This window comes from Silene latifolia, chromosome X (genome assembly GCF_048544455.1).
Source record: "Silene latifolia isolate original U9 population chromosome X, ASM4854445v1, whole genome shotgun sequence".
NCBI classification, from domain to species: Eukaryota; Viridiplantae; Streptophyta; class Magnoliopsida; order Caryophyllales; family Caryophyllaceae; genus Silene; species Silene latifolia.
In genome coordinates, this window is record NC_133537.1 from 333,644,474 (window position 1) to 333,705,421 (window position 60,948).

The window sequence follows — 60,948 nt, forward strand, 5'->3', positions numbered from 1 at the left end:
AGTTTGGCATCCAATTCTTCCTCAAGGACGTCGTCCTCGTCGGAATCAGACATTCCCCAAATGGCAGTCATTACTTTGCTTTTGTATTCTCTTTTAGCAAACTCACGCTTTTCTTTAGATTTAATGTCGTTCCATTTTGGACATTCGTTGATTTGGTGGCCTTTGTCACCACATTTGAAGCAACCAACAGTGGAAGTAGACTTTATTTTGGGAAAGCGTCGTTTGCTAGTATAGTTATTAGACCTTTGTGAGTTTCGACCATTAATCATGCCAACAATGTTTTTAGTGAACATTGCAAACTCGTCATCTTCATCCTCCTCATCACTTGAGAGAGCATAGAGAGCAAGTCCTTTCCCTTTAGAGCTTTCACCGGATCGCTTCATGAGAGTTAACTCATGAGCCATGAGTGAGCCCATAAGTTCATCATCAAGGGATAGCAAGGAGAGGTCTTTAGCTTCCTCAATAGCCGTAACCTTCGGTTGCCATTTTTCAGATAGGCTACGAAGGATTTTACGGACTAAATCCTTGGATTCGAAGTTTCTACCTAGACTCTTGAGGTCATTAACAATACTAGAGAAACGAGAAGATAAACTATTAATTGACTCATCTCTTCCCATGTTGAACATCTCATATTGTTGCATGAGAAGATCAACACGGTACTTTTTGACTTGTGATGTTCCTTCATGAGCAAGATTTAGGGTGTCTCAAATTTCTTTTGCCGAGTCACATCCGGATATCTGGTTAATCACTTGTTCACCGATGCCATATTGAAAGATGGACATGGCTTTAGAGTTTTTCTCGACTTTCCTATAATCGGCTTCAACATATTTGTCCTCACTTTTGAGAGACTTAGTGACATCGGCATTAGTCACCTCAATTTTGAGGGGACCATTTTGAATGATCAACCAACATTCGTAGTCCGTACTTTTGACGTAGTGCTCCATGCGGTGTTTCCACCAGACATAGTTTTCTCCCTTAAAGATGGGATACTTAGTGTGTTTTGAATCGTCATAACTATGGGGATCAACTCCTTGGTGTTAACTAATATCAAGAGCACAAGGCTCTGATACCAGTTAAGAACGATAAACACCTAAGAGGGGGAGGGGGTGAATTAGGTGTACCTTTTAAAAAATTTCTCGTTTACTTGGTTAATGACTAACATAAGTAAGATCTATTAAGTACAGGTTTGAGAAACTTAATGGATTATAAGTTCACAAACGGTACAGCAGGTCTATGCAACAGTATAAGAGACTGTTGCACAGCACTGGCAGCAAGATTAACGTATGAAAGTGAAATGATAAGAAAACGTGAAAGTAAATGAACAAACAAGATGATGTTTAAAAATTGGTTCAGCTCCTACTCCGGAGCCTACGTCCAACCGTTATTTTATTGCTTGTTTAGAAATTTACTCAAACTTAACTAAACCATTACAATGAAAATAACTCGCCAACCTACTCCGGTTGCAATTGCTTAAAGCTACTCCGCTTCAAGACTTTCTCTTGCTTAAAGCTACTCCGCTTCAAGACTTAAGGTTATATCTCAACGGTTTACAGAGTCAGAATCTCAGTGGTTCACTTAAGAACATGGAGATTATAATTAAGACCTAAACACGAGAATCATTGAACATATTCTTTATGCAACAGTGAAGCGAACTGATACTTGGAGATTTACAGCTTTGAAAAACAATTGAAGACTTTTGAAAAACAGAAAACGGTTTTGCAAATGATTGGAGAACAAAGTCTTAAATGCTGAAAAGATTTGCAAAGTATTTACAATGAATGCTCTTTCAAAGTCTTATAATAAATGATAAATGAAGTGACTATTTATAGAGAAAGGATGTGTATAAGAGAAGGATCTTAACACTTCTTTAATCTAATATCCATAGGTTTGTAGTATACATTTTCATTTAAAATTATAAGAGAACAATCAGATTTGTGAGCCTCAAGGTGGCTGCATTTTTCCAAAGCAAAGGAGTGTTTCCCATAAAATATGTGAACTCACAATTTTGCCAAAAATAGAAAAAGCAAAAGACCTATTATTAGTATAAAGGTCCACATGATTAAATGGAATTGGCATCTTTAATTTAACTTGAAAGAATATCCTTTTTGTTCTCAATTGTTCTTCAAATTTGGAAGATGGTATCTTTTAGAAAACAATAAAGCTTTTTGGAAAGATTTTAAACACTTGTGAATTTTCCGAATTCTCCATACGTTAGTACCAGAAACCCTGGTGCAACAGTCACAGGAACTGTTGCACGGTTTTGCAATCACTTATGCATAAAGAGGATATGTTTAACTATCTCGCTTACAACATTCATTCTAGACAATGGGCATGCTTGACTTGTCTTTCATCTTGATCATCACTGGGCTTCTTTAAACAATCATTGGATGCTTCAATTTGCTAAACAATTTAACTAAGAAGCAAACAATTAAATGACAATGAAACTTGGCATCATCAACCAAGTGTGTTCTAACAACACTAATATTGGCATCCCCGGTTGTTAAGAAGGGCCTTCCTAGGATGATTGGTGTTTGTTGATCCTCCGGAATGTCAAGGACAACAAAGTCCGCCGGGATAAAGAAGTTACCAACCTTGACCGGTACATCCTCAATCACACCCATCGGTCTTTGCACCGATCTATCCGCGAGTTGTAGTGTCATTGAGGTGGAAATTATGTCATTCAACCCAATATTCTTGGCAATGGGAAGAGGTAGAATGCTAACACTAGCACCAAGATCACAAAGTGCCTTTTTGATACTCACATTACCCACCGTACATGGGATGGAAAAGCTACCCGGATCTTGTAGCTTTTCCGTCATGGGGTTGAGTAATACCGCTCTACATTCTCCTCTAAGGGAGACTAGACCATGTCCTCCAATACTTCTCTTTTTGGTCAACACATCCTTCAATAATTTTGTGTAGAGTGGCATTTGTGTCACTACCTCGGTGAAAGGCAATGAAACTTCAAGGTTCTTCGACATATCCAAGAATTTGGAGAATTTCCGCTCCTCATTCATTGCTCTACCTCTATTAGGAAACGGGATTGGAGGGTTAATGGTCTTTTTGGGAGGTGTGACTTGCTTGGTGTGACTTGCTTGGTGTTAGCTTCCTCACTTACTTCTTTACCTTTCCCTTGGTTTCTTTCAACCACTTCTTCTTGGTTTCCCTCAACCACTATTTCTTCCAACACAAAGTCTCCATCATCCCCAACATAGTCATTCACCTTCCCTTTTTTGGTATGATCAACCCGACTGATGGTGAGGGAGGTGGACTTTCCTCACCATCTCTCATTACATCCCCCTTCCTCTTAGCTTCACAATCTTTGTATGGATCCTTCAAATCTTTAACGCTCTTCAAAGTCACCACGTGAGCTTGTTGGTGAGGCGGCGGTCCGTCCCTAGGGTGGGAGCCTTGAGGGGGCAAGGAGAGGGGGCTATTTGGGAAGATGAGGGGTTTTGGTTAGCCATGTAAGAGTCAAAAGTCCTTTGGTGAGCTTGGACATTTGACAAGTCGGTTTTCAAGGCTTTGAATTGGTTGTCTACCTTAGCATCCATATCTCTTAACAATTTTTCAATAGATGCATTGGGGTTGGGTGGATCTATGCATAGTTGGTTTTGAGGAGGTTGGTTGAGGTTTGGTTGTTGATACCTTTGTTGGTACCCTTGTTGGTTGTATGGTACTCCAACTCTATCTTAGAAGGTCCTTCACTTTTGTAGTCCACATCTCTAGCATAACTACTCTTCATCTCGGAAATGTTTTGAATCATTTCCGTGATTTGAGCATTGTTCATCCCATCAAAATTTCCACCCGATGCCGCCACAATCATGTCCCGGAACCTTTGCTCAAGAGTTTGAAAAAAGGTTTGGATGGTCATCCATTTCGGGATGCCATGGTGTGGACAAGATGCTAGAAAGTCCCTAAACCGCTTCCAAGCTTCACTTAGAGTCTGGCCTTTGTTTAAAGGTTTGAATCTCATGACGAATCATTGCGGTCTTAGAAGGTGGGTAGAATTTGTTGATGAAGGCCTTGGATAGAGCTTCCCAAGTAGTGAACGTGCCCGGCTCATGAGAGTTCAACCATTTCTTAGCATTGTCTTTCAATGTGATGGGGAAGAGAATCAAGTGTATTTGCTCCTCCGTCACACCGTTATGCTTGATGGATCCCGCTTTCTCTTTGAAGGTGGTAAGATGTTGGTGTGCATCCTCATTCTTCATGCCATGGAAAGTGTCTTGTTGCATGTAGTTGATCACATGGTGCCGAAGTTCGAATGTGTTGGGAGCAAGGGCTCCATAGTTAATAGCCAAGCATCCCCGGTTGGGTCCAGTCTATTATAATATCTTATCAGTTGGTCCGCCATGTCTTCTTTTATGAGATTGGTTCGTGGAGATTCGGGGTCGTTTGTGTGATTAGAGTGTTGTGAGTAAGTTGGTGAATTTTGTGGTGAATCAATGGGAGAGTTATGTGGTGGAGAATTATGTGGTGGAGGATTTTGTGGAATGTGAAGAGGTGATATGGTGGAAGAGGAGGGTGGTTGATCTAAGTTATCAATTGTGGAAATTTGGGTAATTGGTGGGTTAAGAAGGGGTGGAGATCATCGAATTGCCGAGAGAGCCAATCTTCTTAATCTTCTTCTTGCCCGGAATGTTTTCTCGATCTCTTGATCAAGTGGGTAAAGAGGTCCAATGTAGCACATATTCATGCACTCAACAAAAGATCAAATAGTCCTAGTGCAAGAGTTGCACTAGGACAAGGGGAGAAAACAACAAGCAAACAACAAAATAAAGGAACTAAGCCTAGATGTAAACAACTAATCCTATCCAATATTGCCGTCCCCGCCAACGGCGCCAAAAACTTGATGTTTAATTTATTATGCCTCACAAGTGTACGAGAATGTTGCAAGTACGTGAGGGTCGAACCCAAGAGACGGAATTATGGCACTAAGATTGATTGCTAGACTACTAGTTTAGTTCAACTAAAAAGGAAAGATGATTGATTTAATTAACTAAAGAAAAATGCTAAACACAAAGATTAAACAATTGCTATGGATGATGATTAACAACAAATGGGAAGGCTAGGATGTTGGGTTCACTCACATGGGTACATGGGTGAGGGGAGACATGCAAAGGATGGTAAATTCAAGAGTAAAAACAAAGACAAGACTTTATCTCTCAATATGAGACTAATCCTTAAGTTAAGATCGATTAAGTCCTCACCTAATCAACTCAACTATAATCTTATCATGCTAATCCTACTCACAAGTCAAGTTCTCACTTAACAAGCAAAGATAAATAGTGGAAGTACTCAAATCCTCATTCAAGCATTAACACAAACACTTAGCATGCATAACAAGATTGAAAGCTTAAACTCAAGAATTATATCCATTCTATGCTACAATCTACCCTCATGAACCCATATAAGATCCCCCTCCATCCTAGAAGAGAACTACTCACACATGGAGATATAAACAAGCACATGTTTGCAATTACTACTAATTATACTAGTCGAAATGTAAAGAAATGAACAATGAAAAATAGTAGAGAATAATTATACCAAATATAAAGGCAAAGTTGCAATCTTTGAATATATGGAAGAACAATCTTCAAAAAATTCCAAGTTACAACCCAATACTCAAATGTAAACAACCCAACTAAACTAATTCTAAGCTATAATAACAAGTAATTGAAGAATTATTGAGGAAAGATTGAAGTTTTGATTAAGGGTTTGCATATGATTAAGAGACTAATAATAGATCTAGGGTATTGTGTACAACTGATTAGAGATGGGGTATTTATAGTGTTTCATTGGATTTAGAGGAAAAGATGAGATAAAGCCCATTATGCCTCTCTGTCGTCCTGTGTCGGCCAACCGGCTGCCGCCTATGCTTGCCGGCAACGACATCTTCAATTTGTGCCAAATCTCAGACCTGGTGTCCTCTCTACCGGTGGACCGGCTGCCGGCCTGCCGGCAGAGAGTCTTCTTACGTGGCTTCTTTCTTCATTGGGGTACTGTCTACCGGTTGACCGCTACCGGCTACCTATGCCGGCAGCGAGCTCTTCTTAATTTGCTCCAAATTTTCTTCAAAAAGGTCTAAGTGTTGGGCATGTGTTCCCTGCCGGTGGACCGGCCTGCCGGCAGAGAACTCCTCTCAGCTTCTTTTCTTCCTCTTCTCCTTAACGCAGTGTCCCCTGCCGGTGGGCCGGTTGCCGGCCTGCCGGTAGAGAACTCTGCTTCAGCTCTTCACTTCCCTTTTCTCCATGCTTAAGCATTGAATCGCCTTCCTTGCCTCGATTCCTCTATAATCGCCTTGATTCCTGCAAAAGGGGCACACATAATCACAGATACGGGTATCGTGCACAAAATGCAAGGCAAAGCACACAAAACCGACTCGATACGAGTCGGAACGCATGAAAGAAGAAGGGAAATTCGGTGCAAAAGATTTTTTGTCATCACAATTTGAGATGAAGGACTTAGGATAAACTGATGTAATCCTAGGAGTTAAGGTTATTCAAAACTCTAATTGAATTTATTTAAGTCAATCTCATTATGTGGAAAAAGTGTTGAAAAAGTTTAACTGCTTTGATGAAGTGTTTGCTAGAACACCCTACGACGCTAGTATACCTTTATGTAAAAACTTGGGTAAGAGTGTTTCCCAAGAAGAGTATGCTAAAATCCTAGGTAGTGTGATATTTCTTATGAATTGTACTCGACCAGATATTGCATATGCGGTTAGTAGATTGAGTCGTTAGACACATAACCTTAGTAGTGAATATTGGACTGCTCTTCGTCGTTTACTAAAATACCTAAAAGGAACATATGGGTTATGTTTGCATTATAGTAAATTTCCTGCTGTGTTAGAAGGATATTGTGATGCAAATTGGGTTTCAGGTAAGGATGAGATCAGTTCTACTAGTGGTTATGTCTTCACCATGGGTGAAGGTGCTATATTATGGAAGTTTACTAAACAAACTTGTATTGCACGCTCTACTATGGAGTCGGAGTTCATAGCTCTTGAGTTGGCAGGATAAGAAGCTAATTGGTTGAAAAACCTACTAGCAGATGTACCAGTATGGGGAGGATGACAGACTCCGGTCTCCTTACGCTGTGACTCACAAGAAGCTATCGGTGTTGTAAAGAATAGTGTCTATAATGCGAAGAAACGACACATTTGAATCAGGCACGCTGCAGTTAAACAACTCCTTGACAATGGAATTATCGCTTTGGACTATGTGAAGTCCGAAAGCAATTTGGTTGATCCTTACTAAACGGTTGACTAGGAGACTAGTCGTTGAGACGTCGAGGGGAATTGGGCTTAAGTCCTTAAGTCAAGAGTGACTAGGTCTCAAGCTTCTATTCCAATGGCGTGGTATGATTCATAGCCTTAACGCTGGTGCTTTTGAGACGCACTTGATGAATTATACACAAGGTTGGACTTATGTCCTTAATGGCTCGTGTAATAAGTGTTATTGTGAAGCACTTGAGTCACCTATGTAGGAGTGATGATCATAAAGACTATGAGAAGTCTTGTGAACATATCTATAAGAACCGAGGTAAACACATGGCTCTATAGAGCGCGTTTCACTTTGAAATCGCGAAACGATCATATTTTGAAGGTATGATATGTGTTGTGGGGGGTATCAATCGCAGATCAGTTAGGAATTCAAATCGCAAGATATTCTCTCACTGTAAGTAAGTTGTTTTCTCATCTCACTAAAGTGTCAATTCAAATCGAAAGATATTGATACTTAAGTATCCAATCCTTCCTTTACCCAGGAATTTTTCTCTCTCAGTCTGGCGCCCCTAGTGAGGGATTGTTGGAAATAGGGGCTTATTTAGCCAAGTTGAGTTTTTTCAATTGTCCCACATTGGTGAGGAAGTGTGCGTTTTATGGGTTTATATAACCCCTCACACATTACACTATCATTGGTGGGTCAAGGGAGCCTTTTGTGGAGGGCTTGCGAGGTGCTTAATTCAGCTCGCACACGCGCGCGTGCCGTGCCCTTGCCCGAGCCCGTTTTTTTGGGATTTGACAATCACCTGCGGCGGGATGTGCCTATATTTTTGGGCAAGAGTCGTGTGTTTTGTTATGGACTGAAGTGTCTCTTTTTGGGCCAGAGTCGTGTGTTTTGTTATGGGCTGAAGTGTCCAGGTGCTTAGTCAAATGTGGCTGTTAATGGGTGAGAGTTTCTCTCCCCATTTCCAGCCTTGACTGCCTAGTTTTGGCTCCTTAACTGATACCGTTTTTCCTATATAAGCAGCACCCCTCTTCACTTCAATACACACAACAACACTCTCGTCTTCCTCTCTTCTCACTTTCTCTAATATAATTTCTGGGTAAAGATAATTCAATCGTTCCAATGCTCTCAATCTCGAGTGGGCGTGCCTGAGTGCAGTAGTGTAAATCCTTGGGGAACTACCGGTCAATTGCTGATCGCCACCACGGTCGTACCGGAAAATAGTTTTTAAGGCAGTGGCTCTCTTACCACGTCACTACGAATCGGGTTATAATTTTCTATTCTCTCTTTTTCATTGTTAATGCACTTTCGTGTTAACAATTTGAAAATTATTAGTTGCTGTAACAATGTCTGCCTTGTCGATTTCGGATCGGATATCTGTATCCGAAACTCATAAATTTCATTATCCGATATCTGATCCGAAACATTCGGATATCCGTTTTTTAGTATCCGAAAATTTTGGATCAGATATCCAAATATCCGTTATCCGATCCGATTTCAAGATTATTACTTTCTCTATATTTTTCTTTATCTTAAAAATCGATTTTCAATGTAAACTTCTGATTTGACTCTGTATCTTCTTTACTTTTACACCCCACCAAATTTCTTTTTGGACATTGGACTAGAACAAAATCTAGTGGTAATAAATCATATGTAGTCATAAATCTAATAAATTATCGAATAGCGGATATCTGAAAATTTTTAAACAACTATCCGATATTTGATCCGTATCCGAAAGTTTCGGAGCGGATATCCGATCCGAACTATTTTCCGAATCTGATATCGGATCAATTCGGATAATCGGATTTTTTGCTCAGTCGTAGTTACTGAAAATGGAGAGAATTGGAGCATGGGACAAAGACAACTACGGAGTAATTTGTCTTGGACGTGTACTATTCAAGAAGTGTAGAGTGTTACTTCTCAATGAAGCGATGCTTCCGTCGACTTTACCATCCAACAGAGTCTTAGTGCTCTTTTGGTTCATGCAGGAGTTGAATTCCTGTGTTAATTTGCAACTCATAGGATTCTAATTCCTATACTCAATTCCCGTAAAATGAGAAAAATATGTTTGGTTACCTTGGAGGAGTTTGTTTTTCCAAGGATTTAAACTCCCGCGTTACGTTTGGTTAAACAACTTTAATTCACAGGATTTTGATAAGTAAATATAAATATATCCTTATATAATCTAAATAACATCTTTTTTTAAGGGTAAATGGGTAAATTGGGTGGGGGAATGATGGAGGAGTTTCCAATTACCTAGGAGGGGCTAGGTAATTAAACTCCTACATCATGTAGGAGTTGCAAATTCCAAAGGAGTTGAAAACTCCCCCATTTTGCAATTTTTGGGTAACCAAACAACATGCAAAAAATGCAATTTATGGAATTTTGAAATTCATGGGATTTTGGTGGGTAAACAAACAAGCACTTCAAGGACAATTTTTCAGATTCCACGATTATAAGCATTGCACATCGAATGGCGTCGGTTCATAATAGCGACATGGTTCTAGTCCTAAACAATGGTAAATACCCCATTTTGATTTAAGCTATTAGTTAGGTTGATGTTTACTTTTCTAGAGGACTAAATGGTAATTTCATTTCCAGGGCAAAGCGAGGAATATGATTGTCCGACGAGGTTGTTAGAGGATAAGTCGTCAGCATTTGCAAGATTAGTAGCAGCATGGTCTAATTTGAGAGACTAGTGTAAAATATAGATTGTGGATTTGGCTTCTTAGATGTGATCTTTCGAGGCATGCGATTAATGTTAAGATTGTATGCCTCGAAAGATCACACTAATCAAGGTCGAATGTTGAACTGATACATTTTTACATTGATTTTATAAAATTACATTTTTCCAAGAATCAGTTTACATTTTACTCTGTTCGATTTATCTTTACATCGACACACCACCAAATTAAAGATTCTCATGTAAGTTTCGGTTAGTCTCTTGTAAAGCAGATTTATGTTATGTGAAATGGATTATACCACAATGAGATCGAATTTACATAGTTCAACTGTAGGATTATAAATAGAGACTATATACAAAAACATACTGTATGTAATATATCACAAGGAGACGGAAATTACACAACAATCGGATTCACAAATCTCAATATAGGTTTTGTGTTTCAATGTAGTCACTTGATCAATAATTTTAGCACACAACTTTGGGTAGACAGTTCCACAATATACATAGCCACAAAAGCTGTGAACTCGATTTCTAAACTTTTTGAAATTTTCGAGTAAGAATACTGAAGGGCAATTGGGCAAACAATGGCAGCTCAATTATACTATAAACTCACAATTCTAATTCCTAAGAATCAAGTACTATACAAAAGAATAATGGGTCTTACGACCTGTGTCGAAAAGTAGGGCTTAAGTTAGAGAATAGCTAGGTGGAGCAGAGTCTTTACCTAGCATTTTTCGCCAAGTCAGCGTTTTCCTCTTGGTTCAACACTTCGAACAGGTGGGGGCGGTAATGGCCCACCTCCGAGTGCAGCAGCAGCGGACTCAACATGCGTTAGAAGATACTCGTATATCTTCTTTCTCAATCTATCTATTGTCTCATCTGAGACGCAGCTTGTTTCATCTTCCTCCTCGTCATCCTCATTGTTGGGATTGCCACCAATTTCGTCCAACCAGTCGTTGACACTCTTTAGCTGAGTCAACATCCCAGCTATTTGACCATTGTCTGACAAAGCTGACTTGTCCACATCAGCATCTAGAAACCGCTCCATGAATCTTAAGAACCAGCTCTGTGACTCGGCCTGTAGCGCTTCGGCCAAGTCCATTAACTCATCAAGTCCGTTCCCTCTAGCCCATTCTGGAGGAGGCGAGAGTGGGGTCTGGCTCTTTCGGGTCGCAGCTAAAACATCTTGTGAGTCTACACCACGGCGTTGGGTCCATGATGACGAAACCTTGGAGCTCACTGCTACGCGAGGTTTGGCTAGAGTTTTTTGGGAGGAATTTTTGCTAGATTTTTCAAGAACCAAGATGGATTGACTTCCAGGATTGACTTTCTGATTTGGCATGGTGGGTGAGCTCGTATGTGGGCCGAGTGCTGGCGGTCGATCAGTATATGCTGAGAAAGATGACAAATCTGTGGATATAGCTGCATTAACCCAGGAAGCTGCTTGTTTACGTTTCTCAGACAGGATTTTAAGTGTTTCTTCTGATGCGGTTCCTGCACTCTCTGGGGATGAGCCGACTGCAAATGTTTTAAATAGGGATCCAGCTACAAGAAGTGTGTTCTTCAAGCTTGAGTGTAATGCTAAGAACTGTTCTACTGCTGGTTTTGGATCGTCCTCCTTGGCCGATGAACTTAACTCAGAGTAGTTGCTGCAAGACAACAGCGATCAGAAATGACTCAATTAAAATTTCATATCTTGCAACTAGGGTGTTCACCGGTCCAGAACCGGACCGGACCGCAATGACCCGCGGACCGGACAACCCCACAACCCCACATCCCAAACCCGGAGACCGGACCGGTTAGGTGGGAACCCGGACCAGACCGGACCGGTTAGGTGGGATCCCGGACCGGAACCTTTTGGGTTCGGTTTTTTCCGGGTTTGGACCGGACCGGTTCTAGTTTAAAGGTAATTTAAGGTGATTTGTTTTGCTTGGACCGAACCGGAGACCGGTCACAATATTTCTACGGACCCGGAGACCGTACCAGATTGTATTCGGTCCAGACCGGCCGGTCCGGATCGATCCGGTTTACCGGTCCGGTCTACTTTATGTGCAGCCCTACTTGCAACGAGTTTCACAATGCATAAATATGTGTATATGACAGGCTAAGGCATCTTGTGCAGATTGAGATTACCTTAAACAACGAAGTATACTCTCGGCAGCAGCAGCTTCTTGCAATGCCTCAATTGCAGCCATTTGTGCTGAATCTCTAAGCTTTAGAACTTCCTGAAGTTCATTTAGTATTAAGGATATTAAAATTACTGTTGTTCAGACTTCTGAGCCATGATGTACAGAAAACTACAGTATAAAACATTCGAGAATTTCTCTGGCCCGTTAAGATCATTGGAGAAAATATGCTTTAACAAGAGATGTAGATGATAGTAAGAATAAAAAAAGGGATCAGGGAATACCTTTCCGAGCTTAGTTACAGAAGACGGAAGAGAAGTCCATAAGACACTTGCATCTATCAATCTCCTACTACTGGCAGGGACCTTCACCAAATTTGCTGGCAAGCCATTGCTAGGAGATTCCATTGATCTCCTGCCAGCTGAATTTCTCGGTTTACCTGTTTTATCAAGATCATCCAAAGTTCCATTTGGAGTTGAATGTTTTGCCAGTGTCGAATCTTTAACATCTTTTGACGATCTTGAGGATGTCTGAACTTTATTCTCCCCTTTTGTTGATAACCTGTCATCCGCTGGATTTCGCTTAGGTACCTAATATTGAGAAATAATATTTAACTTCTAACAAAGATGGATTATGGACAATACTCCACATCTATATCCCAGACCTACAGTTAACGCAATTGGGAGCAAACTGGGAAATTTACTGAACTTCTCAACAAAGCAAGAAAAGGAATTTTACTGTTTTGCAAATTTTGTTGCTGTGAAATTGCTTAAACGAGAGGTGTCACGGCAAAGAGTACCTGAACTTACAGCTGAGAATTTAGGCCGTATTTGGTCAAGTAATCACAATTACTATCTCATATAGAGAAGGCAAAGGTGAAAAACAGAAAAGGGAGGCATACATGTAGGGGTGTAACTCATACCACACAGAAAGCAGCTAATTACACTCGACCAGTGGTCCTTTCTCGCCTTCTTTCCCCCACCTTATTTTTATCAAAAGGAATACACATCGTAATTAGGTTCCCATTTCCCATATAAAACATAGCTTTAATGTTACTGCAACATGATTACATAAAACTAAACCAGCAATACAAACATCATTATTTGAGCATGCAATGAGACATTTATACAAAACACCTTTAATAACATCCCTTCTCCTCAACCAAAAGAGCAAAAAAAGTATTAGTAAAGTTTTATCAGCCTAAAACACTCTCAAACAATTCAAAAGCAGATAATTTGTTCTCGTCATTCCCATCATGAGGTACGGAGAGCAAGCAATAAAGAAGAGCAGCAGAAAACTATCAATTTAAGTAATACTTACAGAAGAACGGACTGCAGTGATCGTATCCTGCTTGCTGGTTTTCGCTTTCAAGCTATCTCGGCTCTTAGTGTCCATATTCCCTTCCCAACTTCTTCTCAATGCCTTCGGTCCCATATCTATCATATGAGCCAATTTCCTGGGTGTACTAAGACTACTAACCATAGGCTGCTTCTTTGGGGTTGCACTCGCACCACGTCCAGAATCAGCCAAACCCAATTTAGCAGACACCTTATCCATCAAACCCAATTTGGGAACCCCCCTCTCACTCTTAATTTTTGCTTGATTCTTCACCCCGGTTGAAAACCTCTCAAATGAAGTAGGAAGTGAGTATAAACTTGAAGGAGATGAGGGTATTGATTGGAAAGATTTCGAAGTCTTCAACCTTCCCAAAGATTCTCTTCTCTCCGATGAAGTTGAGTTCGATCTAGTCATTGATAATCCTTTCCTATCAACCTTATCATCTTTGCTACTAACATTCAATTTAGAGAGAGACGATTTATCCCTCCTAACATTCAATTTGGAAGGGGGAGATTTCTCCTTACTACCAAACAAAGACTTCACAGCTGATTTCGGGGTTTTGCCATTTTTCAACTCAGGTGAAGAACCATTCAAAAACCCGAGAGAATTAGTTGCCACAATATCTTCAGGGGTACCCACACAAGGGTGCCTCCCTGGAACAAGCTTAACACCTCTAAGTATAGGGACCGGGGAAGCGGCCTCAAGCCTTTCAACATGAATATATTGGCCTAATTGAATCTTATCACTAAGAATTAAATCATCATGATCATCAGGAAGAGCAACATAAGTAGCATGAGATGAATCCGAAACCTTCAAATAAAAGCCTTGGTTTTGAAACAAATCACCACCAGCAAGTGCAGGAACAATACTTACAACCTGCAGTAAAGAAGACCTATGCTCACCTGCTACTTTAACTTCTGTATTCATATGCTGCACAAGTTTTAACAGAATCCCAGGTACCAAAGTAGCCATTTTCGAGACCGTCAATGTGCATTACTCTGAAGATAATCCCCAAAGCTATCTACAGTACAGGCTCTGAAAACATACAAGAATCACAATTAATAAAAAAAAAAAATCACCAAACATTCAGAATTACTGTATAACTTTAATCAATTGTTTACAAACTTTCATTTTTTGTAATTGACTGTATTAATCACAGTACCAAAGTACCAAATTATCAAATTACCAGCAAAAACAGTGAAATAATTAAAATGAATTGGCACAGATTTCTGAAAGTTTAAATTGAGAGTAACTACACTAACCACAGTAGCGGAACCAGGATTTATAGTTTAGGGGATGAACTAGTAATATACTGTAAATTAAGAAAAAAAATTCAAATTTTAACTAAAAATTTCAAATTTTTCCCTAGTTATCAGTAATCAATAGAATATTCATGAAGAACAGAAAATTATCAGAAACCCAGATTAAAATGGATCTAGAGTGTGAAAATTGACAGCACACCAAGAACTCAAGTTACAATTATTAATAAAAATAACATGAAAAGTAACAATCACACAAACCCAGATAACAAAAATTCAATATCAACAATTCAACATTGATCAAAACCCATAATAGAAAAAGGTTCAATCTTTCATAAATGGGTAATATCCCATTTAAAAAACACAAATTATAGAACAAGACGGTCCTTTTATTGGTTAAACACTCGTTCATTACTATCAATAAATGGGTGTTTAACCAATACTGTAAGACGGATTTACGCAATAATAACTAGAGTGCTTGCTTACCAATGAAGAGGAAAAAGGTGGGGAAACAAGAATGAATAATGTGAAGAGGTGTGAACTACAAGTGAAATAAATGATGAAAAATTGAAAACCCAACAAAAAAGATGATGAAGAAGAGCATTAACTACACCATAAAAATCCAATTTTTTGGTACAAAAAGTGCAAGTTTTTTTTAATTATGGGAGAGTTTGTTGAAGGGAAATGAAACAAATGTTGAAAATCAAACCAAATAGAAGAAGATATAATGATGAAACATTAATTACACAAATAAAAATCCAAATTTTGAGGTACAAAAAAGGGTGCTTTTATGATAGTTTTTTCAATGATAATTGGGAGGGGACCTTTGAATTGAAGCTTCTAATAACATGGGATTTTTGCAGAGAGAATGATGGATGAAAGGTAAAGAAAACAAAGAGTACTTGAAATTAATTTTGGAGAAAGGTTTCTTTAGTAGTATTCCTTCTTCTTGGACATGTGTGAGTGTGTTATTGAGTTGATTTTTTACTCAAAGTAGAAATATTCAAATTTAATTATTTGATTTTGATTTCCAAATAAAGAAAATATAGTGAATCTCGCAAACTCTTGTGTATGATGGATATACGGTATATGGGATAAAAAGCAAAATGTTTAAAAAAAGAGAATTTTTTCGCAATTTTCTATATGAGGTAATACTTGATCGGTGTTAACCTTAAACGGATATTGTCGTCTTAAAGAAGACTAAAAATGAGTGAATCTAAAGATATAAATGGAATAATTTGGGTCATCTTTATTTTCCCCCTTTTAATTTTCTTACGTTTTTTTTAGTGTTTTTTTTTTTTTTGGTGAAATGATTTAATGATTATAATTTTAGGCTTTAAATGATGAGATGGTGACGAAATAATAAATTAAATGGCTATATTATTAGAGGAAACAAATATTTCTTTTTTTTTCTCAAAAAAAAAATATTTCTTATTTTTTAACAGAAATGGAGATGATCTCAACCTTAAGAGATTGGTATTACCGATTGCAACGCTTTTCAAGTTCACAAATTCTCATTTGTGACGGACATACCCGTCACAAGCTTGCGATGGGTTAAGTATTACCCATGTGGGGTAGATAAGACAAAAGCAAAGTGTATAGAGAGTAGCAAACTATTTTGTCTTATCTAACCACATAGGTAGTACTTGACCCGTCGCAAGTTTGTGACGGACATTCATCACAAGGAAGACTTGCTGTTTCAAGTTTTTACCTTTATATGTTTTGATTGAGTTATTTAGAACTTCAGTCCACATGGCTATGGAAAAATTGCCCAAGAATCCTAATAAAATTGAATTTTGTTCACTAATTTTCATAGGAGACGGTTTTATAATATAAATTCATCGGGAGTGTTGTGCGGAAGCGTGAATATCCGTGTTGGGCCTCTGCTGCATCTGTGTCCACAGGTCATAATAGTACGATATTGTCCGCTTTGGGCCAAGCCCTCACGAATTTACTCTTGGGCTCCTTCCCAAAAGGCCTCGTACTATTATATTTTGTAGACACTTATAAAAATGATCTTCCAACTTTATTCTACCAATGTGGGACATGGGTTTGCACCCTAACAATCCTCCCCTCAAACCAAGGACCATCATCTTGACTCGGACCTTGACCGAAATGGAGGACTCTCCCACTCTACAGCCCCAACTTCTAGACACCCGAAACATCACAAGTCTTGATAACCTCCCCTTAGCCGACACACCATGCTACCATGAGCCGTCCATGTGCCCTTCTTGGGGATTTGCTACACATGCATATCGAACATCCTCTGCATCCAATATACCCTGAACCGGGTCCGTCACTTCAGAAGTCCTAGAACACAAACGGTCTCTAGCATCCAACCTGGAAAGGACCCACCTATCAACAGTTCTAGTATACAAATGGTCTTTTGTCCCACAAGACCTGTGACGCCTTTCATCCATTTAACCCTGGACCGGGTCTGCTCAAGGACTCACCCTGAGCTAGGAGTTCCATGCCTTACATGGTACAACTTCAAGTCTTGGGCCTGCTGATGCATCCTCGTGTCTAGCCCAAGTCGAACCTTGGGCTCTGATGCCACTTGTTGTGCGGAAGCGTCAATATCCGTGTTGGGCCTCTGCTGCATCTGTGTCCACAGGTCATAATAGTACGATATTGTCCGTTTTTGGCCAAGCCCTCACGAATTTACTCTTAGGCTCCTTCCCAAAATGCCTCGTACTATTATATTTTGTAGACACTTATAAAGATGATCTTCCAACTTTATTCTACCAATGTGGGACATGGGTTTGCACCCTAACAGGGAGATTTTTAGGGGTGTCTGGTTAGAGGTCTATAAGAAAGGGAAAGGGAAACAAAGTTATTGATTTCTTTTATTGGTATTTGTTTGACACAAACAAAGAGAATGAAATTCTCTTCCTTACCCATCAATCCATCTAATTCTTTACCCCCACCCCCCTAAGGTATGAGATTTCATTACCATTGTTACCCTTCAACCACCTTATTTACCTACCACCACACTTGCGACAACCACCATCACCAAAACCACCACCACAGCCACCCTATGTAAACCACCACCACAACACCACAGCCACAACCACCATGACGCCGCCACCACCATCACCACCACCACAGCTACCCCCACTGCCGCCACCACCACCACCATCACCACCACCACAACCATCCCACCTAAACCACCACCCGGACACCAAAACAAACCACAACCCAGCAACCATCCCACCTAAACCACCACCCGGACACCAAAACAAACCACAACCTAACACACTTCATTTTCTTGATGTAACCAAACAACTAGTTTAATTTTAGATAATCTCTTACCTTTCCCCCTCTTACCCTTTCTAATTTCCTTTCCCTTTCTCTTTCTCTAACCAAACGCCCCCTTAGTATATGAGTAGCTAGATTTGATTTCATATCTTTTTTTCATTTTTGTTTAACTTTACTATGTTATACTCCATATTACTCTTTTGTATTATGTTGTCTTTTTTTTTTTTTTTTTTTTTTTAGGTATGAAAACTAGGTTGATCCTCTAGGGTAGGACCAACCTATCTCATCCTTTCGAATGAGGGAGGTAAGTTGAAGCCACCGGCTATCAAACCACCTTGAAAGAGTTGGACATGAATGTCCAACTGAAGCCATGTAGTCAGCAACCTTGTTGGCTTCACGAAAGCAATGTTTAATTATCACTTCATCGAAAAAATGAAAGTCTAATTTCACATCCTTGATAATACTAGAAATTTCCCATGGAATTTGCCAAGTACCTCGAATCGAGTTAATAACACATAAGTTATCACCCTCCACAATTAACTTTGAGATTCCTAAGTATTTGGCTGCTAAAATAGCTTCTTTTAAAGCAAGTGCTTCCGCAACAAGGATACTATTGGATCCGCACTTTTTTGCTCCTAACAAAACAATTTTACCATTGTGATCTCTTATAGAATATCCTAAAGCAGCTTTATTACCTTCTATTCTCAATCCGTCAAAATTTAGCTTTAGGAAACCGTTTGTAGGTTTTTCCCACCAAATCTCTTCCTTACTAGAATTGTTTCTAGCTAACTCTTCTACCTCGGGATTGTTGAGATCCTTAAATCTAGTCACATTCCATGTCTTAGTGCTATTATTACATAAAGTAATAAGTTTGCTGATACTTAAATTAACATTATTAAAGATAATATCATTTCTATGGAACCATGCATTCCACCAAATAAAAATAATCTTTATAAATTCATCTTTTGGAATTAAATCCTTGAGATAATTAAGTTTCGTTAGAAAACTTTGACTTGTAATAGTATCATAATTTGACAAAAACTTGTTGAAACTAATAATGTTCAGGTCTTGGATAACAGACTCAATCAAGGGACATTCGTAAAAGAAATGATCTTTGTTTTCATTAGGATTGTTGCACAGAACATAATGAGGTGGGACATCAATATGACTCTTTATAAGTCTATTTTTCGTTGGAAGGCCGTCAACACATGCTTTCCAAAGAAAAAATTTCAGTTTAGGAGGAATATTCAATTTCCAAATCCACTGAAATTCACATTTGTCAAGAGCTTGATCAAACAAACCTTGCGCTAACCAAGTTGCTGTTTTGGTAGAGAAATTTCCATCTACGGACAATCCCCAAATGAAGGTATCTGGAATATCATTATGTGGCACTAGAATGTTAGTAATCTGATTAACAATATCGTTATTCACTAAAGTAATAATTTACAAACATCCCATTGCTTGTCTGAGGTTATGAAATCTTTAACCAAAAGATTAAGATCACAGTTACTATCATCATCAACCATACTGCTTGTTAGTGGGTGTGAAAAAACCCAATTATCAGACCAAAACTTAATGTTGCTACCATTACCTACCTGCCATCTCAGTCCTTTTCTAAATAGAGTCCGAAAACTCATTAGTTTACGCCATTGCCAAGAAGAGGCTGAATTAGGCTTATGATCAAATAGTGAACAATTTCTCAAGTATTTTTTAGATACCACTTTGACCCATATACTTTCCTTATCCATAAGAATTTTCCATAAAAGTTTCATTTGAAGACCTTTATTAGCTGCTTCAGAAGATTTAATTCCTAAACCACCAACCGACTTTGGTAAACAAACTTTATGCCAACCAACCAAATTAGGAGAACGTTGGGAAGGATTCTTATTCCAAAGAAAATCTCTATTAATTTTATCTAATCTATTATGGATCGATGAAGGAAGGAGGAAACTTTGCATCTGAAAAGTTCCCTTCGTGGCTAAATTAGCATTTACAAGAACGAGTCTACCTGCTTGAGATAAAGAATGCGTCTAAGTCTTTACCATTAAACTTTTTAGGATTACAATTTTCTAACTAATCTTACATAATAACATTATACTACGAAGATATATTAAAATTTTGACTTATTTAATTTATTTTAATCAAGTTATTGATATATCTAAGTAATATTATACAATATATTTTTCATTTTTATATAATCCACAAATTACTCCGTATTTTTGCACAAATAATATCCTACAACCAGTTGTATAGTAGCATTGTACCGTCTCAAAGTTGTTGAGCACTTACACAAAGTTGTTGAGCTATTTTACAAGTTATTGAGCTATATTACGAAGTTATTGAGCTTAATATTTATTCTGTTAAACTCAATAACCTTGTATCATAGCTTGATAATTTTGTTAGTAAAGCTTGATAACTTTATACCAAAGCTCAACTACATTGAATAAGTTGTATATACAATCAGTTGTATAATACATTAACTGGTATATTTATGCTCATCACCAATCCACCATGATTATGATTATCTATTTATCTTTATGGACAATTGGACTTGGATAAAGACGGTTACGTAGGTAGTTAGAACAACTCCGTTCTCCGTATAATTTAGCAGCTACCGTGGACCACTAATTAGTTACAACGTACACTCTACAATACGTATACATTCTCCAACTAGTAGCTACTACTCTACTAGCTACCCTACTGGATTATTCGTTGTTTTTGTCCTCCTAATAATTATCGTATTCTATTACGTCATTTTATCAAGAATTAGCTACCTTTTCAGCTAGTTTGCCAAACATTTGTTTTATAATCAGTTACCTTATCAGCTCTTACTTTTCAGTTAACTTTTTCAGGTTTCAGCTAGCTTTTCAGGTTTCACACTACTACAAAAAATAGCAAAGAGATCACTAATAAGAAACCTGTTATATTCTCAAACCGGTCTCTAAACATAAGAAACCGTTGATTTTATTAAACCGGTTTCTTAAAATAAACTAAGAAACCATGTTGAATTATAACCGGTTTCTTAGCTTTTTGGATTTATTCCCCTCAATCACAGCTTTATATCATTTTATTCCATTTTTATTGTTTTTGTTTCTTAGCACCCTTATGTCTGAGTTATCAGTTAGAATCCCACTTCTCGCCTCGTCGCCGCACATAGCCACCATCAATCGCTCTCCCCCTACTATCACTTGCTCCTCCTTCCAGCCAGTTCCTAGATAATAGGTATTCATTTTTCATCAATTTTGTTTTAATTTTTTTAGGGTTTATGAATTATTCGATCTATTCGTAATTAGGTTGTTGTAGGATTTTCATTGTTGTCCTTCCAGCCAATTTCTATAGCTTTATTGTTGTTGTGTTTGAAGTATCAGACTTTAATTGGTTAGACTTGCTAATTAGGGTCGATCAATATAAGTGTTTTGGATTCATCTGTAATCATTTACTTTAATCGTCCTTAATTATATGATTGAATGCGAATTAGTGATTATACAATCGTTGATTTGCATAATTGCTGTTCTTTTCCTATTAACTCTCATAGATAATTTTGACAAATATTTGCAACGCATGTCTTATGCCCGACCTTTATCGAAGAAACCATTCAGAAAATGTGCAAGAGTGGTTGGAGAATGGAGAGGTTAAACATCAAAGAACATACCTCATACATAGTGCATTCCTACAATTAAACTTATTAGGCAAACGGCGGTCTTATGAGTTTTGTTTAATGAACTGTTTGTTGTTTCATTGTTGGTTATATACTTATATCAGACCTCAAAGATCACAGTTTGCATGAAAATAGTTTTACCATCTTTGCAGCTTTCAAATTAAATTGTTGACTCCATTATTTGGCTCCAGAATACCATCGTTATTACTATTATTACAGCTTTATATGATTACAAATTTTCATTAAGAACGGGTATATCCGTTTTAAGCTTAAGACGGGTCAAGTATTTAGAATAAGACAAAAGCATATTGCCTAGGGAATCACAATTTATTTATCTTCTATGCACAAGTGAGATGATACTTGACCCGTTTTAATGTTAAGACGGATTAATGGAGACTTACTCTTATATGATCAAACGATAATGACTCCTTTATTTGTCATAATTTTCTTATGTTGACTTCTTAGTGGTATTAATTTATACATTTCAAATGAGCAAGGCGCTGTATCTATGTTGGGTTTGTTGTTTCAAATACTAAACAATACTGGTTTTTAAAGTCATATCGGGAGTTTTGGTAATAATCGGTCACAAGAGTTGGTTTTGCTTGGGCATGAGACTTGTAATTTTAATTAATACTAGTGAATAATATTTAGCGACTGCTTTAGTATGGAACTAAATCAATGGGTTATTCTCCATTTGTTGACTTTGCAATTGTGTAAATTCCGGACATCCAGGTATTTAGAGCTTGACAGCAAATAAAAAAGCTCGTCACTCAATTGACTAGTGAAGTATGTGATATCATTTGATTAAGCGATATGTATTGATCTCTTACTTTACTGTTAACCCACACACCCTCCCCCCCCCTCTTTTTCATTTACAAGTGAAAGTATGTGATATCATATGATTAAGCGATCAGTATTGATCTCTTTTTACTGTTAGTCCTTTTGTGCGAAGTCCTTTGCAAAGTCTTGATTGCTCAACAAAATATGACAATTTTGATCGGGTTCAAGCATGGTTGTCTAAAATTCGGGTATTTTGAGTCAGGCTTTCTAGAATGTTGATGTTATCTTTGAATAAATAGCGATGAACTACATCCGTCTCAACTAAATCTTAGAAGTATTTTAGATAAGTCAATGTGCTTATTGTTGTATTATCTTACTCTTTAGTTGGCTTTACGGTTGGTTACGTTTACATAACACGTGACGTGGTTTTCGCATTGTGCCTGTGGATTGGCGGGATAAGTCAATGTGCCAAAAATACTCTAATAATATCTCTTGAAATCGATTTGGGATCGGACTTGTACATTGGCGGGATGTTACGAGTCACATCTACTTGTTTCGGGTATTATGTAATCTCCCTATCTTTTTTTTATGGCACTCTCGTGTAAGAAAACCTTTTAGAGTAACTCCATTACCACTATGCACCGTGTGTGTAGAGCACAGGACAATAAAGTATTCCGTCAAAGAATGATTGAGGAAGCTAGGGTCATGTCTTTATTACATTTATCTAAGAAATAAAACAATTGTTGGTTAACAACTAGTCTTATCTAAGAAATAAAACAATTGTTGGTTAACAACTAGTCTTTTAATTATGGTTGGTTATTTTAATATTGTTTAGCCTTTCGAAGAGCTAGAGAGATGCCTGTACTAATGTCAATTGCTCAAACCTTGTGTATAACCTTGACTTTCAGGGAGTTTTTACTGGTTGTTTTTGTCCCCTTTTGTGTAGGTGTGAGGCGAGTTTTATGACTTCGAGTTTGGCTACAAATAAGATGATGATTTCAACGTCAAAGTTAACTTCAAGAGTTGTTATTTTGCGAGATTATATAATAGGAGATTAGTTTATAAGAATTCGAATATAATTGTAAGATAGGTTGCTTGTGAAGTTGATGCTAATTATGTAATTTAATTGTTACTGTATATTTTAGCGATTATAATTTTATACAGGTCTCGAATTTTTTTAATTTCTATTTTTTTTTTGTTTCTAAATAAAATATAAGAGACCGGTTTTAGTCCAAAACTGGTTTTAAAGATAATATCAAAGAGACCGGTTTTAGTCCAAAACCGGTTTCAAAGATAATATCAAAGAAACCGGTTTTGGCCAATAACCGGTGTCTTAGTCACTGATCAAAGAAATCAGTTTTTGGTGATAACCGGTTTCTTTGATTTAACCAAAGAAACCGGTTACATATCCGGTCTCTTAGGCTAAGACACCTGTGAGCTAGAGACCGGTTATAAACTGGTTTCTTATAGCCTTTTCAACCGGTTTCCTTGACATTTTTTGTAGTAGTGTCAGTTAACTTTTTGGGTTTCAGTTAGTTTTTCAGCTAGTTTTGCCAAACATAGCCTAAGGATGGAGGATCAAATAGCTCATCAAAGATATTCTTAAAATAGAAAGTTAAACAATTGACGGGGATGGAGGCAAGTAGCAGAGCCATGATTTGAAGTCAGCCGTGGAGAAGAGTAATATTATAAAGTAACCTTGAAAAAATTCAAAAAAATTAACTAAAAATTTCAAAATTTTGAAACGTTAGTTAGTGGGACGAGCGCTCCCTCGCTCCACCACTGAACGGAAGGAGTACTACACAAATTCTTATTTGTGACGGAGGGTTTCCGTCACAAATAAGAGACGGGTACCATATTGTCTCACAAAAAACCCATAGGAGATGAGAGAAGGAGCACATGGAGTGGGTGCCCACCTTGTCCTCTCTACCCATTTCCACTCACAAAATACCCGTCGCAAAATCCGACCCGTCACAAGCAAGACTTATATATGCTAGTAATGTAGTAGCACAAAGCTACAAATACATTTTTTTCGCTAGATTAGTATCCACTTTTCAGTAGTCTTATCGGTCTTCTGATTACCGATAATATGATATTACTATCTCTTTGTGTTATTACGAAGTACTCCGTATCCATCAGACTATTTTACACATTTCGAAACACTATTTTTGATATTTCATCACTCAATAATATGTCACACATAAATATTCTTATTGAAACAACTTTTTTGTTTATTAAAGTCAAGATATTTAATCAAAAACAGAACATATTAACACTATTTTCAATCATCATTATGGAGACGTTGATCCAAACCAAACAGTGTAGATAATACTGTAGAATCCAAACTACACGACATAATTACAAGAACAGTTGGACTATGGACATCATCACACAATAAAGGAGCAGGCTAATTAATTAGTGGCATAATCATAATAATTATAGTTGGTGACATTAGGTTAATTTAACGCTTTATTTTCAGCACATACCCCTCTATCTCGATCATTTTTTTTATGACGAGGGGGTTGAGTCCCCCTCCGGTTCATGCATTCCCGCAATACCACATGGACCATGTAAGCCACCCCTTTCGGGGGCTGCAGTGGCCAAGTGATCATCGCCCCAGCTGGTAATCGAACCTGAGACCTCTCAACTCTTGCATTTCTGCAAGCTTCAAGGTTTAACCCAGTTCTCACTGAACTAACACCACTTAGTTCTCTATCTCGATCATTTGTTATCAATTCAATTAAAGAGATCTCCTATATGCCCACTTGCCTACTACTAATATTCACTGGCTAATCTGCGTGAACTTATTAGAAATAAAAATAGATGCCAATTGAATGATATAATAAAAATAAAATACTCCTTTGTCCAGGTCATTTGTTGTCCTTTTTCATATTGGGGTGTTTCGGTGAGTTATTGTCCTTTCTATTTTAAGAATAAACTTGATGAACAATTTGATCAATCACACTCGATTTCTTCCATTTGCCATTTAGTAATTGACTCATTTATTTTTCCTTGGTTTTGTGTCAAAACCAAAGAACAATAATTGGCCAGGACGGAAAAAAGGAGTAGATAACAACCGACCGGGACGGAATGAGTTTGTGATATGATTAGAGTTGAGTGATTAGTCACATAAAAAAACAAAGGATCTAAGGTGGGAATTAATCATTCAACTAATGATTTTTACAGGTAGCCTACTGTGTTTGTGTTATATGGTCGTCAATCAAGCTCGCCAAATAGGCTTAAAATGGTCTTTTATACTCCCTCTTATTCACAATAAACCTTCCATTTCATTTTAACACAAAAATTAAGAAAACACAATACCCCACCATATAAATAAACTTGAACCACACAAATACACTGCCCCACCATATAATTAAATTTGGACCACACAAACACTTACCAAAAAAGAAAATAGGGAAGTTATTGTAAATAGACGGAAATGGAAATAAGGAGGTTTATCTTAAATAGGAGGAGTACTTTTTTAACCCAAAAATAGCACACATTCTTAGTGGTATGACATTTCATTTTATATTTTAATTTCCTTGAACAAAACGCCCCCCCTTAATAGAATCGTTTAAGATCTGACTCGTTATAATTCTTAAGTGTAAAAGGAATCACAAGGGCGATTTTAATATTGACGAGGATTGGACCTAAAACATAAGTACAACATCTCGTGCTTTTACCAACTCGGCCAATTAACATCTGCATACAATTTTTAATTTTGATGTACGGATTATGTTTTGGTAAAAATTTACCTACTACGAATTAATTGTGTGAGTGATAGTGATTATCCTTAATGCCAAATATGTTTAAAATATGAACGAAAGGAACGACGAAATAAAGATCAGCGAAGAGATAGACACGGAGGATTTTTGGTGACGCGGAAAACCCGGTGTGGGAACAACCGCGGGGGGAGTCGGAATCCCTCCAATTATCGCACTATAATCGAGGTTTTATGAACAAGTAAGGAAATACAAGTATAATATTGCTTGGATAATTATCTCTAATTGCCAATGATTTTTCCTCTGTGGAGTTGTTACTTGATGATACTTCTCAATGCCCCCTGTAGATTGTTTTGCCCTCGTTTTTATAGCTGTTGGAGTCGCAATTTAGGGTTTGGCGGCTGCTTCTGCTTCTGTTGCGGATTTCCTGGTCAACTCCCTAAGGAATAGGAGGTAGTTGTTTGACAAGGTCCCTTTCTCCCTTAGCACGTGAATGTTTACCTTATATGATTTGTATTTGTTTTACTTTCTATCCCATGGTCCATAATGCGCCACCTCAGCAATCCCTCTCTCCCCTCTTTTTCCAACCGCTGGGCTCCACGTGGCCATTCTTTTGCCACTCTTTTTTGCTGACAGTACAATGCCATGTCAGGATATTAAATGGTATTTTTTATCCCTAACAATTGCCCCCAAATTTCCGTCTCAAATATTTTTAGGCGGGAATTTCAGTTGCGATGCGGGGAACTGACGAAAGCTTTTAGCAGTTATCTCGGTTTTTACAACTTCCTTCATTTAACTCTTCCCAACCGCCCATTAACTCCCCCACTTGCCCTCAAACTCTTCTTCTCACGCCACTCTCTCGGTATCCCCCTTCTTTTTATATTCCCCAACTCCCTTCATCATTACCTCTCACCATCAATCACTTTCCATCTTCTCCGCCGGTTTCTTTGTTTTTACAGGTACTTCGTCTTTATCTTCACTTTCCTCTTATTTCTTTGCATACTATGTCACAAAAATCTGTCTCTTCGACCTCGGCTTCAGATCCAGCGACGCCGCCTGATGACTTTCTCTCCGGCGGTGTCCTTTCTGACAAGCATTCATGTGACTCCGAGTTTACCTGTGAGGATCTTGATTATATCAAGAAAACTTTTGGTTTTTCTGATGATGTGGTGTTCCATATTCGACTCCTACGTAAAGCGATTCGGTAAGGGAAGGGTGGATTTGCTTGTATGAATACGCCTTTCGTCTGGGTCTGCGATTTCCTTTCCCTCCTTTGATTCAAGAATATCTGAACTTGAATCAATTGGCTATTTGCCAAGTGGCTCCTTATACTTGGCGGACCTTGCTTGCGATTGATGCTATGAATAACCGTTTTGGTTATGATATTGGTCTCTCGGACCTTGCACACTTGTTCTCGGTCAGGTCCCTTGCTCGGGGTCAAGTGACCATTCGGGTTCGAGACGGGGAGAAGAATTGCATCATCTTCCTGTGAAGCGGATGATAGCAAGTGGTTTTCCGCTTTATTTTTGTGAAAATTGATACTCTTCCGCTCCGATGACTATATCGTCGGTGCTGGCGATCAACACACGGTACTTGCATGTCCTTATCCCTGTGCATTCTTCTTTGACACTTATATTTCCTTACTTGGCTTTTTGTGCAGGTTTATGCCCTTTGCCTTTGTCTTACGATAAATCCGTATCTCTTTCCAAGTATTCGGTCCCCCTCCGGAAAATAGGACTTTTCCTAATCGGTTCAAGATTCTCTGCGGTGAAGAAAAAGCATTTCTTGAAGAAAAAGACTCCATGTCGACCGGTGCGTTGCTTTTTCCCTTTTTTGACTTGGTTCATTTGGATTCTTCGCATATTTGGTTCGACTTAACGTTCATCGCTTCCGTGTTCGCAAATCTAGAATTTCGTTGCAAGATGTTTTGGCTCAGAAAGTGAAGGAGCAGGTTACGGCTGTTCCCAAGCCTGCTGAGAAGAGAAAATCTACTCCTGCCCCCGGTTCTGGACCTCGTCCCAAAAGGAGATCTGCTGCTGTGGATCGGGCTAAGGAGCAGGTTCCTATTGAAGCTACCCCTCTGGCTGTGAGGCCTCCATTGCCTGGGCACGGATTGTCTGCTTCTGAAGATGTCTTGACTTCTAAAGCTGTTCCTGGTGCGGATTCAACTAGGCCTGCGTCTGATGCAGTTCCCACACCTGAAACCATCCCTGCTTCCGGTGGTATCTCTGCTTCTAAAGCTGCTCCTTCTTCTGGAGCTACTTCTGCTTCTGGAGCCATTCCTGCTTCTAGGGCCACTTCCGCTTCTAAAATCGCTGCTCCGCTTCGGAGCGCTTCGCTCTAAATCGCTCCCGCTTCGGGGCTACTCGCTCTAAATCGCTCAGGGGTTATTGTTTTTTCACTTCCAGATAATTTCGGCAGGAATAAGTCTACAAGTAGCTTGGACTTAATGAGCCAGATGCTTCTTCCAGCTCCTAGGTCTGCGTTAGATAGCGCTCCTTTGTCAGACTTGGTGGATCGTGCCACTGAGCATTCTTTCGAGGTAAACAATCATTGGTCATTTTTTTTTTTTTTTTTTTTTTTTTTTTTTTTTTTTTTGACGCTTTGTTTTGGTCTATCAGTCCTTTCAGATGGCCCTGTACTTGCGGGAGAAGGTGTCTCTCCTGGTGGCAGAAAATGCGAAACTTCGGAAGCTGGCGAAGGAGGCCAATGAGGATAGGCTGAAGACTCAGGCTGATCTAAACAAGTCTCGGGATTTTTTGTTGGAGGAGGCCACTCGAAGCGAGTTTGCGAACAGTCTTTCTCTTCGAGGGGCGGATTTACAGTGCCGAGAAGAAAGTTGCCGATCTTTGAGAAGAAAAGCGCGATCCGAGAAGAAAAGCTGGCGATCTTTGAGAAGGAGGCCGCTGATGCTAGAGAGAAGGTTGCTGAAGTTGAAAAGCGTGCCTCGGAGGCTGAGAGGTGTATCTCGGAGGTGGAGAAACGTGCTGCTGACGCAGAGGCTCGCGTTGCTCAGATTCAGAAGGAGAAGGCTTATGAGGTACAGGAGCTAAAAAGGACTCTAGTGGATGCTCTGACCTATGCTGCTCTGGAAACGAAGATTGACTGCATAAAGATGTTCCAGAAGGGTGAGCATTTGTCCTGGGATTTAGGAGCTGAGGAGGGGAGGCTTGCTGCTACTTTTCCGGATGGTCTGAATCTGGATATGTTGGCTGGCTTGGTGGAGCCTGGTGCTGTTTCTGCAGATGATCCGGGCGCTGAGGAAGAGGTGAACTCCCCTGCACCTGATGCTTAGGCAACTGCTTCTGAAGCTGTGGAGCACATTGTCGTAGATTAGTATTTTTCTGCATCTGAAAGACTTATGCTATGCTTTAGTTAGTTTTTGGCCCTACGGGGCATGACATTTTTATTTTGAACAGTTTATGTACTTTTGGTCTGGCTCTGGTGCCAGACATATTTTGCTTTGTGACTTAAGTATTTTCTCTTTGGTTATCATTGTGTCGTACCGTTTCGGTGCTTTGGTTTGTGCATGCACGTCGTTTGTTTGGCCATCGCCGATAGATTCTTTGGCTAAGGGGTCTAGTATGCCCACTCGTCCAGAGGAGCCAGGCTTGCGTGGGTGCTAATGCATCGCGGGAGGCTGGTTGTCCCGGTTGTACGTGCTTAGCCACGGACACACGCCTTCTGTAGTAAATACAAGCTCTGTCAGATTAGTTTGCCTCATATTCAATTGGCTTATTTGGAAAAATTTTTTTTTTTTTCAAAGTGATTTTACAACTTAAAGTTTGTTAGAGTTTAAAATACGAACAAGGCTTTTAGAACCAGAAATGTCGGGTTAAAAATAACGTTTTTAAAGCTAGAAAACATTCAGACTCAGGAGATATCTAGACCCAGAGAAATATATAAAAAATAGAAAAATATTTTAGAAGCAGGGAAATATCTTTTTACAAGCAGAGAAATATTTTAGAGCAGAAAAATATCTTTCAGAGCCAGAAAATATTCAGGGCAATATCTAGAACCTGGGGTCGGGTCAGATCCAGTAGGTTGAATACCCGGTTGCTGACCTTGCTGGTGACTTTAAATAAAATATTTTTTCAAGTGGGTGATATTCCAGGATCTGGGAACCATTTGCCCTTCCATAGTCATGAGTCGGTAGGCTCCATTTCCAACTGTGCTTTCTACTTGGTATGGCCCCTCCCAATTGTAAGCAAATTTCCCCGCTTTGGTTCTTGGTATTCGGAAGACTTTCCTTAGGACCGGATCTCCCACCTGCGGGGTTCTTACTTTTACGTTCTTGTTGTAGCTTTTAGCCACGATCTGTCGGTAGGAAGCCATCCCGATCCGGGCGCCGGTTACGAGTTCATCTATCGTGTCAGGTCGCTTGCCATTTCCACTGGTTCCGATCTTCGTGATGCATCCATATCTCGTGGGTTGGGACCCGACTTGGATGGAATGGCGCTTCGCTCCGAACACTAGGTGAAGGGGGTTTGCCCTGTTGCAACCTTTGGTGTGGTTCGTCGGCCGGAGAGAACCAAAGGTAGCTCTTCCGCCCATTTGCCCCCAATCTCCTCTAGTTTCTTTTTCAAGTTTTCAATGATAATCTTGTTCTTTGGATTCACTTGTCGTTGGATTGGGGGTTCTGGGAGTAGATTGTAACGAGATATTCCACCTAGCACAAAAAGCCTCGTCTTATTTCCAATGAATTGGGATCCATTATCACATATAATTTCAGATGGAATGCCAAACCTGCATATGATATTGCGTTTAATGAAAGATATCACCGGGTTTCGTAACCTGGGAGGATGATTCTCGCTTCTATCCATTTGGAGAAGTAATCCGTCATGGCGAGCATGTAGACTTTGTTTCCTGGTGCTCTGGGTAATGGTCCCACGATGTCCATTCCCCATTTCATGAAAGGCCATGGTGAGATAACCTTGGTGCGAGGCTCTGCTGGTGGTGGCTAACGTGAGCGTGCCTCGGCAAGCGTCGCATCTTTTTGCGAATTCCATGGCATCTTTGCGCATTGTGGGCGGAAGTATCCCCGCCTCGGTGCCTTGTTGATGAGCTCTCGCCCCCTGCATGGTTTCCACATTCTCCTTTGTGGATAGCATGCAAAAACGACTGAGACTCTTCCCGATCCAGGCATCCGAGGTAGGGTCCAGCGTGGGATTTCTGAAAAGAACATTATCGATTAGTAGGAATCGGGACGCTTTCATTTTAAAGCCCTTACCTCCTTTTTGTCTGTTGGTAGGACGTCATTACGCAACCGGTCTAGGTAGGGCTTCCTCCGTCTGGGGTACTTTCTTCATCTGCTGGTCTTTGCACACTTTTCTCGCTTCCTTTGAGATTTTAGCGTTCTTTGGCTCCAAGACGTGGACAATTGGTATTGTTGAAATAGTTCTGTCTTGAAGGTTGCCCCAGGGGTGGCTAGTGCGTCGCTTCCGCATTCGTCGCTCCCTGGGGATTTGCTTGATGTTGAATGTGATAAATTTGACTTTCAGCTCCCTGGCTATATCTAAATATGCCATCATCCAGGATCCTGGCTTCATAGCGATCATTCACATGGTTAACTATAAGCTTAGAATCACCGCAAACCTGAAGGTGTCGATTTTGGATCTAGAGCCACTTGGACCAGGATTAATGCTTCATATTACGCCGTTGTTTGTGGCTTTGAATTCACATCGTACGGCCTGGACTACGAGGTCTCTCCTGGGTGATTTGAGGACAGCCCTACTCCTGCTCCTTTGGCGTTTGAGGCTCGTCCACATGTAATTCCCATACCTGTTCTCCTTTGTCTTCCTCCGTTCGGGATGTCTTGTTCGGCTGGGTCCGGAGTGGGCGTAAGTCGATACGAAGTCCGCGAGAGCTCGAGATTTTATGGCCGTACGGGGTTCAAACTTCGGATCGTATCCGCTCGGATGTACGGACCACTTAGCCATCCGTCCCGACAATTCTGGTTTTCTCATGATAGTTTTAAGAGGATAATTAGTTATCACGAAATAGTATGAGACTCAAAGTAGGGACGCGACTTATAGGATGCGATAGCAAGTGCAAGGACAAGTTTTTCTAGTGATGTGTACCTGGTCTCGCCGAAAGCGGGAGACTTGCGATGTAGTATACCGGGTCTTTGTGATCCTTCTCGCTCTCGCACTAGCACGGCTTGGCGATCGCGCGGTGATCGACAGATCTGAGAACAGTGGTTCTCCGGCTCTGGTTTCGGGGGAGAGGTGGGTGTCTTTGAGGTAACGTTTCAGCTCCTGGAATGCTTTTTCGTGGTCGTCCGTCCATTCAAATTTTTGGCTTTTCCGGAGAATATCATAGAATAACTCGCACTGTCGAGGATCCGGATATGAATCATTTAATCCGCCACTCTTCCGGTCAAAGTATTTGGACGTCTTTTGGTTTCGTGGTGATTCTAGCTGCAGGATTGCTTTTATTTGCTCGGTCTTGGCCTCTATTCCTCTCTGGGTCACCATGTACCCTAGGAATTTTCCTTTGGATACTCCGAAGGTGCACTTTGTAGGATTGACTTCATTTGGTATTTCGAGGGTATTGAAAGTCTCTTCCAGTCTTTGGTGGTCTTTGTGAAGCCTGCTTCGATTTGACGACCATATCGTCTATATATACTTCCATAGTTTTGCCTATTTGTTCTTTAAACATCATGTTCACCAGCCCTACGATAGGTAGATCCTGCATTTTTCAGTCCAAAAGGCATGACGTTATAACAATAGATACCTCTCTCGGACACGAATTTGTCTTTTCCTGGTCGTTGGGGTGCATCTTTATCTGGTTATATCCGCTCCAGGCATCCAAGAATGTCAGCATCTCGTGGCCTGCAGTAGCATCTACCATGGCGTCTATGTGTGGTAGAGGGAATGGATCCTTTGGGCAAGCTTTGTTTAAGTCCGTGAAATCGACGCAGACCCTCCACTTGCCGTTCTTCTTTGGGACCACTACCACATTAGACAACCACTCTGGGTATTTTACTTCACGGATCTTTCCAGCAGCAAGCAGGTTATCTACTTCTTGATTTATGACCCGGTTTCTTTCAGAAGCAAACTTTCTTCTTTTCTGCTGCACGGGTTTATGGCTTGGATCCACACTTAGCTTGTGAGTTATCACACTTGGGTCTATCCCTATCATGTCATCATGTGACCAAGCAAAGCAATCTATGTTAGTTCTCAACAACCGAACGAGTTCTTCACGAATCTTACCTCTACACTCAGATCCAATGAGAACGGTTCGTTCTGGATGCAGCGAGTCCAGGATGACTTCGTCTAGTTCTGCCTGTTGTGGCTCAATGTATTCGTCCTGGATGCGCTGGCTCTGTAATTGCTATGCGGGCGAGCCTGTTGTCGGCTTCAGAGCTACCTTATAGCAATCCTTAGCGTCTTCCTGATCCCCACGTATTTCTTGCACCCCCAAGGCGTTGGAAACTTCAGGCACTGGTGGTACGTTGAGGGAATAGCTTTCATCTCGTGGATCCAGGGCCTGCCAAGGATTACATTGTAAGTAGAGGGACCATCAATAACCAGATACCTTACCTGTTTGTTCACACCCCCGGCGTAGGTTGGGATGATGATTTCTCCTAGCGAGTGCTTTGTTTCGCCGCTGAAACCAACCAAGGGAACTGCCTTCTTTGCTAGATCTTTTTCGGTGAATCCCATTCCTTTGAGCGCTTCCATCATGATCAAGTTGACGGAGCTTCCGGTGTCCACCAGGATCTTTTTTACCTTGCAATTTCCTATGGGAAGCGTGATGACTAGAGCGTCGTGGTGCTGTTCAGGAGCAGATCCTGCGTCTGTTTCGTCGAAGGTGACCGACGGCAGATTCTGATGGTTAACCCTGCAGGAACTCTCTGGTCTGTCTCCCTTAGCCCTGGTTGCATGCCTCTTAGCTGCTGAGTAAGTCAACCCACACAACTCCGATCCACCTGTAATGACATTCACAGTTCTAGGGCAATGAGGAGGAGGGGAGGGCAGAACCTGATCCGCTGAATTTACTCTGGTTGTGTTTCTGGGTAGGAGATGATCCAGGTTTCCTTGGTCATAGTGGAATTTGACTTCTTTTCTGAGGGAGTGGCATTCATCGGTGTTGTGAGTGTTGCTGCCGTGGAACTCACACTTTTTGCCTGTGTCTCTCTTTGGGTTTCCTTCTGGAAGTTTTGGCCATCTGACTCTGCGTCCCAGCTCCTTCAAGGCTTTGAATAGTCCTGCAAGATTGGTAGTGAAGCCATACTCACTTACTTTCGGAGGCAGATCTGCTTCGGATTTTCCTTCTGCGTTTCCGGAAACTTTATTCACGCTCCTGCTGTAGGGTTTGGATCTTTCACTCTTCTTCTCTACCGGAGCCTTTCTGGATACTGGGTCTGAATCATAAGTGCCTCTTGCTGGTGCAGGGTCCTCTTCTAGCCTCATGACGGCAATTGCCTTCGATTGCACCTCCTCAAAGGTAGTGCATGGATGCATGGTTAGTTCCTTGTATAGCTGTGAATCCTGGTGCAACCCTCGGCGGAAGGCTTGTATAGCGGTTGCTATGTCACACCTTGGAATTGACACCTTCTCTTTGTTGAACCGGTTTAAGTAATCACGGGTGGATTCCTCAAATCCTTGCACTAGGTAGAGATCATTTGGTCCGCTTCTCGGCTTTTCGCTGTTGCGAATCGCGATTGAAGGCATTGACTAGGTCGGCGAAGCTAGATATGCTTTTGTTCGGTAAGCCGACGAACCACTGCAGGGCTGCTCCTGATAGTGTTGATCCGAAACCTTTACACATGCAGACTTCCTTTAGAGATCCAGTTGCAGTTATCACCATCATTTTTCGCTTGTAGTGGTTGATATGGTCAAGTGGATCGTGGTCCCGTCATAGAGTGTCATAGTGGCGGCACACATCCTTTAGGAACACCAATTAGAGCTATATCGTCCACGAAAGGTGAGTCTGCGTAGCTATCTTTGGCTGCTTTCTCCAACGGACGGCTACGCAGGGTATCCTATACATTAGCTCCTCGGCTCCGGTATTCTTGCTCCAGGGAATTACCCGCTCTGCAAGAGGGTTAGAAACAAAGGGAAGGAACCGGCGGGTGTACCTCCTTGCCGGGTGCTCGGAAAATTGGCACGATCTTTGGGTGAGTTCCGGTGTTGCGACGATTATGGATCCAGCCGCCATCTGGTGTCCTTTGACTCCTCCGATCCAGGCTCCACCTGGTGAACGGCTGCGGATGGAATTGCTTGTGTTGGAGACAGTCCATTTGCCGCCATCCTGGTGTGCGGTGTGCGGGGGTACCGAAAAAGGTGGAAGGTCGATCCGGAAAGGGTGCTAAATAAAGCGTTACTGTTGTCTGCTGCAGACTAGGTGGATTATCAAATGACAGACATCCCAATCCTCTTGGCTCGATTGGTTCGCTAGGCGCCACTCCGCAAGATCCGGCTGGTAACTAGTTCGATGGGATTGGACGACCCGAGTCCTCCACCGGTTCGGGCCGGAGTCTCAGTGCTGATCTTTGGTTTGGAATTGGATCCGTCACGATTTGAGCCATCATATTCGGTTGTCTTTCCTCGGATCTTCAATGACCGACGCGCGAGAATGTCCATCCCTCGAATCATCACTGCGTCGGATCTACCGGAGACCCTGCCGCGGAGAACTTCGCGCTGAACTTTCTGGGTCGGGCTTCGAATCTTTGTTTCGCCTCCTCTGCTTGGGTGCTTTCTCTGGCTTTGGATTTGGGTGATGGATGCGCTCACGCCTTTGGGATCTGCGGTGGTTTCTGAGGCTGGGGCATGGCTCTGGTCGACATCCGGCGAGGATCATTTGGTGGATCTTTGGGAGGCACTTGGTAGTCTGCGAGATGCGAGTAACTCTGCTTTGCGGAAGAAAGGGCGACATACTCGGCGATGGAAGGATTCGGGCAGTTCAGGACATTGTGATGGTGGTTCGGTTTTTACGAGGCTTGGCTATAGAAAATGATCACTATGCCCCACGGTGGGCGCCAAACTGTTTTGGTAAAAATTTACCTACTACGAATTAATTGTGTGAGTGATAGTGATTATCCTTAATGCCAAATATGTTTAAAATATGAACGAAAGGAACGACGAAATAAAGATCAGCGAAGAGATAGACACGGAGGATTTTTGGTGACGCGGAAAACCCGGTGTGGGAACAACCGCGGGGGGAGTCGGAATCCCTCCAATTATCGCACTATAATCGAGGTTTTATGAACAAGTAAGGAAATACAAGTATAATATTGCTTGGATAATTATCTCTAATTGCCAATGATTTTTCCTCTGTGGAGTTGTTACTTGATGATACTTCTCAATGCCCCCTGTAGATTGTTTTGCCCTCGTTTTTATAGCTGTTGGAGTCGCAATTTAGGGTTTGGCGGCTGCTTCTGCTTCTGTTGCGGATTTCCTGGTCAACTCCCTAAGGAATAGGAGGTAGTTGTTTGACAAGGTCCCTTTCTCCCTTAGCACGTGAATGTTTACCTTATATGATTTGTATTTGTTTTACTTTCTATCCCATGGTCCATAATGCGCCACCTCAGCAATCCCTCTCTCCCCTCTTTTTCCAACCGCTGGGCTCCACGTGGCCATTCTTTTGCCACTCTTTTTTGCTGACAGTACAATGCCATGTCAGGATATTAAATGGTTTTTTTATCCCTAACAGATTACACGTGATATGAATAGCATTCTACAATTTTGATCGACCCAATTTGTAGTATTATGGTTATTCAAATAGACTGACAAAAATAGTTGTATGTAGTAGTTAGTATCAAGGGCTGACAATGTTGAATGAGTTGAATGAATGAGAAGTATTTGTAGCGATTATGAAGTACAACCTATTAAAACCATGAGTCCGTCTTGTTTCAGATCGCCTTATTTCAGATCGGAATAAGATCTCTCACAAGTGAGAAGCACATGGGTGGTGGACACCCCCATGTGCTTTCCCACTCACACCCTAAATGGGTTTTTGTGAGAGGAAATGGTATCCGTCTGACCATTCCACACGTATATGACGGTCTGAAATAAGAATTTGTGTAAAACCATATCTCACCTAACTCGATTCTTTTGTTTTCATGTTTCCTCTTCCAAACTTCTACTGTATTCGCTTTTAAGCTACTCTGCATTCTTCCAAATTCCAAACTCCAAGCAATAACACAATTTGTTTACAAATTAATATTTCCGTCTAATTAGTTATTCACAAATAGTACTCACTGTAAGAGATATCTTAATCAAAAGTAAATAAATAATCAGGATTAAAAGACTAGTACAAGATAATTTATGTAAAAATGAACTGATAGTTTTACTTTAATATAGAAAACATAGAAGTATTAATTTCTGAAACGTACAAGAGTTTAAATTAATAAGCCGTCTTTCCAGGTTGGGACTTGGGAATGCCTGAATGGTGGAGTAATTACGGCAACACAATTCACACGTGTGGGCCGTAATAATTATGAACTCATGAAAACAATAAAGTCCGTTTTACGTGGGTGCTCACTCACATAATTAATCACATTGGATCTTGCAATTACAATGCAACTCAACAATCAACGTCATCCTGAAAACACTCTTAAATACAACAAGTATAGACGAAAGCTTGTACCAAGAATTGTCGGTGTGGGCTAAGGATTCTTTCTTACCAAGTGGTTACAACTTCGATTTTCGAGACTTGTTTATAAAATACTACAGTAATAAATTTGAAAGAACAAATTCTATACTTGTATTTTAGGCTTATTTTTTAATATCCTTCTAAATTTAGTATTAATTTAGAACGTAGGGAATAAATTACACATGAATCAATGTAATTAATGCATGTACTAAGTATTTATTTCCTTTTTTAGTTTCTTAAATACAACCCACTGGGTTGTATTTATCATTTCCCTATTTTTTAATATTTGTAAGAGTATTCTAGATAAACGAATTACTGGTCGGGTCAGGTCAGTTTAGATCGAGTCCTTTCGTATTAGCAAGAATTTGAGTCATTTTCGAGAGTATTGCTATCAAGTTATTTGAACATAACGTTCAGTATGCGATAATAAATATTCAAGTTGGTCAATTCAGGTTTCAAAGCGAAATCTTATATGTTAAAATATTTGAAGTGTTAAAATTGAAAATAGGTGTTCCGACTTTAATTATGTTTACCACAGGCTGGGCACCTAATTGAGATAAAATAAAATGATCAAATTTAACAAGAAAGCACAAATTATAAGTTGCATTAGTTGGGTGCATGTGTAAATAGAGTACTTCTCAATAATTTCTACGGTATGTTAAATCTAACATAGGGCCCCCTTTTAAGGGTGTCATTGAGTTGTATCACGATGTTTTCGGGTCACTCTGTTTCTTTAGTCCTTATTAAATGTCATTAGTACGATCTTTATACAATTAAATGTGATTGTTCCGACTTCCGAGAGCTTGTCGACAATAGTTTACGGGTTCGACTAACCTTGCTTACCTCCACGAGAAAACTTAACATAATAAACTGGGATTCAACATTTTTTAACAACTCATTTCGGAACAAATATTGTAAAACTGAGCTGTTTAACAAAAAGAGAGAAATTAAAGCACTATAAATAAGACTACCAAATTTATTTCTATTTTTATATTTATACTAGCTTGCTAACACCAGTAATATCAACAGTGACTAACTACGGAGGAGAACTACACAAACTATGTAATTGACTGTAAACTGTAAAAGGGAAAATAGTCTAAATGTTTTTTTTAAGAAAACTATAAGTTTGTAAAGAGAACTAGTGAGAAACGGCTTCTTCGCTTGTTTCCCATTTCGTAAAAAAGAAGAGCCGGGAATCAAGATTGATTACGATGGCTTAGTCGAGGGAGGATGGTGTTTGCTAGCTCGTCGTTTAACTTTACCGGCAAAGGAGGCATTTGCTTCATTATTTCCGGAGTATCGCTCATGCTGCAATTTTAGTTTAAATTATGCAGACATCAGTGATTATTGACTACTAAGAATCTCAACACAGAAAAAGAACAATGCCTTGCACAAATCAAGCAACTAACATCAAGTGTAGTCGATGGATGTTATAACGACGTCACTCGACAATCAACAGAGGTATGAGACATGAACACTTCATCAAATAACTGATTCTGTCAGTTGGTCACTCCCACCTTCCAAGTCAGATACTCATGAAGTCGTAACCGACTGGTTTATAGGGCTTTGGTGGCTTGGGCCTCATATAGTCATGGAGTTCGTAGTCTCACGTTAAAACTATACAAGCACAAGAACATTGTTGCTACAAGTTCAATAATGTTGCACAGAATTTCTCGAGTATTAAAGAACGTTGTATAGAACTTAAAATAAACTGATTTGGTTGTTTAGCTTTGGTGCTACGACTTCCCAAGGTTTGGACCACGAAATTCACTACCAAAATGTGTCGGGCCTTAGAGAGAAATTATTCCCGATCGTTAGCCCTCTTACACACATAATCAGCAATATGTGTTCCTATGGATTCCTATCTATTTCAGTTCAAGTTCTTCGAAGTCAAAACTAAGCAGCAGATAAAAAAACTTTGCCGCTAAATATGGTGCATAATAGGAAACTTACCTATTCATTATCTTTGTAATATTGTCCCGTGCTTGGCAAAAGAGACCGATGTTTTCTTGTATCTGAAAAGCAGAAAGGCCGAAATAGAATTAAGTTTACATGCACTTTCATATCAAAGACACAGATTGAATGTAATACTCTAATACACAAGCACCTCTGAAAGATTAAGATAACAAATCTACGAAAAGTGATGCAGTGTCTTTTATCCAGTTTCAACAAGAAGCAGCAGACCGACAACAATAGCGCCATAGCGGTCAGCATGCATGCATTGATGAGATAAAATAGCAAGTTTATTGTGTGAGAGTTGAGACACATTCTATAAATAGTGACCATATAATCTTTACCTGAAAAGACGAGAAATTTGTGGAAATTTGTTGGAAGAACTGCTGATTTTGCTGAAGTAGCTCCCCAGCAGGACCTCCAATTGCTGAAAATAATCAGGGTAAGGTAAGTGACAGCAGTAGAAAGATGTGTAATCCATGATAATATTCACAAATACATACTCCCTCCGTCCCGGTCATTTGTTTACCTTTTCCATTTTGAGGTGTCTCATTCATTTGTTTACCTTTCTATATTTAGAGTGCTTTTTATGTGTGATTTGATCATCCCTATCCATCAGAATTCACTTGTCATTCGATAACACTAACCACAAATGGTCCCCTCTCATTTCCTTAATAATTGTGCCAAAATCAAAGGTAAACAAATGACCGGACGGAGTGAGTATCTTTTAAATATTACTCACTCCATCTCATTTAAAATTTGACTACAATGTAGGATTTAAGAGAAAGTGATGAAATAACATTATTACCATTTAGTCTAGACTAAGAGGAAATAAGAGCAATAGAATGGGGATGAAATGGGATACACGGTTTTTATTTACTATACATAGAAAGGGGACAGTTAATTTGAGATGGACTAAACAGGAAATGGGGACAATATATTTGGGATGGAGAAGTATTGTTGAAGCCATAGCTGACTTCTATTTAAATTTCTGACAATCAAGTGGAATCAATTCCTCAGAAAAAAGGAGGGACGGGTATAAGTGAAAGAGAGACGATATATCCATTTGCAGACCTAAGAAATATATACTGGTTATTGATTCAGTATTTTATCTGCAAGCTAACTCATCTCTATTAGGTCATTCTGACTAATGGAGTTAATATGTTTACAGGAGAAGACGCATCTAAATGCTTCATTACCGAAGGGAGTTTCTGAAGGTACTTTAACTTTATTGCCATTCATGCTAATGACCTAGTAACCACCACTATGTAGGACATATATGCACAACTCGGAAAATACGCGCCATGCAGGCATTGAGAGTATAAGTTTAGGAATGTACCTTCAAAAGAGACACCATCTTCATTGTCTACAGGGACCGGAGGCATTACATGAGGATGACCACCAGGCCTTGATGCCATGTGTGGCGGCTTTGATGTATTTTCAGTCACTTTTTCCTGAATAAAGTGAATTTTGTTAATTTATCCAAAATACAACACGCATTGATGATGCCATACTCAAGGGTTAAAGAACAACGGTGTACTGGTGTAGAACTGTCACCAATGTTTCTTAGACTCGGCTGAACTTAACAACTTAGTACCCGGCACTTCCACACAGGTATGTACCCAAGTGTTGGACACCACTATTTTATGAAAAATATCATGCTCTGGCTTAAAATGAAGTGCCAGGATGAGTGTCGAACACGAGGATAAGAGGCAATCAGAAACGGAGTAACATAGTCACTCAGATTAATAATGGAACATGAAAGATAAAATTTTCAATTTCAGGAACTATAGGATCAAAAGCAAAATGTAATTAACAAAACTTTCATGAACCAATTTCTGTTAGATAGATGTCAATAAGCCAATAAGGCCTCCTTCTAAGAAATCCTCTCAACCAGATCACACAGTACTACATGACTCGATATCAGAAGTGTGGGTAACTATGGACCAATGCATACGAGGCAGAAAAGGCCAGTTAAGAAAGGAGGATGAGCCAAACAATGGGAAAAATAAATGCATCACTGACAAAATGATTTTGAATACTCACGAGAAAGAGAAATTAAATTCCTGAAGCACAAAATTATAGGAATAATTAAGCATCAGGGTTGAGTAGATAGTATAGCAGAAATGAATTAAGAAATTAAAGAACACTAAAGTCTACAGAACACGAGTTTCTACCAAAAATTGTGGTCAAGAGACAAAAAAATGAAACTCATTGTCAGGGACTCCAGAAAAAAGCACTCAAAATTGCTCCAATATAGCAAAAGAGTGATTCAATAGCAGCATCTATTTCGGAAAATGCAATGAAATATCAGCACTTAAATATGAGAGAAAAGAACATTTATTTGGATGCCTTACCCTTTTATCTTTGCTTTTCCTCGTATGATCCTCCTTTCGTCTCTTGCTGACCTCTTTTTTCTGAAGAAAGGCAGTGAAAGGTCAAAGCAAAAGGAATATCTTTATTCTATTACTCAATTTATGCGCCACTTCTACCCAGGTTTCCCTGTTGAAATGAAAGTACAATCTTTTACAACAACAGAGACATCCAAATGACTAACTCGATTCATTAACATTAATCGCTTCCAGTCAGTACAGTATAATGTTGTCCCAACAGAAGCTCTTTAACATAGAATAAAACGTCGCGAGTATTGGTTTCAAACTAGATAGAGCAAGTAGTCATATCACTGCCTATCTTTAAAATGAAGGTTGGAGAGACCGAATTGGTGTTCAGAAATTTTGACTCGAAGGACTACAGTATTTAAAAAACTAGGTTTCAAAGAAGATGCCCTCACTTTATAGAATGGTATCTTTTCTCTCTAAACAGTGTGTGCTAACGAGGTGGTAACAAGGGGTGCCTCCAGAATCTGTAAGAGCCTAATACGCATATCCGAGTTCCAGCTTAAGATTTATCGGGACCAATTGCGAAACTTGACGAAAGAAGCTGATTATAACAAACCAATGATCTCTCAATATTGCCCTTAAACGTTGTGCACCTAGGTCTGATTACTAATGATCGTAAAAGATGGGCTGGCCAAGTGAGGGTATCTAATGACAAACTTGATCATAAACACCATCAAGATCAGAAACAAACAACCACGATCACTGAAAGCTAGGGGAGTAGGATCAAAAGAATATAAGAAGGCATACATTATCATACTGAAATAAGGTCATGAGCTTACATTAAGCCATCTACAGCGTAGTGCTATGTCCCGAACCGTCTTATTTGGCAAACTGAAAGCAATCTTAGCATAACGAACGACATTCATTTCTGAAGCATACCTGCATTACATTTAACGAACAAAGTGAGATAGATCTCAAAGACAATGAAAAATGAGAAAAGGTGCCTTTCTTATGAGGGTAATCAAATATGAGCATTTTATGCTAAATCCAAAAAACACGCGGACTAGTTAACGGAGTTCCTGTCCCTTGCATCTCATCTCAAAGACAGTGAAAAATGAGAAAAGGTGCCTTTCTTATGAGGGTAATCAAATATGAGCATTTTATGCTAAATCCAAAAAACACGCGGACTAGTTAACGGAGTTCCTGTCCCTTGCACCTCAACAGGGAGACTCCAAATCAACTATCAGCAGCTCAAAATTTCAGATTTTACAGCCAAAAAGATAATGAACAAGTTCAAATTCCAGTAAACGCCTAAACAAGCTCACAATGTTTCAACCCCATTTTGCCATGTCTCCCACGAACAAGTTCAAATTTCAGAGTTCCTGTCCCGTCCACCGATAAAAACTTATATGGGACGGTCTTATACCCTAGTACCCTATGCAACTCACTGGCTCTACACTTTTACCAGTTAATAATCAAGCATTAAATTAGGTTGCCACAATGTTTCCTGTAATACAATTATCTCCACTTACAAAAATGACAGCAAATGCAACACAAACCCACAGTAATTTAGAAGGTGTCTATTGACCTTCCACCAAAAACTCCACTCACATCAAATCTTACTCCCCCGTCCCAATCATTTGTTCACCTTTTTATTCGTTGTGAGAGATATTTTAATCAAAGGTAAACAAATTATTGAAACGGAGGGAGTAATAAACAACATAATAATCTCTCAATTCATATTCCAATCATCACACATTTCACAATCCTAATACAAATCCATAAACCCTAGCACCAAGTTGCAACCAACTAATGAGGATAACAAGATTCCATGTGCACACCAAACAACAACTCAAGGACTCCCGCAAATTGCAGGGTAGGGGTCGGATGTACGCAGGCATACCCTTGTGCTAACAACACAAAGAGGCTATTTCCGAAAAATTAACATCAAACTAAAACAAAACAAAAAATCATTATCAACAAAAAAGGAACAAGATTAACAAAAAAAGGCACTAACTTGACAAGCCCATCATCTAAGACAGCTTGTTCTTCAGCAGTCCAATGAGTAGAAATTCCAGGATTATGCTTAATTCCTAACAAAACCACTGAATTATCACCTGAATTACCATTACTTAAATTATTACTATTACCATTATCACCTCCACCATTAAAGAAACCTTGCTGCTGCTGCTGTTCTTGATTCCCAGATGGGTTTGCACCAGCTGCCATTGGTCTCTTTTTTTTTTTTTTTTTTTTTTTTACACCCCGCTATAATTCGCAACTAGTAAGTCTTTCTTAAGACCGTCTTAACTCTACAACTAATTAATACTCATTACTAACCGCCTAAACGGGTCTAGCCGTCCGTTTCACGTTTACAACCGTCTTAAATGAAAAAAATTACAATTTGCAACAAACCCAATTGATAAAATATCATAAATTGGCCATTTTACCAGTTAAAACTGGATTTCCCGCCATAGAAAGGGGAAATAAGCAATACCCAGGTGAGAATTAATGAAAAAGTTGTAAATTTTGTGAAAAAGATTGGATTTTGATGTGAATTTTAGGTATAAGTGATGAAATTCATGTGAATTGTAAGGAATAAAAGGTGTGAAGTTATGAAATGAAGAAAGGAGGGAGAAATTTAAAGGGTGATTTTTGGAAAAGGGAAAAAAGGTGTTAACAGACTCAAGAACGAGGGATTGTACGGATGAACAAAGGGGAGATTTGTTGTTGTAAACGAATTGAGTTTCTTTGTGTTAGACAAGTGGTACTGAAATTAAATTCTTAAGCTATGTTTTTTATTTCCTTTTTTATTTTTTACTCCGAAAAATCGTTACGAAGTTAACAGGATTAAGGTATTAACATGGTAATCCGTGTAAGATGTACTCTATTATTTATCACTTTTTGGGTTAACGGGTTATAGAGGTTAATGGGTTGATGAGTTAACGGGTTAAGTGAGTTGAAAATAAACCTGATTAAAAATACTCTAAATCAGTTAAATAGGTTAGTTGGATTATCGAAAAATTAAAATGAACTGTGTTAAATAGGTTAGTTGGGTTAGCCTGTTTATGTTGTATTATAAGTTGAGAAGATAATGATCCATTTAAAGTTGACACGAATACAAACCCGACATGACGTAATCTGTTTCTTTGTTGGCTCTTAGTTGCTTTTATGCTCGAATCTAAATACAGTATGATGAACATTATACACAGTAGTACAGTTCAATAACCAATGTTTCCAAAAGTCAACATGGCCAACATTATTTCCAGGACAAAATCAAAAGGCAATCTCTCCCATTTTGCCCATAATAATCTCAAGATTTTCAACTATCAAATAAAACAAAAAAAAGATTTTTTTCAATAAAAAATGATTATTTCATAATGTACACTTTCAAAAACTTACTGTCTTTGTATTTTGCAACATTATTCATTTGAGTTGAGTTTCGAAATCATAGTGTAGATTTTTTACATTTTCAGGATACACGTAAATTCGATTAGCTGATAAATGCTGAGTTCATATTATACTGAGGGTACTGAAAATATGTACTGAAGAAACAGCATTGTCTGGCCTTGGCTGCTGGTCACTGTTTATTTGGATCCGTCTCATCCGATCACACCACTCTGTAGTTCTCTGTGAAAAGATGGCTTCTCTGAGCAAAATTTGGTTGCGAGCCGCCTTTCAGTGGTATCACATTAGCCACCTGAAGGCATAAAAAAAAAATCATGAGGTGTGCTAAACAAAAATAGCCAGGTTCAACTTTGGGCCGAGTCTGAGTAGCATAGGCGGTCACAGGTATGTACCTTTAATCCGCTGAATGTATCTATAGCAGTAAATTGTACGGAGATTGGATAAAAGGCTGATGGGTCAGTGGTTGGAACTGTGAACTCAACAGATCCGCTGCGATTAGAATTATCAATGAACAGAATGGACCATTCAAAAACCGCGTTTCTTGGATCATACCTGTCAAACAGCAGCAGAAAATTAATGCTTGGCAATATCACGACTAATAAACGAACAGAAGTTTGAGTAGCGAAAGGGATTCACCTCCATTCACCATGAATATGCCTCACATTTGGGGGCTCCCTGAGTGATGGAAGAGGCACCAATATGATGACATTTTTCATGTCAAATGTCGATGAAGCTTCATATTCAATGCTAACATCAGTTTCATTCCCAGACACACTTGGCCAGCAGTTGACTGTAAACCATGATCAAACAACTAAGCTAGCATCTTTATTCTTTATCAAAAAGATATGACAGGAAGTTAAGCTCACTTGTTATTGGAACGACAGATTCATCCGTGCACTGCATTCTCCACTTCAAAAGGCCAACACCGTCCCCAGATTGGCCTGTAGGAAAAGGTCTATTCTCGTCTTTAAGCCCTAATATATTCTCGGTTGAGAATAATTCTTTGTTCACATTCGGATGAGTTTTGAACACAACTCTCGGGTCATTTTTCGACTCAACCTAAATCAGATGCCAGTGCATTCATCAATAATTCACATTTTCCAATTTTCTGATTTTTTATCATAAAATAATAGATAACCTGAACATGAAGATAGGCATCTTTTTCCTCCAGAATTTGAAGAGACAAGGTTCCTTGAACATCAAAGTTTGCTAGCCCACCGTCTCGTTTAAGAGTCACACTGAGCTTCTCCTCGACATTTAGCATAACAGGAACGGTAACTGGTGAAACAGCTACGGCAGATTTTATAGAACTTGGTCGTACATCCTCAATAATTTCTTCACCTTCCGCTTTCAAGGACTGCAAGAACTGGTTTGTCCTTTGCGTCTTCCCAAGCTGCATTCCACGACCCTTAGACGGCCCAGTAGCAGCTGCAGAAGAACTAACTGATCGCATTTAAAGAATATTAGATTTCAAACAAGCTGATATAGATATGACAGTGTACATACCCTTGGGCTTACTGATCAACGAGTCCATATCAGCGCTACCACTTCCCGATACACCATTGCTGCTAGAAAGGCCGAGGTCACTAAGGGTTCGTTCAAATGATCCACTGCTCATTGATTGTAGAGACAAAAGAACTTTACCACTTCTTGTCCGTTCAACCTGTGCCACAAATGCAATACTCAATAATATGATACACGGAACTTCCCACTTCTTGTCCGATCACTAAGGGTTTGTTCAAATGAGACATGTATCAGAGCCAGGGGTGACCAAAGGTCACAGGTTCGAATCCTGGCAACCCCATTAACTCACGAAGTGGAATTTCAGCACATGGTTTGCGGGAGCCTGTGCACTAACCACTCTTCAAGCCCAACAGGCATTCGAGTGAAGGGGCGTAATAGGAATAAATATAATAGTTTGGCCTCAACCATCACCTTCATACGGAAAAATACCTTTTTCTTGCCAATCTCGCTAGCCTTACGCTTCATGATGTCCTTTGTTTCATTTATCTTGTTCTGCAACATAATTTTATGCAGTTTCTCCTCCTGACTTTCCATTTCACAGTACTGCTTAACTTGGGATACTGTAATGTTTTCTCGATGTCCAAGTGAAATGACTTCATCAAACGCAAAAATTAGCTCAAAAGCGTTGTGCGAAATCTCATCCTCATCTAAGTAAGGTGCATATTCAGGAACCTAGTATACATACATACATACAGAATAATTATGTTATTCTCTGAAAGAAACCGGTCCTTCAATTAACTATGAAACGGTTATCAGCGGAAAGGATACCAGTTTAGAAAGTATCCTCAAAGTCTCCAAATCCTCTAAAATGTTACTCTGCTTGCTCGTCAAAATAATTAAGAAAAGTGACTCAATCGGCTGATAGACATAGCGAACATTATCAGTCTCAACATAGGTATGCTGTTTTCCGGAACCAATCAGTTTAGGAAAAGCTGCAAGGTATCCTTCAACTCGTATGCGTGACATGGTCACAAACTGCCTTGAGACTAGGGCTGTACCGGAAAGGGAAACTAAGTTATGATACGCCAAAAGATTTTACAAGAACTAACAATAACAAGGATCATACCAAAGGCCAAATAAAAATTCTCGGTCACTAATTTAAAACATGTACCTTTTCCGGATTTACTTATTATAGAAACTGCAAGAATAACCTGCAACAGCAAAAAAGAGAAACTCAATGCAAACAAAAGTTCTCACCGAAAAATAATAGATTACAGAAACAGATCAAAGGAATGCAAAATACTTACCATTTTAACAATCTGATAAACTCCAATATCACAAACTGCAAATACAAACAAGTTCATCAACAAATCAGATTATGCATACAAAGTACAAACCCTGTTACATTGTTTCATTGTTATTGATCACGAAGGACCAATATGGGGACTAATAACGCCAAAGAGGAAATGTACTTTGTCACTCGTTATGTGAGAGCATTATTTCAATAGTTTTACTTTTCTAACGTGTTTTTCAAGTGACAAAGTACATTTCCGAGTGATTTAACACAATTCACACAATATAGATATAACATAACTCAAATTTTCATCAACAAATTTTATTGTTGTACATAAATAGTTTTAAAAGATTACATCTTTAGAGACATAATCAAATACCCATCACAGCATTACAAGCTAATTAATGATGCATGACGTATTCGCAATCAAAATACGTATAAATATCGACTTATCAGACAACTACTACGACAAAATTAAAAAATATTGTCGATTCAACTATGAATTTGAACATGATCAGCAAAAAAAATGGAAACTTTGTCATTAAAAATTGCTACCTTGGAGAAATTAGAGAGAAAAAACAAGTAAGTTGATGAAATTGTAGAAGAAATTGTGTTTTTATTACAAGACAAAAGAGATTGATGAGAGTAACACTGCTATAGTTTAGGTTAACAAGTCATCATGCCACAAATATAACGGTTGAATAGGGACTTTTCTAACTACTTTGTCTTACATCTCATTTCTACGTACTCCCTCAGTCCCTGGCATTACATCTGGCAAACGGGTTAGTCGGGTCGAATACGAGTGGGGTTTATCGGTTTGGTGTGAGTCGATCAATTCGGGTTTATAGGTATTCGGTCAGGTAATTTTGAGTATGGGTCATTTCAAGTGCGTCTTTTTCAAGATATCTCGGGATACTGATTATTACTGCATTACACAACAATATCTGTATGTACGAGTTGAATCAGATGGAGTCTGGTTAATTAGAAATGTGGGTCAAGTTTGGATCTTCTATTCGAGTGTTGACCGGGTAGGGGTAGGTCAATCAGAGGAGAGTAGCTTTTTTTGTGTTAGGATTTTGATATTTAAAAAAAAAATGAAAAAAACTGAGATGAAAAAACGGAAAAAAAAATGACGAGGAACATTTCTTAAAATGAATTACTGACTTTTTATTGAATTTTTCAATTAACTCATTATTATACAATAACCCATAAATTTATTATATTAACCCTTTGGCTTTGCTGTAAAAAAAAAAAAAAAAAAAAAAAAAAAAAAAAAAAAAACCTTTGGCTTTGTGCCTCCTTTCACCAAAAAAAGTTACACTCGTATAGTCCAATTGAACTACAAGGAATAACGGCGAAAAGCCGAAAAGATGACACATAACAACTTAAGACAGATTACATAATTAGAACAAAGATGGATGAATTCAGAATCCAACTTGAAATCCTTCCAATATAACCAGGTTGAGGACTCTTGCATTCTGAAATCCCGGTGTCAAGTTTGACCATGTTGAAGCATCATCGGTACAAAATGCAAATCCTTTGTTAGCCCCATACATTATCCCATGAGCCGGTTGGGGCAGATTTGGGCGCGTCTATAAACTTCTGATCCATCTGCGTATTGGGTCCTGGCAAAGGGAGCCCATTTGGGTTCGAAGGATTAATTTTCCTGGATCTTCTCCTGGCCCCCAAAATTCTGAACACAAATCCGGCCAACTCACCATAAAGCATTCCTCCATGATTGAATAGCTGTATCCAAAGTTATGCCTTGTCAGCAAAAATATTTGATAACAAAGGTATATCCTGAATCCCGATTTTTATTTTTCAACGACTTATCTAAAACGGGTAAAACTAATGTCGTTCAAAACTCGGGTACAGATGTTGGACGCATACATATCCATGTGATGGACTCGACTCGATTATTTTTGATACAAGGAATCTGACCTAAAATGAGGAATAGGGTTGCAGATACGTCGTCAGCATTTACAACTCAAATAGTCCTGTGTCAAGCAGCTAAACTAATGCAACAAACTGAAGTTTCTTTTTTTTTTTTTTTTTTTTTTTTTTTTTTACAGATGTTAGGTGAGATCAAGTGACAATTTACACTTCACATAATTTCAGGATGACCACTTCCGAGATTTTAAAAAAAAAGGTTTCAGGATAGATTACGCAATAGCAATGAATTGGGTACCTGTAGAAGAGCTGTCATGAAAAAGTGAACCGCTTGTGTATTTTGGTCGACAAGAAATGATATCCTTCCGAACACGTTTACCACTCCTTCCATCTGCCATCAAATGAATAAGGACAAGCAGAAAGAGTCAATACCAGCTTGCTCGATATGAAGCATTTCAATTTTCAAGATGTAGCTATCATCAACATTCAACACCAACGCCATGATGTTACAGATTTATGGCAAATACAACCACCATCCCATCATCAACAACAAGAAGAAGATTCGGGTAGATTATTGCAAATAAAACATTTAAAATCTTCAGTTTGACAAATCAAATGCAATATTGTAAGATTTAACATACATCATACTGAACACAAAACATAATTATCACTTGAGATAACCATGTTACCCATGCAGACATGCATACGAAACTGAAGAAGAGTAGTACAATGAGCTACTAGACTCAGGCAAGTTCAAGCACATATTGATACATAACCGATTGACAGGCAGTGCCTTGCCATATATAAATCTTGAATGAGATTCAAATAACACAACCCCAATTTTCGCAAAGATTGGTTAAACAAGTTTTCACATTGCCCATACTGAGCATCATTTCGCAAAGATTGGTTAAACTCTAGTTTCCCACAAGCCAATATCATTTGCGGTACACCCTACTCTCCCATAAGCCACAGTTTAAATCCCTCAATCCACTAACATTAGATGAAGGAAGAGACTACATACAATGATACAACCAAAATTAGACAATGGTCTGGCAACAAGGATACCAAAATCATTTCATAGATTTCAAGAACAAAAATTCCAGTAAACTCAGATTTGTATATGTTTACAACTTTACATGGACTTCATCTAATACACTAAGCTCTGATGAATGACTTACCATATACGATCACATAAGTACATAACATGTTATGATAGCAAGTATGATCAAATAGTCGCCCATGCCCAAAAACTAAGGATTCAATCAATTACATGACAACAAGAGAATAACAACTTATTTAAATTTTGCACTTACCACACGAAGGAATGAAATCCAAAATCCAGGCGGGGAGGCAGGAGGGTTATTTGGATCTTGAGGTGGGAAAGGACCACCCATCCCATATCCGCCCATGGGACCTCCAATAGCGCTATTGTACATTCCTCCACCTCCATACCCCCCAGAACCATAAAGTCCACCGCCACCGTATCCTCCTCTATACATGCTGTTACCATACATCCCGCCGCCTACTCCGCCGACTCCTCCATAACCCCCACCATACGAATTATACATGCTTGACCCATATCCTGTTCCAATTCCAGAATTGTAAGATAACCCAGAATTCAACCCTGAACCATATCCTGCATAGACAGTGGTGATGATCCTCAGTACCAAGAACACAATAGAACTATATAGTACCATCAACATTCCCAGTAAAACAAAGCACAACTACCTCCATAACTGCTGCTTCCATAGTTATTCTCCCAAGGCCTTGCTGGGAGAGGCCTACCAGCAACATTTGTGTTGACTGTATTATTATTTTGATTGGAAGTTGTAACGATTTCTCCAGGTTTTGCAGTTCCAGAAGCTTCCACAACATCTGTTGTAGTACCAGCTGATGGGGGTCTGAATGGTGCTGGACCCGACGATGAACCTGCTCCTTCCCAAGGTTTTGGCGGAGGAACACTGCCTGTACAGGCAGACGAATTATTAGCAACAAACGATTGTCATTTTACTGGGAAGATAATTAAGACATCCTCTCCACAACAACTAATCAAGTATACATAAAAAGTTTCCTATGCAATATAGGACAGAACCGTGAGAGAACCCGTACTGAGGAAAGTTCCCCAAGTAAAACAAGCATTCACAAGTACAACTTGCCTTTATTCGGGACAAAACCTTGAATTTTGATGACATGAAGTCAAAATAGTGTCAAATTAGCTCAATACTATACATCTTCAGTCGAAGGCTCGAGCAATACCACCCTCTTCTCTCCCCCACCCCAAAAAAAAGGTTGATCATGAATATAGGTAATGAGCTAATCCCAACAATAAAACTACGGCTAAATCGTTCACATCTACGACAACCCAAGCTCAAACGACCCATCTCGATACTCATTTCTTCGATTCTCAATCATCATTCAAGTATTCAACACCAACCCACTTCCCAAACAATTTACCAGCCTCATAACCCTTCTCCCAAATGATTAAAATAATCAAGAAAGAAAACATCTTTACATACAAGATACAACACCAAATTCAATCCATAAAACAGTAAAATTCCAACTACCCTTAAATCAAAAACACAAAATAATCCAACCCCAACTTTTTTTTCAATTTTTTTTCGTATTTTGAGGTGTGCGTTTACCCATGGACGGTTCTAAAGGATGATTCATGTCGGCGACCCCAAATCATTTTGGGATTAAGGCTGATGTTGTTGTAATCCAACCCCAACTTAAGAAACCTACAATAAAAAACCAAACACCTACAACTCTACCCACAACATCATTAAAGATGAAACCTTTATTCACTTTAATCAATTTCAATCCCTAAATTTTCATTTTTTTACAAAAGGGTATTGCATAATTACAACAATCAATCACATAAATCCACAAAAACCCAGAAATATTAATCCAAATGGATATTAAAAGGGTAATTAGAACATTAAATTAATTAAAATCTCAAAAAAGTAATCACCTTGCTGGGATGTGGTCGCCATAGGCGACTCGTTTGACGTCGTTGACGATTAAAGAAATTGGGAGATGATAGAAGAAGGGTAGCAGACAACTATACAAAGTATGAATGTATGATCCGTATTTTTTTTATTCTTGCTGCAATTATTACTCGGATTTCTTTCTCCAATATATTGGGTAGCTACGGGTAATTGTCTAAAACTCTAATACTCCTCCGTTAGTGCAATTATATACCAACCGTCCACCGCCGACGGAGGGTGAGACTCGTGTTTAAGACAGATGTATTATGGATATGTGGATATTAGATTTCGTAAATATTTTTTATTCGCTATTCAAGAAAAGTGACATAGTTAAACAATTCTTTATTTAACGGTTAGTGATGGGCAAGATATGCATCATTGTGAAGTCAACATATCGAAGAAGCCAAAGATATCCACAAAGAAAGTCAACGACTTAGATTTGACTAGCCGATGCCGCCCATCGCCAAGAACCTAGGTCCCTAAGCACAACAACAACGGTAGGGACACTTATCCGCGTACTCATATCCAAGACCCTCGGCGGTGGGTCGGCGCCACGGCCACCATAGGTCCCCGGAGGGGTAGATCGATTTTTCCACCGCTAGCCACTTGGCCACTTGGCCACTACGCGACAAAAGGTGAAGCCTTATAAATACTCCTCAACCCTTGAGGAAGGGATCCCATCCAATCCGTAAATACACAACTCGACCTAAATACACTATTCATCCAGTATAATCTTCCTTATCTCTCTACAATATATTCCGGCCAATTAGCATACAACTTATACATCCGAGCCATCGACTTGGCGTCGGAGGGTACGCTTGGCTCAAAGCCAAGCCCCGCCGTTCATTGTTGCGGGAGAGGCCGAGAGAACGATTAAGACCAAGGAGAATCCAACTCAAGACATCATTCAACAAGCCACGGGTGGTAACTATACTTGCTCGGGAATTACACCCGGAACAATTGGCGCCGTCTGTGGGGAAAGACACTAGAAGCTAGTCACATTCATTCCCAAACAAAAAAAAAAAACAAAAACCCACCCAAAAAGCTAAGAAGATGTCAAAACAACAAGAGGTGTTCGTAGAATCGACGAGCCCCTCCACCCGGATGATACCTTCAACAATTTCGAGTCATACTGACCCTCCTCCGGCGGAGTAATCCAACCGGAGTTCGGGATGCCAATAACACCAGATGCGACGCGGCCCGCCAACCAAGTCACCCTCATGGGACATGTGGTCGACGTGGCATTGCTAAAGCAAATCCGGACCTCATCAGGACGTCGGCTCACACCGTCACACCGACAAGAGCGGCGGGACCCGTCCAGGAGACCGGGGCCCGTAACGTGACTCCAAGAGACTTGAACGAGCACCTTTGGAAGAGGTTGGCCTGTTGAAACAGGAGGAGCCCGAATGCTAGTGATGGACATAAGTCCCGACCGCACTCGCGGGGGGACGGCGGCCACCGCAGCAGCCCACGAGGCCCACTCCGGAGGAATGAAAGAAGTCCGACCCATCAGAGTCGGAGAAGAAGAAGCCCGACTCGCCGAGTCGGGAAGAAGTCCCTCCCGCTACGAGGAGAGGAGTCGGGCTAGGAATGCGAGGAGCCGATCGCCACGTGTCGTCCGCATGTGATCGACGACCCCTCGGCGCCTACGTCCTAGAAGTCCGGTGCCAACTAAGCTCAAGTTGCCACCCATATCATACAAAGGGGAGGGTGATCCAGCCGACCACGCTGAGGCTTTCGAGTCTCACATGTCGTATGGGAGCGACCCGATGAAGTATGGTGCCGAGTTTTCCCAACAACATTGCATGGGATGGCTCAAAGTTGGTACAAGGGGCTTCCCGACGGCTCGGTGTACTACTACGCCGACCTAAGGGACGCCTTTTAGCTTGAAGACTCTTGCAACAAGAGAAGGGCCGTGGAGACATCGGACCTCCTAACTATCAAACGGGAAGGGGGCGAGTCTCTACGAAGCTACATGAAGAGGTTCGACGGAAAGGTCCAACAGATTCGAGAGATTAATCCCGGCGGCGGCCTTCGCGGCCGATGAAGGGCCTCCCAAGGGGAGATTTGAAAAATGAGCTCATCAAGTGCGGAGGCCGGGCTTGATGCCGCCGAGGAAAATGGCCGACCAGGCCATCAAAGTAGAAGACTATCACAAGACGTGGTTAGGCCCCAACGAGGCCGAGCACTCGTAAAAGAAGAGCGCCGGGAGGGCAACCACGATGAAAGATGCCGTGACAATAATAGGTCACGGTCGACAATCGCCAGAGACAGGACTCGACGGGCGCCGGGGAGTTCGGGAGCGTACTACAAAAACGGTGCGGCGATCACACCCCCTAGTCGTGTCGGCGCCGAGGTATTCGCTCTGAGCAAGAGCGAAGGCCAGAAGTGGGAAAGGCCCCCTAGGCCGAGGAGTGACGGTGACACGAGCCAATACTGTGAGTACCACGGCCACACCGGACACTTAACCAACGACTGCCGACATCTGAAGGACGCCATTGAAGAGCTGATCCGGAAGGGGAGCCTCGGCAAGTATGTCGCCAAAGGCCAGAAACCGAATGCCGGCGGGTCAAACAGCAAATCCGTCTTTGAACGGATAGGAGTAATCCATGTTGTCATCAGAGGCAACGGGAACGATGGGTCCGCTCATGGACACAAACGGCAACTGGATGAGCCATGTCAGGCCGTCAACTTTGTGCCCAACACAGCCACCCCCGCTCCCAAAATCCCCGATATGACTATCGGACAGGCGGACTACGAGGGAGTCATTGCTCCTCACAGCGACCCACTCACACCCCCGAACCTAGCCAACCATTTGGTGAAGAGGTGCCTAATCGACACAGGCGCCTACACGAACATTATGTACAGAGAATGCTTTCTCAGCCTCGGTCTGAGAGTCGAAGATTTGAACCCCTGCACCAACCCGCTGTACAGCTTTTCTGGGGTCGGCCTGGTACCCCTGGGGTCGGTCAGACTGCCGGTAAGGTTCGGCGAGGGAACTGCAGCCAGGAATGTTATGTCTGATTTTATAGTCATCAGCGGCACATCTGCCCACGACGTCCTCATAGGCCGGGTCACTTTGAGTGAAATCCAAGCCGTAATATCCGTCCGGGCCTTGACATTAATATACGTCTCGGACCGGGGGGAGGCTCATAAACTCACCTCGAAGAACGAGAAGGATCCCGGCGTATGGGAGATACACACTAACGGCCCTTCCACGACGGATAGCTCGAAAGCCAGCATCGTTATCATTAGCCCGAACGGAGATGTGTTTGAGCACGCCTTGGAGCTCACCTCCTCGACCTCAGACAACGAATGCAAGTACGAGGCAATGATAACCGGAGTCAGGCTAGCCAGAACCGCCGGGGCAGAACACGTCGTGGTAAAAACAGACTCGCTCTCATTGACCAACCAGATCAAAGGAGAATACAAGGCTCGGGACTATAAGACGACGAGGTATCTAGAGAGGGTGAGAGCCGGCGCTTCAAAATTAAAATCCTTCCAGATACAGCACACTCCCAGGCCCGAGCACGACCGAACCATTAGCATGGTCGAAGGAGCAGAGACCGAAGAGGTTGAGATTGACCCAGGCCGCACCGTAACCATCGGTACCAACCTGGAGCCAAAATTCAGAGCCAAACTCCTGGACCTGCTAAGGGAAAACAAAGACGTCTTCGCCTACTCAGCGGCCGAGATGCCGGGTGTGAGCCGGGAGGTGATTATTCACAAGATAAACGTACTCCCCACCGCTCGCCCTATCAAGCAAAGAATGAGGAACTCCTCAGCCGAGAAAGACGAGGCCATCAAAGCCGAGGTAGACAAACTACTTACGGCGGGCTTTATTATGCCTTGCACCTACCCGGAGTGGTTAGCCAATGTTGTGATGGTAAAGAAGTCATCGGGGGCATGGAGAATGTGTGTAGACTTTACCCAACTTAATAAAGCATGCCCCAAAGACCGTTACCCTCGCCACGGATAGACGGCTTAATCGATGCCACGGCAGCTACACCATCCGAGCTCGCTAGACGCCTTCTCGGGATATCACCAGGTTTTCATGGCTGAGGAAGACATGCCCAAATGCGCATTCATCACCGCTAACGGCACATACATGTACAAAATGATGCCGTTTGGTTTGAAAAACGCTGGCGCAACGTATACAAGGCTAGTGGACAAAGTGTTCCAAAATCAAAAAGGGCGAAACATTGAGGCCTACGTCGACGATGCTATTGTAAAAAGCAAGTCCGACAGCGAACACCTGGCCGATTTACACGAAACATTTTGTTCACTAAGGAAGTACAAGATGAAGCTCAACCCAATGAAATGCAACGGTGTCCGGCGGGTAAATTTCTCGGTGTACTTGTCGTGCGCAGAGGCATCGATGCAAATCCGGACAAAGTCCAAGCAATCTTAGACCTACCGGAGCCAAGGAATCGAAAAGAGGTTATGATCTTTGACCGGAAGAATGGCGGCTCTCGCCCGTTTCATCTCTCGGTCGGCCGACAAGAGCACCCCATTCTTCAAAGTTTTGAAAGGGAATAAAGACTTCACTGGGGGAGGAGCGAGCACGGCCTTCAAGCAGTTGAAAGCTCATCTTCAGACTCTCCCAACTCTGTCCAGGCCGATGCTGGGGGAGACGCTATACCTATACATAGCAGTTACCTCGGCCACGGTCAGTGCAGTGATCATCAGGGAAGAAGACAAACAAAGAACACCCAATCTACTTTGTCGATCATACAAACGTTGCCGCCGAGAGAAATTACCCACTAATCGAAAAAGCGAGCCTTTCGCCGTCGTCATTGCCACGAGGAAGTTAAAACCCTACTTCGACGCGCACCCCGTGACGGTCCTAACCGATCAGCCGTTAGAGAAAGCTTTGGAAAAATTCGAGCAATCCGGCAGGCTCATCAAGTGGGCGGTGGAACTCTCGGCTTCGGCATTCAAGACAAACCAAGACCTTCGATAAAGGGGCAAGCACTTGCAGATTTCCTGGCCGAATGCACGTATCAAGAAGAGCCAAACCCAGGCGTATGAGAGGTCTACACCGACGGCTCCTCCACGACGAACGGCTCAGAGCGGCATCCTCATCATCAGCCCCAAACGGGACGAGTTCGAGTACGCCTTGAAATTCACCTTCTCGGCCTCGAACAACGAATCCGAATACGAGGCGGTGATAACCGGAGTCGAGCTAGCTAGGGTGCGGAGCAGAGCACATTGTGCTAAAGACAGACTCACCGTTGGTTACTAACCAAATCGAGGGGAGTTTGAGGCTCGGGACGACGGAATGGTAAGGTACCTAGAAAGGGTAAAGGCCGACATAGCGAAATTGAAGTCTTTCCAAATCCAATGCGTTCCCAGATCCGAGAACAACCGGGCCGACGCTCTCTCCAAACTTGCCAACTCAACCATCAAGAACGTCACCAACCGTCTTTGGTAGATATCCGAATGCGAAGAGCATCACCGAGACCGACGGCATGGTGGGCATCGTAGAAGCCGAGACAACGTGGATGACTCCGATAATGAAATACAAACTTACGGGTGAATTACTGGGAGGGCCGCAATCCCTCGGCCAAAATGAAACGGATCGCGCTGGTACTTAGTGTTCGAAGGAGAGCCGTATGCGTAAGGTCCGTAATAAGGCCACTTTTGAAGTGTGTCGGTCGGTAAACCTTGACGCAGAAATCTTGTGATCGACAGAGATTCACGAAGGCATCTGTGGACACCACATGGGGGCAAGAACGCTAGCCCACAAAGCTCTACGAGCCGGCTACTTCTGGCCCACCATGCTTCAAGATTCCGGAACAAAGACCAAGAAGTGCACGGCGTCGATGCATGCCCGTGTACACGCTCCCTCCGGGGACCTACAACCGGTGCTCGGCCCTCTTCCCTTCGCACGGTGGGGGATGGACATGCTAGGACCATTCCCAACGACCTCGGAGGAAGGAAATTCTTGATCGTAATTTGTTGATTACTTCACCAAATGGGTGAAGTCGTAGCGATGACGGCGAAGACCCACGGCCGTCGTCGAAAGGTAATGCGGGAAAATGTTATAACCCGTTTCGGATTACCCCAAGTTATAGTATTTGACCACGGCCGAGAGTTTTGGAGTGACACAATAATGAACTGGTTAGAAGAGCTTGGTATCAAGTTTGCATACTCCTCCGTCTGCCACCCACAGAGCAACGGACAGGCGGAGGCGGCCAACAAAACGATCCTCAACGGTTTGAAGAAGACAGTCGAAGACCTTAAGGGAAGGTGGGCCGATGAACTACCCGGCGTCCTATGGTCCCTTCGAACCACGGAGAAAGAAGCAACGGGGTACACCCCTTTCCACCTAGTCTACGGTTCCGAAGCAGTCCTACCGATTGAAGCAACGGTGCCAACATTCAGAACGGCTACCTTGACCCTGGGATTGAAAATGAGGATGGCAAAGCTTCCTTAGACTGGTCGAAGAAAGCCGAGATACAAAGACGCCTCAACTTGGCTAAAAGTATATCAAAGCGGATGAAAAGAGCCTACAAAGAAGAGTCCATAAGAGGGATTTAAAAGTGGGAGACCTAGTCCTAAGGAAGTCGGCCGCCACCAACAAAGGAAATATTCATGGTAAAGCGACGGCCAACCGGGAGGGTCCCTACAAGGTGATTGAAGAGATGAGACCGGGCACATACCGGTGTGGACATGGGAGGTGTGCCTTTGATGAGCCATTGGAACACCGACAACTTGAGGAAATACTTTGTGTAGCGGCGGAGGTGTCCAAATCCATTGTGGACACCCCAACGCATGATCATAGCAAACGAATGAATCACCCAACTTTTCCATCGAAGTGTTTGTCACTCAAAGAGAAGAATCGCTACCGAGCCATTAACCCCGATTACCTCGGCCTCAGCCGAGAGCGACGGGGACACAATGACCGGTACACTAGAAGAATCGCTATCGAGCCATAACCCCGATTACCTCGGCCCCAGCCGAGAGCGACGGGGACACAATGACCGATAAGCGCTATCGAGCCGTAACCCCGATTACCTCGGCCAAAGCCGAGAGCGACGGGGACACAACGACCGATATGCTAGAAGAAACGTATACTCAGTGCAGTTGAGACGCGAGTCTGGCGGTCAATATGCCTACAGTTACGAATGCTATCGAGCCATAACCCCGATTACCTCGGCCCTAGCCGAGAGCGACGGGGACACAATGACCGATAAGCGCTATCGAGCCGTAACCCCGATTACCTCGGCCAAAGCTGAGAGCGACGGGGACACAACGACCGATATGCTAGAAGAAACGTATACTCAGTGCAGTTGAGACGCGAGTCTGGCGGTCAATATGCCTACAGTTACGAACGCTATCGAGCCATAACCCCGATTACCTCGGCCCTAGCCGAGAGCGACGGGGACACAATGATCGGTACGCTAGAGGAAATGCTAAAGACGTTAACACAGTTGTGATGCGCGTACTAACTGCCTCGGCCATGCCGACGGTAAAAACAAAGGCACTCAATTAAAACAACGCAAGAAGACAAGTGAAGAATAATATGATCAAAGCCCCGGCCAGAGCCGAGGACCCAAAAGATGAAACTCTATTAAAAAAAATAACTGCAAGAAGAGTACAAGCGACGGCCGTCCCCATAAGGATAGCCTAAAACTCTACCTACCAAAGTTTTACAAGAAGCAAGGAAATAAGGAAACAAAAGGGTACAGACTTAGGATTTGAAGCGCCAAAAGATGGCAGGGAGAGAAGGCTCAATAATTGGCCCCCGAACAGCTAAAGCTATCCGAGACGCCGGGGGAGTCTCGTGACGACCGCCCGTCTCCCTATGCCTGTTGATTCCCTCCATCAGCAGCAGCAGCCTCCTCGTTGGCTGGCGCAGACGAGGGCTCGACATTTTCAAGCACCTCAGCTACCTGAGCCACCTTCGCCGCCTCCGTCTTCTCTGCAGCCGCTGCCTCCGCAGCCTCA

The 60,948-nt window shown here is 41.0% G+C and overlaps 4 protein-coding genes and 1 long non-coding RNA gene across 6 annotated transcripts; 1 reads left to right on the forward strand and 4 right to left on the reverse strand.

The window, feature by feature from the left end:
* Positions 1–10,344: 10,344 nt before the first annotated feature.
* LOC141618811 (uncharacterized) lies at positions 10,345–15,833 on the reverse strand. Its single transcript, XM_074435883.1, has 5 exons — positions 15,128–15,833; positions 13,365–14,417; positions 12,329–12,634; positions 12,052–12,143; positions 10,345–11,567 (listed from the first exon to the last, which is right to left on the reverse strand). Exons 2-5 carry the CDS (start codon positions 14,352–14,354, stop codon positions 10,661–10,663), a joined length of 2,295 nt encoding a protein of 764 aa, XP_074291984.1. The 5' UTR covers positions 14,355–14,417; positions 15,128–15,833; the 3' UTR covers positions 10,345–10,660.
* A 7,005-nt stretch (positions 15,834–22,838) lies between these two features.
* LOC141622329 (uncharacterized) lies at positions 22,839–23,518 on the forward strand. The gene is made up of 2 exons (XR_012532934.1): positions 22,839–22,896; positions 23,284–23,518. It is a non-coding gene; the product is annotated as an uncharacterized LOC141622329 (long non-coding RNA).
* Positions 23,519–38,572: 15,054 nt separating this feature from the next.
* LOC141618812 (uncharacterized) lies at positions 38,573–44,655 on the reverse strand. Its single transcript, XM_074435884.1, has 7 exons — positions 43,970–44,655; positions 42,792–42,891; positions 41,971–42,030; positions 40,953–41,067; positions 39,958–40,040; positions 39,614–39,675; positions 38,573–38,968 (listed from the first exon to the last, which is right to left on the reverse strand). Exons 1-7 carry the CDS (start codon positions 44,179–44,181, stop codon positions 38,857–38,859), a joined length of 744 nt encoding a protein of 247 aa, XP_074291985.1. The 5' UTR covers positions 44,182–44,655; the 3' UTR covers positions 38,573–38,856.
* Positions 44,656–45,340: 685 nt separating this feature from the next.
* On the reverse strand, positions 45,341–48,225 carry LOC141622330 (coatomer subunit delta-like). 2 transcript variants are annotated; one of them, XM_074438379.1, is made up of 10 exons: positions 48,132–48,225; positions 47,996–48,035; positions 47,653–47,876; positions 47,314–47,556; positions 46,867–47,023; positions 46,499–46,788; positions 46,227–46,419; positions 45,997–46,150; positions 45,753–45,912; positions 45,341–45,652 (listed from the first exon to the last, which is right to left on the reverse strand). In XM_074438379.1, the coding sequence occupies exons 1-10, from the start codon at positions 48,186–48,188 to the stop codon at positions 45,563–45,565; spliced, it is 1,608 nt and encodes a 535-aa protein (XP_074294480.1). In that variant the 5' UTR covers positions 48,189–48,225; the 3' UTR covers positions 45,341–45,562. The 2 variants fall into 2 exon arrangements, with proteins under 2 accessions (XP_074294480.1, XP_074294479.1); XM_074438378.1 differs by having other exon boundaries at positions 46,499–46,803.
* A 1,193-nt stretch (positions 48,226–49,418) lies between these two features.
* LOC141618813 (peroxisomal membrane protein 13-like) lies at positions 49,419–53,263 on the reverse strand. Its single transcript, XM_074435885.1, has 5 exons — positions 52,980–53,263; positions 51,737–51,973; positions 51,322–51,644; positions 50,307–50,399; positions 49,419–49,864 (listed from the first exon to the last, which is right to left on the reverse strand). The coding sequence occupies exons 1-5, from the start codon at positions 52,999–53,001 to the stop codon at positions 49,661–49,663; spliced, it is 879 nt and encodes a 292-aa protein (XP_074291986.1). The 5' UTR covers positions 53,002–53,263; the 3' UTR covers positions 49,419–49,660.
* Between the last annotated feature and the right edge of the window lie 7,685 nt (positions 53,264–60,948).

Bases quoted from the DNA above. Each gene is read 5' to 3' on its own strand.
- LOC141618811 (XM_074435883.1), bottom strand. From the start codon at position 14,354: ATGGCTACTTTGGTACCTGGGATTCTGTTAAAACTTGTGCAGCATATG. The intron at 12,635-13,364 runs GTAAGTATTACT...TCTCAATATTAG, and splicing joins TCACTGCAGTCCGTTCTTCT to GTACCTAAGCGAAATCCAGC. The intron at 11,568-12,051 runs GTAATCTCAATC...GTTGTCTTGCAG, and splicing joins AGTATACTTCGTTGTTTAAG to CAACTACTCTGAGTTAAGTT.
- LOC141618812 (XM_074435884.1), bottom strand. From the start codon at position 44,181: ATGGCAGCTGGTGCAAACCCATCTGGGAATCAAGAACAGCAGCAGCAG. The intron at 41,068-41,970 runs GTAAGGCATCCA...CACTTTATTCAG, and splicing joins GGAAAAGCAAAGATAAAAGG to GAAAAAGTGACTGAAAATAC. The intron at 38,969-39,613 runs GTAAGTTTCCTA...CTAAAATTGCAG, and splicing joins ATTACAAAGATAATGAATAG to CATGAGCGATACTCCGGAAA.
- LOC141622330 (XM_074438378.1), bottom strand. From the start codon at position 48,188: ATGAACTTGTTTGTATTTGCAGTTTGTGATATTGGAGTTTATCAGATT. The intron at 47,877-47,995 runs GTACATGTTTTA...TTTCCGGTACAG, and splicing joins AATAAGTAAATCCGGAAAAG to CCCTAGTCTCAAGGCAGTTT. The intron at 45,653-45,752 runs GTACATACCTGT...TTATGCCTTCAG, and splicing joins ATACATTCAGCGGATTAAAG to GTGGCTAATGTGATACCACT.
- LOC141618813 (XM_074435885.1), bottom strand. From the start codon at position 53,001: ATGGCGACCACATCCCAGCAAG. The intron at 51,645-51,736 runs GTAGTTGTGCTT...CTGTCTATGCAG, and splicing joins TGGAAGCAGCAGTTATGGAG to GATATGGTTCAGGGTTGAAT. The intron at 49,865-50,306 runs GTACCCAATTCA...CTTTGGATACAG, and splicing joins TCATGACAGCTCTTCTACAG to CTATTCAATCATGGAGGAAT.